Below are 72089 nucleotides of genomic sequence, written 5' to 3' on the forward strand. Positions count from 1 at the left end.
TGAGCTCAAATTAGTTCACAAGCTGATAATAGAAAATTTAAGTTTGACGATCAAAGTAAACTTAGTCACTTCTCAATTATTCCAGTGCCCTTGGGAAGGATTCTCCCTTCCTCTTGTTCTCTCCTTAACCCTGTGGAGTCACCCAATGTGGGAGAAGAATGTTCCTGACATCAAGCAATAGGCATCAGACCAAAGTCATCAGTAGGTGTCACACTGAAGATTAAACAGACAGTAGAATGTAGACACCAACCAGACAGAATGGTCTCTCCTAACGTAACTCATATGCTATACGAATGAGACCTATCCATCAGTTTTTATCCCTGCTGGCTTCCTGTGAACTGTGTTTTATTAACCCTATCACCCTATTACTGTAGCATCCATGGTTAATATGTCTGCCTCCTGATAAAGCTGCCAGTTTCAAACATCATATACATGTTCATACAGATGACTCCAGAAGCTGTGGGGCCATTCAACTTCCAGATATAAGAAAAGAAAATGAGAATACAGTGATTCACATTGTAAGAGTTATGAATGCTATCTGTTTAAAAAAAAAAAGGAAAATTCTAAAGGCCACTCATTCATCTCAAGTTGATGGAAAATCTTTCCTTCTCTGGCATCTCTTGAAGCTGCCGTCCTCGTGAGATAGTGCCTTAGACTTCCTTCTTCTGCCTGCACCTTCCTACTGTTTATTATACTTGGTTGTGGTAGGAACTTGCTGGAATAGAAAGCATACCTTATGAAGATTTGGTGGTCTTATCAAGAAGTACTGTGCATGGCCTTAAATCCATCCTACCCTGTTCTATCATAAAGTTCTCCAGAGTGCCATAGAAGGTAGAGAAAGGATGGAGCTGGGCATCTCAAGCCTCAGTTCCTTTTTCTGGTGCCTGCTACTCAAACTTATCTGCCCTGGACAGGAAAGAACTCCCCAGCCATTTCTTCATACTCTATGTACTGAAAATCACAGACTCTAAAAGCTTTTAGAGCTCCAGATCATAAGAAAGCCTCAGCTTTCAAGAGTATTGTCTCCCTTAGGACTTTAGAAAATAAATTCAGAAAATAGTGTCACCTTTCTCCTGAAACGAATTACACTGAAACAAGTAAGGAAATCTGTTGCACATATTTTGCACAGCATCTGTTGCAAATATTTTGGGAAGAGTTCTTTTCAAAGCCCAAACTAAGATCAGTGTCTGATAAGAAATAATTTATATTGGTAAAAATAGAATTTCAGCTTACACCTGTAATCCTAGCTACTCAGGAGGCTGAGATCTGAGGATCACAATTCAAAGCCAGCTCGGGCAGGAATAATAACAAACAATAAGCAATAAACCACCAGAAAACCAGAAGTGGCACTGTGGCTCAAGTGGTAAAGTGCTCACCTTGAGCTGAAGAGCTGAGGAACAGCGCCCAGGCCCACAGTTCAAGCCCCACGACGGACAAAAAAATAAAAATTAAAAACTAAATAAATCAATAAATAAAAGATTTTTTGGAATTGCTATAATTAAGATGTATATGTCAACAATTAATAAATTAGACATGATTATGATGAAGATAGTTAAAATGTACAATATACATTTAAAAGTTATATTTAATATATTACTTGCTATATGAATTCAACTTAAGAAAAATCTGAAACTACATGAACTAATCCCTACTTTTCTTTTTTTTTTTTTTAAATTTTATTTTATTTTATTTGAGAACATACTGTACAGAGGGGTTATAATTACATGGGCAGGATAATGCATACATTTCTTATCAAGCATTGCAGCCTCCTCCTTTGTTTACCCTTCACCTCCCTTCCCAGCCTCCCCCCACCCCCCCACCCAATCATAACCCCCTTCCCCCCTCCACACACCGACATTGTAAAGCTGGTTTTGACATGACATTTTGTACTTCTCATTGTTGCAACAGGTCCACCTGAATCCTTAAACGACTTGTTTGTCCCCGTCTCCTCCACATGTTATATTGACATCAAATCTAATCCCTACTTTTCATAGAAAATATTTCAAGAGACCACACGTCTCACACATGTGACATCCATTCTAAAGCTTCACCTGTGTAACATGAAGGAGGTGAATTTAAGGACATTTAGGATTTTTCACACTGAATTTTTTTTATTGTGAAAATACTGTACGGAGGGGTTACAATTACATGGGCAAGATAATGAGTGAATTTCTTATCAAGCGTTGTAGCCTCCTCCTTTGTTTCCCCTTCCCATCCCTTCCCAGCCTCCCCCTCCTTCCCCCCCACCCCCACCATAGTTGTAAAGTTCGTTTTTTGACATAACGATTTGTACATCTCATTGTTGCAATGGGTCCACCTGTATCCCTATTTAAACGGTTTTTTAAGGGCTGATGTGTAAGTCAACACCTAAGGACTGAGAACTGAGTATAATAAACTCTACCTTTGATCTCACTCCCCCTTGAAAAAATGCTATGTATTAAGTGAAGTAGATGATATTATCATCCTCCTTCTACAGTTGATAAAAAGTGATGTTGAGAAAGACTATCAGTTGAGAAGTGATGAACTAGGACAAAAATAATTCCCACATTCTTTCCCCCAAAGCACAACGGCTCCTCCAACTAGATGCATATAGATTTTGTACATATGAAAATTCCTTGCTAAAACACTGTCTTACTTGGCAGGAGGGAGGGGGAAGTGTCATTGTTTTGGAGTAAGGTCTTACACTTACATAGAAGAGAAAGGAAAGGAGAGAGGGGAATGAAGAGGGAGGAAAGATTAAGGGAAAGAGAAAGGAAAGAAAACAGGAAGGTCTTTCCTTGCGTCAGGTAAATCACAAGTCAGTATGTCTAAACTTCCTCACTTACAAAGTAAGGATTAAAAATACTGCCACCCTCATAAAGGTGAAGATTATATGATCTAATATACATAATCACTTATAAGGAAGCTTGGAACTCAATAAACTTAGTTATCACAATGAATATTTGATCTTCACTTAATTCCTTGGAGCTGTCATTCAAAGGCATCTAATGAGAGAGGATACTGTTACTGACTGGCACAGAGAGATGGGAGTTGAGTTAGGAGAATAATTACAGGGAAAGGGACCTGAAATGTCTAAAACTCCTGTGTTGTGGGGGAATCAGAAGATCCAGGATTTGGTTCGCACGCAGGAATGAGAGGAAGAGGGCACTCTATGATGTGGCAGGAAGACCCATTTCTAGCCCCAACTGGGTAAACGCAATCAATAACATCCTGTCAGGAACTTTTTGTGGTCTCATGTAAATTTAGGCTACCTGAATAAAAGATAAAAACTGTCATTTCCTCTCTCACCAAGTTGCACGATGATTTATCTATTCCTTTGAATATACCAAACCAAACAATTGCTGAAATCTTCCTGGTTAGATGTGTCCATTCTGAAATATGAGAAGAATGGTGGAAGATGGTAGGGTATTTTTAGGCTCTTTGAAGAGAGGAGCCCTTGAAAAAATGGGGAGTAGTAAACTCTGGCTAATAGGCAAGTCATTAAAATTACTATGAAGACAGTTTATGAGGGAAACAGTGTCATGAGCTGTTTAATCAACCCTAAACTGCGGGGGTGACTAGTTTATGACTTAGGTGTTTTCCAGTGAGCAGAGAAAACAGCAGCAAATGACCAGCTTCATTCTTGACACAATACTCCGAAATACTTACCAAAGAATTAAGGCAGGGTCCTTTGCAAATTCTGCACTTGCTCCACTTGAGAGGTTTGTAGAAAGTTTTACTTCTCAAAATGATTGTTTATTGTTTATTTATCAAACCCATAATCTTCAAAGACATTTGGGCCCACAAAGGCAATGTGAAAGATCAGCGAGGGCTATTTTAACATAGAGGCCAGTCTTTGTGATGAACAAATCCTTTAACATGGTTGAGGTCCAGACTTACGACCTGTATTCTGCACAAAGGACCAATTCACAACTTGCCTCCCAGCATTTTCAATCTGATCTTGTTCTGAAGGGCAGGACATGTGACATTGAACTCTATTCACATTGAAAGCCACATGGGACAGACAGCAGAGAGCTCCATGTTTCAGATGACCCTACAGAGAGATGCAAAACTATTCTGGTCAAACAAACCACGGAAAACAAAAGCTTCCTCACTTCAGCTCAGCCTGAAGCCTTATCTGATCTCAAGGTGAAAACAAAGGTTGATTTTGATGATGGCACAGATCTTCAGAACCTTGGGTCTCAAGAATACATATATATAATCCTACTATGATCAGCTATAAGGAGAGATTCATTTTGTTTCTCCTAAATCTCAGCCTAATTTCTATAATAGCTATATTTTGGGTTATTATTATAATCAATACAAAGGATTAAGTTCATCCTTTTGATTGATTTGGTTCTATTTAGAATAAATTTTCCTAATTTATCATAGGGACCAATAATAAGATTATAGTAAAATCTTATCTATTCAAATTCAATAACTAGTAAGGATGACCCAGAGGAGGGCACTTTGAAGCATAAAATCAGATAAATCTTGAATAAGAACCCAACTTATAATCACTTCTAGTGCTGCACACCTTTTATTCCAGCTACTTGGGAGGCAGAAGTAGGAGGAGCACCATCTGAAGATGGCCTGTGCAAAAATATAAGACCTCATCTGAAATACAAACTAAACCCTAAAAGACTGGGGACATAATTCAAGTGGTAGAGTATTTGCGTAGCAAATACAAGATCCTTAATACTACCAAAAAGAAAAACCCTCCACTTACCAGAAATATGACCAGGAATAAGTTCTTTGATGTTTGCAAGTCTGAGTTTCTTCTATAAAGAAGCTTTGCTTTATGATATAACTGTTAGAAACAATACCAATCACGTGACTGGCATCATGTTGAAGAAATAGTGGGCCCAATAGATACTCTTACTATAGTCAATATGATTTGGTATAAATTTCAAAGCTAGTATTGGTAGATTTAAGCTCCACTCCCAAAGGCCCAAAACTTAGGTGTGTGATTCAGACAAATCAACCAAATTCCATTTCCTACTCCTTAAACTTGTCATTGTAATCTTTGTATATTATATTCTTCCAATTCTGGAAAAAACAAAAATATAAAGTAAATATTTATAAGCTGGGCACCAGTAACTAATGCCTATAATCCTGGTTACTCGAGAGGCTGCAATATGAGAATCATGGTTCAAAGCCAGCCCAGGTAGGAAAATCTATGAGATCTTATCTCCAAGTACCAGTAAAAAGCCAGAAGTAGAGTTGAAGTTCAAATGGTAGAGCACTAACCTGAGCACAAAAAGTTATGGGACAGCATCCAAGTCCTCAGTTCAAGCCCTATTCTGGCAAAAAAAAAAAAGAATAAATAAATATTTATAACTAAAAACACCATACATTAGCTGTCCATCTGACTGAAAATACAACAGTTTTGTTCCAAACTAAGATTTCAGCATTCTAGATAAGACATGGTAGATGCTTTAGAGTAAAAGGTCTGAAGCAATTTCTACTTCTGGAGTTCCCACCTGCTGAGCCAAAGCTGCTCATTGGCATTCCTTCTCTCAGCACCAAGTGGTGTGTGCCCCACAGCTACTAACTCAGTTTACCTGCTCCCTTTACATTGCTCTTTCTGGTCCTTTCTGGATGTACTTTCCCTCCAGAAGTTTTCGGAAGGCCAGAATTTATATTGTTATTCCTCCTCATTATTCATGGAAGATATGTTACAGGATACCAAGCAAATATCTGAAATTACAGATTATATCAATGCTATATGTACTATATGATACACCCCTATTATAAAGTATAATTTGTAAGTTAGGCACAGTTACATATTAAAAATTATAATAAGGCAATTACCACAGTACACCATAGTAAATGTTCTCTCTCTTTTTCTGTCTCAATGTGAGCTGTTGATAGAATGCCCATGTGATAAGATGAAGCGAGGTGAATGCTGGCATGATGATACAGCATTAAGCTACAATGATAGACTTACCTGAACACAAGCAGAACAATACTGTACAATTGTTCTGTTGAACCCTGACATAGCTATTAAGTGTGTAAAGAAAAAGTAGAGTATACAGTTTAGATATGTGGAGAAAAAAATACATAATTCACATCCAGGGCAGGATAGAACAGAATAAAGGAGACTACTACATTTTTATTAACCTTGGATCTTCCATATCACTTATCACCTGCCTAAATTTAGCAAAATTATTATCTAGCAAAATATTGGAGATGCCTGAGCTTCTCCATCTGTTGAATAAGATTACAGCTTCATAATGATGATGATAACAGCAATTATAACATTATTATTATATTATATTATAATTATAATATTATTGTAATATTATAATATCCCAGGCACCATACAAAGTGTTTTCCATATATGAATTTGTTTCATCCTTCTGGCAACCTGATGAAGTACATACCATTGCATCTTATTTATACAGAAGGAAGGCAAAGCACAGAATAAAATAATTTCCCTAAAAATTAATTTGCTCAAATTTGGGTAATAAAGCCTAATCAAAAGCCATTGCACTTCAACTTGCTTTTGGTCCCCTAAACCAAAGTTGAAATTTTTCCTTTGAAATGTCAGAGGCCTTGTATATAAGCCTGTTTGATACATTGATTTGCAGATTCATAAACACCTTTCATTAATTTCTCTCATTATATGAGCGAAATTCATTTGGAATATGTTTTATCATTCAAACTAATGAAACTACCCTCGTTCACTCCCAATTGTGCTGAAGATGTCAGATACTTTCTGTTTTTAAAAAAAAGTTTATCCATTGGGTAACATTGTGGTAGTGCCTATGTGTACCCACAAAAATTCTAGAATACCTATGAAAATGTTTTAAAAAGAAGAAGAAAAGAAGCACAATCTTCAATGCCAACGTGATTGTCTGCATACCAACATAGCCCTAGGATCTAATCACTTGTCTATTTACTTTCATGGAAGGACAAGGGCCCATATTGGCAAAACCACACAGTGTACCAGGAAGTCCTAATGTGCGCCCCCTGTGGTCATGCAGGGCTCAGCAGATCTCTCTGTGTTGCTGATGTGCTTTCTTATCACACCCTCCTTTTCTGCCTCATCTTCTCACTGGTGTGGCCTTAAAATTTCTGGTTAGTAAATAGGGAAGTCTGGCTAGTAAAAGTCACACATGCTTTTATTTCAAAGCATAAATAGCATAGAGTGGGCCCTAGTGTTAATGAGGTGGTTTCCTTCTCCCTTTTAGTGTGATGAAGTCACATGATTCTACTGGTTCATCTGCATCACTTACCAGATGAGGGATTTCTGGCCTCAAGGTATCTAGCCACAAGTAAACAGCCCTCAACAAAAAGGGTATTACAGAGAGGAAAGTTAAAATAGAAGGGGGGGAACAATCCAACTTAGTTGCTTAGGGAAGGATGCTCTTAAATCTGAGATTCTAAGAAATGCACCTGTCATGACCAATTATAATGACAGTTCTAGGTAGCCTGGGGGCCAAGCCAGAAAGAGGAAGGCTGCCCTGGAATTGAACTTGATTTGTGTCAATTCCCTTTCCTCACACCCATAACCCTGAGCTCTTTTTAGCAAGCTCAGATTCCAAATGTCAGCCTAAAATACTAGACAGCTTGAGGGAAGCCCCAGGATAAGATGAGGACTCAGTGAGAGACAGGTGCCATTTGACCCCAGCTGAGCTAGGGCCACACTAAGCCCTGCATGTATGAACTTCTGTTATATTTGAACTGTAATGAACTTTATCGCCAAGTCTAGCCTGTGTGTAATGAACATAAAGTGCTCCTTTCCGTCTCTTGGTTTCATGAAAGAGGAAGGAAACGAATCCATTGTTTTCCTAACCTCACAGTTTCCTAGGGGGAAGATGGGAAATAGAGAGTGGCAAGTGAAAACAAGCAGGCCTCACTATAGAAGGACATCCGGTAAGGCCCAAGCCTGCTCCAGATGGGCATCTGCTCACCACCGGGGTCCTGTGGCCAAGGATCAACATGCTGAAGCGAGGTTCCTGAGCAAGTAGATGTGAATACTCACTCCAGCCAACTCTTTATTCCGAAACCCAGTATACATCTGTCCATCCCTCACCTTAAATCCAGGGACAGGAAAATTCTTCTATTTAATACAAAGTTGGAAAGCACATCAGAGAGAACCCCTTCCTGGCTGCAAAGTCAGTTCATTGTGCCCAGAAGGCTGAAAGGAGCAGCGACAACAAAAGATTTTTTTTTTTCTAAAACTCTTGTTCTGTTCATCCACTAATTTGGTCAAAAAATAGCTTTCAGGTTTGTTCAGCACAATTTGACCTTCATAATTATACAGATGATTATGGGGCCCTATTAGAACTTTCAGAGTACTTTGTACATGAGGGGCCTTTACATATTCTACTGTAATAAAAACAAGCTCATAAAAATCCCACACATTTCACATAGGCCTTTGATAACCCATCACACAATAATAACCTTGAGTAACTAACAACCTGTACTACATTCAAACCTGTAGCTTAGAGGTAAAAGAGGTTTTGAGATTTCTTTAATCTTATTATCTCTGACTAGTCACCCAGGTCCTACAAAGGAAAAGAATTAATTTGATTTTCCTTCAGACAAGCAAAGCTCATGAATCATTAGAAATATCTCATTTTTCTGACCACTTCTTCTTCTAGGCAAGTCTGGCCATTCCTCTTCCAATTAGAAGGTAGGAACAAACAAAGGTGATCTGAACCCACTCCAGTTCTGTACTAGTGTATGTGGAGAATCCTACTTCCCTTCCTCAGACTCTCTTCCTGAAGGCCAAAGGATTGATTTTTTGGCATAGTTTCAGTGGAGTTGGCCTCGAACCAATGCAGGTGCTCTACAGCTTTGGAGGAAGCCAAGCAAGGAGATGCTACCCACCTCATCTCAATCACAAACATCTCTTTTACATTTTACAGGGAAGAGTCTCAATTATCTTTTAACCTGGGGAAAAAATAATTTTGAATCCATCAGATAAGACAATCTCAGGGTGTCTTTAATTTTAGATATACTGGGAATCTGTGAGTGCTACTAGCCAGCCTTGCCTTGTTAAGTTATCCTATAGGTCAGTCACTGGGACTGTAAGAGGCCATTTCTAACCCATTCATATCCATTAATAAAATGAATCAATATTATTTTATCCTCTCTATTAGAAAAGAAAGTCTTGATGCCGTAAATAGATAAGGGACAGGTAAGTCTTGATGTGGAAATAAATGGGAAGTGGGAAGAAATTTGAGGAGATTGAGTGTCCAGTAGATCCTCACTCTAGGATAACAGGCTCAATGTCTCAGTTCAGCCACAATAGGTATCCAACCCCCCCCCCCCCCCCAATCCTGAGAGTATGAGTAACAATCACTGTCCCATGCCCTAACTGGCCATTGACTTTTACATGCGCCATCTTAGCATTTACAAAGGATTTACGAATGCCCCTATTCCTAGCTTCAAGAATTTAAGGCTTTGAGCTGTTAAATGATGTTGCCTTGGATCATCCAGGTAATTCCAGAGTCAGATCTCAGCACAACAAAAGGAGAGAGCTACTAAAAGGGGAAAGGGTCACATTTTCTGGCTCTGCTTCCTTTATGTTCCAGTTAGTTGCTGAGTTTCTCTGTGAAGCAGTTGCCTAACACTGAGCACTTTTCTGAGGCCCTGGAAGAAGAGCAACAAAGAACAAGTTATACTGTTTTTTCCCTTCTAGGAGCTGATGGTTTGTGACACATGTATAGAAAAGTGGTATTAGCATTAGTCACCAAACATTTCCATTCTCCCGGGAAACACACAGTAGAATGTACTCTGCTTCTTTACACTTGGGTGTATCCTTGCTTTGACCAGGACATCTGAGCTGAAATGATGTGACATCTTTCTTTGGAAGTTTTAAGAGCCTGGGCTCCATCTACCATATATCCCTAGGTTGTGATAACTGCTTGTGGAAGCAGCTTCATCAGCCTAGACTCCCAGGGACCATTCGAACTGATAGAGACATGTCACATGAAGAAGAATAAATGTTCTTCCAGTTACAGAGCTGTGGCTTTCTTTGTTATAACAACATTACTCAGCTTATTCTGACTAATGTGTTAACTATCTACCACAGCCAAAGTCTTCAGAGGCAAATGTTTAATTTCAGTCATGATTTCCATTAGTTCACCAGTGACTGCAATTATTGTAAAGAGAGTTAGAAGCTTTTTCTTCATGTTGAAGCCTACCAAAATATATTTCACTTACCTATTATATTATGGCCATCAGGCTTCTATTATTAAATAATATAAACATGAATGCATTCCATTGCTGTAATTTATTGTTAATTAAAATTTCTCCCAAAGTGCCTGTATTATAGGCTTATAAATCTGGATAGAAACTTCTGATAGTGGGAAAGTAGGAGAAAATGAAAACTCATGAAACAAAGGAAAGCTTAGAATCACTTCTATTATTTCTTTTGTAAAGCTATCACCAATGCCTTTGACATTATATGCCCATAAAATATCTTCAACCAATTCTCAATGTCAGCATTTGCCTTTCTCTGGTTATTCATAATATTATTCTATTACAAATTATAATTCTGTTTTCATGTTTGTTCTTTCTATTAAAAATCCTCTATGTCCTAATTCTCCTCTAAATTCATGAAGCTCTGTTTAAAAAAAAATTAGCAGGAAGCTACCATTTGCATCCCATGGACAACACTCTTTGCTCTGTGTGAATTTCCTCTGAGCTTTGCAATAATCCTATGAGGTACATATTCCTGTCATATGAGGAAACTGGGGTTTCATTTAGGGATTAGTAATTACTCCAGCCCCCACATCACATTCAGGAGCTGGTGGTACTCAGCAGTTTGCCTTGTAGCCCACATGTTTCATGCCCTGCTTCCAAAACTATCTCAAAGATAGCTTCCAATGGAGGAATATAACTCTACAAAGCAGCCCACTACGCTTAGGCTTTAAACCCTCCACCCCCCAACCCTCAAACACACACACTAACCCATTCATGCCTCTTATTAAGGACTCTGTGCAGAGAAGGGGTCATATGTACCAGCACTCAGGGACACAGACAGACAGACAGGGCACAGAGGCTACCCAACCCTGAGAACAGACTGTGCAGCTGGAGGCAGCCAGGTAGAGCTCATTGTCCTAGGGCACTGCTCCCAAAAGGTCTTAAAATAGCATTTGATAAGGTGGACACATACAGGTATCTCGCATGAGTGAGCTCCGGAACTCTTCAGCTACCACAAAAATTCACGTTCTGGAAAATGCAGGGCACACAAGAAATCTTATATAGGCCTGGCTCCATCATCAACCAGCTCTGGGGCTTCATCTTTACCTTGTCAGCGAGAATGTTACTGGCAAGGGACTCAGCTTTCTCCGTGTTCATTTACTCTTTCGGAAGACTTCAGGAAGTATGTTCTGCTATTGTCTCATATTCCAGAGAAAATAGGTGACAAGTAAATGACTTCAAAATGCCACAGATAGGAAGCAGAAGAGCCAGGATTTCCTTTTTCTGAACCTCAGTCTATTCCTCTATACAGCAAGAAAGTGGGGTTTCATGAATTGATTTCAGCTCTCCTATCTGTTTGCACTGGTACAAATATCTAGGGATCATGAGCTGTTCCATCTTCACCAGCCTGAATTTTCAGGATTCCCTGCACTAATCTCCCTCTGCCAATCTTTGTTGGAATTGGCCAGAAGGAGACCAGATCCTCTATTTCTATAGTTTCTCTGTATTATTAGAGAATGTCTGGCATATACACCAGGAGATTAATCTCAATGACAAAGGTAATAATGAGAAAAAGACGGATGTTCACATATAGTCCCTTTTCTTGCAATAAAATAAGGAAAGTCTTTCTTTGTGCTAGTGGGTGGGCTTATATATATGTGAAGAATAAATCTAGAATTAGGACCAACTTCATCTCTTCACAGTGTTGGTTAAGATGAACACTGTCCCAAGGTGTGGTACGCTAGTCTGAGTTCTTGATGCATACACAATTTTAAATCAAGAGACTGGTTGGGTACCAGTGGCTCACACCTATAATCCTAGCTATTCAGGAGGCTGAGATCTAAGGATCAAAGTTAGAAGCCAGCCTGGGCAGGAAGGTCTACGAGACTCTTATCTCCAACTAGCCACCAGAAAACCAGAAGTGGAGCTGTGGCTCAAAGTAGTAGTATGCTAGCCTTAAGTGAAAAGGCTCAGGAACAGCACCCAGTCCCTGAGTTTAAGCCCCAAGACTGACAAGAGAGAGAAACAGAGAGAGACAGACAGACAGACAGAGACAGAGAGACTAAAAATTTCCAAATCAATAAACTTTCTCTAGAGATTCAGTAGTTCCTTGGTCCTAACTATCTACTATTAGATATCCTTAAACTTCAGAATGCAGCAAAATTACTTGGAACCTTGACAAAAATAGAGTCCAAGGATCAAAGTACAAGCTTAGAAAATGCCCCTTCCTCTAAGCTAGTCTTATACCTATAGTTCACAGAACATACTTTTAAGAAATATAGCCTGGTCTTTATATTAAATTCACGTACTCTCATTTTCTTCAAGAAAGATATGATTGTCCTTGCCATTTGGGCCAGACATGAATCGAATAGGTTGATCAAGATCACCTAATTTGTCTTATTTGTTGGGGAAGTTACTGTTTTTATAAATTCCAATCAATGATTGCCACCCAATACATACATATTAAACAAAATCTGTTTGATTTTTTGTTACTGTACGGTGAATGGACAAGTTTTGTTGGATTAAGAAATGTCACTACTTGTTTTGGGTCATTAGTCACTGCCTTTAGGACATTTCACACAGTCGCTCGATTACATTTCTCTCCATTGCCTTCAAAAAGTTCAGTTTTAGAAGTACTATCCTAGGGTGACTAGGTAACTTATCATCCAAAACGGACCACATATGAAATTATAAGGAGATACTATTTTAAGGCGATCCTATCTCACTGGGACATCAGGTATAAACCAATATGCCAAGACTATAAGAGCCGGAACATAAGGCCTCTTTTTTCATTTCCCTGCTAGTTCCTGGTCTAGCTACCTACAAGAAAACTGGGCTTGTTGTTAGAATTGACTCTTCACAATACTTCAGGCACTCACTCTCAGTTTAGATTGCCCCACATGGTAGGGAAAAAATCCTTTACACTGTGGAAGCACTGGAAAATCTGGGTTCATTTTCTAATTGTCTGGCCCTCAGGGGAAAAAAAATCACATTACCTCTCCAAACCTGAGTTTTCTGTACAACAGAGTTTATGACATTTTTCTCACACTGTTGTTAGGGAAATTCAGGATGAGATAATGTAGGTAAGTCACGCAACATTGTCTTCTGAACAATTCATAGTTCCCTCCCTCCCTCCTCCCTCCCGTACTGGTCCTGCTAAACAGTCATGGCTCTTTCTTGCTATAGTTACTAGTGACATACACACAAGCAGCCATTTGATTATGCTTACTGATTGAGGATACCAAGACACTAAAAAAGACACAATGGGGATGACTTGCTATTCACTGTGCCATTTGGGCCTTTAGTAAGAAGGACCTGAAGGCTGGGAATGATTCAGCCTCTGGGGCCAGGAATCATCTGGAATATTTTCACTCACAATTCTTGTCTAGAATACCTGGCATTTATCACAGCATGGCGTCCTCCAACTTTCCACAGAGGAAGGAATGGCTCCAGGGTGAATGTCCCAAGAGAACCAGGAAGGTTCATGGCCTTTCATGACCTAGACTTCAAGTCACTTCTACCATCTGCATAAGCCAGCCTAAGGAAGAAAAGCATAGATCCCACTACTTGATAGGAAAAGTGTCTAGCCGGGCGCCAGTGGCTCATACCTGTAATCCTAGCTACTCAGGAGGCTGACATCTGAGGATCGCTGTTCAAACCCAGCCAAGGCAGGAAAGTCCATGAGACTCTTATCTCCAATTAATCACCAGAAAACCAGAAATGGCACTGTAGCTTAAGCGGTACAGCACTAGCCTTGAGCTGAAGAGCTGAGGGACAGAGTTCGGGCCCCACGACCAACAAAAAAAAGGAAGAAAGGAAAAGAAAAGAAAAGAAAAGTGTCTGAGTCACAGTATAAGCAGAATGTTGTGATGGGAGATCTCTATTGGGTCATTTACGGAAAGTATAATCAGCATCATTTACTCTGTAAGTAATCAGAACACCTCAAAAATCTAAAGTTGTGTGTGATTCCTCCAGCCTTCAATGAGTCTTAGGTCTGGTGAAACTAGCTTTGACCTTGACTTAAGACAGAACAAAGGTTTAGTAATGGGGTATGACCGTGTCCTACTTTTATAAAATTTGTATTGGTGAAAACTTAGATTTTAGTCAAAATTATAGGTGACATATATTTGATGAGTTGTGTAAGGCTCTTACAAGTACACCAAGTAAAACCCTATCATATCATTCAGATTCTACCCACCCTGTCCATTTTATTTCCAGCTATATTGATAGCTCTACTTGTCAGGCCAAGAATGGCCTTGTGTTTTGTACTATGACTCCATAGAATGTTCTTCCAACCCTATTTAATCATCCTGTCAGACCCAGTGGTGATCAGACTTTCCTGATCACCCTACAGATAATTTATCTCTCAGAACTCCTAGAGACTTTATTGATACCCTCTACCTCTCATAAATGTCATCAATTCTCAAGACTCATATCATTCCTCCATCACAATCTTTCTCCCTACTCTCAAATATCATAAAGAAGAAAGTAAGATCAAAGTGTTCCATCCAATTTGGAAGTAACTGGGTTCTCACCTGGGCAAACACATTGGCATCAAGAGGTAGCAAGGAGTCAAAGAGGTAATGGGAAATGGAAATGAGTCAGATCTGATTGCCAGTACCAAAAGGACTCCCACACCTGTCTTTCATGTTCTTTTTTCTCACTACTTTTTATGATACCACTACACACACACATACACATATACACACACACACACACACACACACACACACACACACACACACACACAACTCGGTCATTTAAAAGCATTATGAGGGGCTGGGAAGGTAGCTCAGCAGTAGAGTGCATGCCTTGCAAGCATGAGGCCCTGGGTTCGATTCCTCAGCACCTCATAAACAGAAAAAGCCGAAGTGGCGCTGTGGCTCCAGTGGTAGAGCGCTAGCCTTGAGCTGAAGAGCTGAGGGACAGCGCCCAGACCCAGAGTTCAGGCCCCATGACCGGCAAAATAAATAAATAAATAGATAGATAGATAGATAGCACTATGAGACTCTATTTTCAGTCACTTCAGATTTGTAGATGTCCATTTTCATGAGGAAATTTTTGTGCTTACTGTTTCTATCCTAGTTGACAAGAATCTTTTCAATGTCTGATTCCTTCCCCCTGATCACACTCATAGCACACTACCATGGACCCTCCAATACATTTTGAATTATTTTCACTTCTTTCTTTAAAATTGTATCACATTTATTTCTACAGGACAAAAAAGTAAATTTGAACAATAAGCCTCATGTTAACTATAGCCATCAAATCAAAGGAAACTTCCACCAACCCTACAATAAGTTCTTCATAATTTTTAACTGAGCCTGAGGTATCCGTTCAAGTCCAAAAGCACTCAGGTCATTTTTGGTCTGACCTTCAAGACAGAATCAGGACTGTCTTTCGTACTCATTTCTCGTTTCCTCTAAGCTTCAGAGCACTGATGACTGTGTAAATTTCACATCTGAAGTTTCCAGATGGTTGTTCACATGAGCTTCTCCGATGGTTTAATTAAATGCCTGTAAATGTTCATGATTGAGGTTCCCTATGCATCAGCACTCCACTGAAGTGATGTGAGGAAAGAATGGAGAGTCCTTGGCTGTCCCTATTCAGTGCTTTAGGAACTGGCTTCTTCCATTATCTGTATTCTCCTTCAAAACTCCAGCCACTCACTAGTAGCTCACATGACTTATTTTATTAACCCCACCATTGTTTTAATATACTAACATGTCATCAAATAAAGTGCTACCACTGAAGTAGAGACAGGTTCCTATGTAATTAGCAGGTGTTAGTCAAGAATAGCCCAATCTACTAATGAACCACGATCTATGGACCTCAATCTGTCTTCAGACTATTTTTTCAAGAGAAATCAAAGTGAGGGCACCAAGTAGTGACCATTTCAACTCTAAGTTTTCTAGGCCAAAATTCAATAAATACTTCTCAAGTGTCTCTCTTTTAAACTAAGGACAAAAAAATTTAATCGTTCCTACCATTTAGACTTAACGCATCAGTAAAATTTCAAAAAGGAAAACCCCAATATTTGATATATTAACAAATGCTATCAACTTTTAATTTCACTGATGAATGCCAAAGCCTTGAACCATGCGTCCCCCAAGCAGAACTACACCTAAGGGTAAGGTCAAGTAAGCATACAAATATGAAAGAGAAGAAAATTACAAAAGTAAAGATTATTTTCTATTTGCAAAGTTAAATATGTTAAGCATATGTGAAAATGGCAACTAGAGCACTGTGGTAAAAAGTAACCAGAGCACTGATGAATAGAGGACCGTAGCTATAATGATGGAAAGGCTCTTTCCACAGCTTCCTCCTTCCTCCCCCATTCCAGGATATGGGTCCTCATTGCCTATCTGAGGTCTGGACCCCTGCCAGGATCTGTGTAGTTACCTCATAGGCTGAGGAAATCTCACGGAGTCATCCTGAGCCTATCCAACTCAACTCTGACCTTGGCTTTGGTTACTGGACTTCCACTGTGACTCAGTCTCCACCTTCTAGCCTGCTTTTAAGTATTGCCTTCCTCTATGAAGCTTTTTCTTGGCCTCTTTACCAGTAGCCCAAGAGCTCTAGAATGAGAAACTTATCCCTAAGTTTTAGTCCTAGACCTAGGCTCTGACACCTATAACTAGACATTTCCAGAACCAGCTCCCACATAAATGGTATTGATCTATTGCTTACTCTCCTTCCTACTGCTGGGAAAATCCTGCTGGGCTTCCTTTCACTGAACCACCATCAGTCAGTCTCCTGCCTGGACCTGCAGATATTTCCTGTCTCCCTACTGTGCTGCTACTATTCCATCCATAAAAAAATTGGTTATAAGGGAGCCAGTAACCCAAGAAATTCTGTGTATGTATTTGACTATGTTGTATATCTTCTAGAAAGAGAGAGCTTAGTATTTTTCCACTTCTAAAATTACCATGATTCTGAAAAGGCAAACACAAAAACAAAGGCCACTTCTCTAGGGCCATTTTCTGTCAGAGAAATCTGACTGGAATATTCTAAAGCTGGCATATATTAATATTTGATGATAAAGCCAGGCTTTGATGAAGAGAGAACATTTGCCCAGGATCCTTAGTGTCCGGAGAAATGCAGTTATGTCTAGTTCCCTATGTCTTTTCTGGCCTGTGTACCATCTTCTGTCAAATGGCTTTACATTTCCCTCTGATCGCCCTACTCATTTATTTTTTCTTACAGGCTCACTATATAGCCTTGGCTGGAATTAATTTTTTATCCTTCTTCCTCAGCCTCCAGTGTTGAGATTATAGGCATGTGCCACACCTTTGTATCCCATCCCTAGGCTCTGGCTTTTCTTTCCTCCAGCCCACCTCCTTCTCTAGCGTACACACACACACACACACACACACACACACACTTTCCATCAAAGTTATTCTAAAGCCATAGAACAGTAAGAAATACTCATCTCTTTTTTTAAAAAAGTTTATATATATATATATATATATATATATATATACATATATATATATATATATATATTTTTTTTTTTTTTTGGTTGTGAGGCTTGAACTCTGGGCCTGGGCGCTGTCCCTCAGCTCTTCAGCTCAAGGCTAGCGCTCTACTACTTGAGCCACAGCACCACTTCTAGCTTTTTCTGTTTATGTGGTACTGAGAAATCAAACCCAGGGCCTCATGCATGCTAGGGAAGCACTCTACCACTGAGCCACCTTCCCAGCCCTCATCTCTTTTAAAAAAGAATTTCCAATGGAAACAAGTGGTTGGTTTTTGTTGTTTTTGTTTCCTTTTGCTTTTGTCTTCTTATTTTATCTGTCTTTGGGAAGGTAAGGGAGAGCACAGAAATGGAGGGACAAGGGATGAATAATTTCAGCAGTGGTACTCACTAAATGAAAATGAACTATCCAACTTGTGGGTGGGGATGAGAGAGAAAGACAGGGAGAGAGCGAGGAAGGGGTGACATTGTCAAAGAAAGAAATATACTCTTTACCTGACTTATATAATTGTAACTCCTCTGTGCATCACCTTTATGATGACATTTAAAGTATTTTAAAAAAATAAAATAAACTTTCATGCATGAATATATTTTAATCAGATTAACTTATTTTTTATTTTCCCCTTCTTTCATCCTCATTTTTATCAGTTTTAGTGGGTTTCCTTACAACATCTTCATACATAAACATAAAGTATGGGTAATTTTTATATTATTCCCCCCATTACTCTCTTTCCCTCTCCCTCCTTCTACTTATTCCCTCAAACACATTTACAGTATAAACATATATGTTTATATATATATATACTATTTATATATATTATATATATTTATTTGTATATATATATAGATTCTGCATATGAGACAAAATATGAAATAGTTTTTCTAAACATGATTTAACATGATCTCCAGTTCCATCCATTTCATTCTTATTTTAGGTTGGATAATACATACATATATGTATATTGTGTGATATACATATATAGTATATATGCATAGTGTAGTGTATATATACTATAGACATATATACATATACACATATGCATGTATATATACACATATATAACTTTATATGTATATATAGATGCATATATATTTATTCTTCTCTTGAAGAGCATTTAGGCTATTTCCATAGCTTGGTTACTGCAAATAGTAGTACTTGAACTTAGGTATACAAGTATCTCCATTATATACTGACATATTCTTTCAGATATGCTCAAGAGTGGTATTGCCTGATCATATGGTAATTTTACTTTTAAGTTTTTGAGGAACATTTGTGCTGATTTCCAGAGTAGCTGAATTAAACCAATGGTATGTAAAATTGTTCCTTCTTTTTCTTTCCATATTTGTTGTTTCCTTCCTTCCTTCCTTCTCTCTTTCCTTCCTTCCCTTCTTTTCTTTCCTGTTTGGTGCTACTCAGGGTGTCTCTGAGACACACCTCAGCCCTTTTTGTTCTGGTTGAGATAGCCATTCTGACTGGGGTAAAATGAAATTTTAATGTCATTTTGATTTGCACTTGCCTTTTAGTTTGACATCCTTTTCTAAACCAGATAATAAATATAGTGCTTGACCCATTATAAGCACTCAACAAACAGCATTTTTTTATATTATTTGTCAGTCAAGTGAGACCCCTTAGCTTAGAAAAGTAAAAGCTCATCTTTTCCTGGATTTTCTCCTTAGAAAACAGTATCAATTTAATTCCTAACCCACTTTTCCCAAGGAAGGGCAGACTCCTCTGAGTGTGCTGACTTCTACAGCCTCCCAGAGGTGTAAGGCTGTAGAGAAAATGTTCATAGCTCTATAACTGTGAGCAAGTGGTATGGGGCCCATTGAGAAAGGCAGTATGAGGCATTTTGTAAAGTTTGTGGGGATACACTTACTCCATTTGCATTTTCTTCATCCTTTAGTATTTTGTCCCTTTGTCCTTGTTATCTTGACTAATCACCAGAGCATTGGTTAGTAAAGGAGACACTGAGGAAGATATGGCGTGAGATTTAGGACTTTCAAAAGGACCTCAAGTGTGTAGGGTGGTTCTTCTAGTCATCAAGCTGAGCTCCATCACGTCCATGGCCACTGAAGAAGCTGCTCTTGGCCAGTCTCCAGGAAGCCAGATATCTAAGCTGGGAATTTGTTCCCTGGGGCAGTTCAACCCCTCTTCTGGAAGCCAATGCCACAGGGTGGATTTTCCTTATCTTCTTGCCTTCCTTTGAATAAGAATTGGCCAAGAACTTCAGAAAGACCTAGAACCCTAGGTCTTAATCCTACTGCAAAGACTTTTGACCCAGGAACACCATAGATGTATATGTCTTGATTATGAAACTCAGTTGTTTCCCTCTTTTTTTAAGTTTTTTTTCCCTTTACTTATTCTCCTCTATGCTAACCATCGCATGTTTACCTTAAATTAAATCTGTCCATATATTTCTCAAATACATGGATAGTCAAATTGACAAGATATGGGTGTGTTAGTTCTTTTCAGGTAAAAACAAAATCCTCAATCTCAAAATCAAAAATGAAACAGTAAAAGCAACTTACTTTCATAAGAATTCTCATCATGAAGTGATTTCTACTAGTTTTTAGAAACTGGTAACTCATTGGTGCAACAACACATCTAACAATTTTTTTTGTACTTGATAACAACAGTGGCTTTAATCTTTAACATCATTCAAAATGCAAACTTTCTTTATTTCAGTGCAATCAAATACATCTAATTTAAATAGTAAGGCCTTTTGAAAAAGAGATTCACCTCTCAATGCAAAGAACAAATATTTGCATTACCTATTTATATTAAAATATGCAGATATTTCCCAAGTATTCAGCCAACTTATAAATTTTTATAACTTCTTTGAATTGTTAACATTTTTTAACACACTACATTATTTCAGCTTTGTGAAGGGCTCAATAACAATCTTTCTGGTCAGGAAAAAGAAAAGAACATTAGAATAAAGAATGCAGAATAAATAAAAACAAAACAGTACAGCCCGTACATCACTCATACAAAGACAACTTTCATGCTGAGCTATAAGCAATTATAATAACACAATGTCCTTCATGTTGATTTCAGCAGTGAAAAGAATTTCTGTAGTTATTGAAGACTTTCCTGGCTAAGATTCAGAAAAAAAAATCTAATTCTATCCCAATCTGACTTCTGTGCAATGCGAGTCATGCACATTTTAAACGCTGATATATAATGCTGCCATTCTTCTACGAACTGTTAACAGCTGTAGAAACTATTATAGCCAGCTTCAAAACATGTCTGTAGTCAGTGCTCTCCAGACACTTAGCAATCCCAAAGCTATTCCTGGATTCACTCAGATTGCAGTGTGAACACAAAGTTTTGATTTATGTTAGTAATGAAACAACAAACTTCTGATCTTTCCTCTAAATGGCCATTCAGATTACATGAACAGCATGTGCCTTGGGGGAAAGTAGAGGGCAGAATTTACAGAAACAAAAAGGAAGCAAGAAAATAAATGAAGGGGCCACCCACAGTTACCTTAAGGAAAACCCACAGTTGCTGGTACAAAGCGCTGTTTTGGAATTACATCTTGGGGCCACAAAAGGCATTTGTGCTCAGAAAGGAAGAAATAGCAGCCCAGGCAGTAGATGGAGGGATGATTTAGTGCCTACAGCAGAGAATGGGCAAAGCCAGTGGTGGACAAAGCATTATGCCACTCTATGAGTGAAGATAATAAAAGCCAGATGCCAGTAGCTCACACTTGTAATCCTAGGTACTTAGGAGGCTGAGATCTGAGGATAGCAATTTGAAGCCAGTGCAGGCAAGAAAATTCTTTAAGACTTTTATTTCTAATTATCCTCCAAAAAAAAAAAAATCCAGAAGTAGAGCTGTGGCTCAAGTAGCAAAAATGCTCGTGGATAGAGCCCAGGCCCTGAGTTCAAGCCCCAGGACAGACACAAAAATAAAAGCAGGTCTGGAAATGTAGTCAGTGGCAGAGCACTTGCCTAGGATGTGAATGGCCTGGGATTCCATCCTTAGCACTGAAAAAAGAAAAAGTGTGAGATTCTCAGTTCAACTGAAAGTTACACTTCATTGAATAATGACAAAATCCCCTAAAACTGACAAGGAAGCGTTTTACTTGTATTATTCTAACTGATCTCCAAATTAAATGTCTACAGATAACCCTAAGCTACAAAGATCCCTGATCTCACAATTGCCAGCTAGAACTTAAATTCAAAGAAGCGTTTCTCTATACCCTTTGTTTCAAGCCAACCACTAAAGTCTTTCTCCCATCCCTGCATAAAAGCTGTTTGTAAACAATGGAAATGTTGCCCCGTAACCAAGATTCAAACGATGCCCAATCATGATAGTGACATAACATGAAGTTATCTCTGTAGGGTATTACATGGTTTCTCTTTCCCAACTTAAACGCAAAGAAGGTGTTAAATGGGTGCTTTCTTAAGATAAGGCATATGCTTTCCTCTCTCCCTGATAGGAGTGGGGAGGATAAAGAGAAGATGTCAGAGTAATCATTCCTTCTGGCCATTGAAAACCATCTCTATGTGCAGACACCCAAACAGTAAAACTCAGACTCTGTCCTGAAGGAGTTTCAAGGCAAGTTAGGAAATGAAGTATGACCACACACACAGAAAAGCAGAAACTCAAGCAGTCCAATAGCGTTGAGAATATATAAGTAATTTAAATGAGATGGAGCTAAAGGACTGGGTAGCTGTGGTCAAATTTTTCAGTATTTATGACTAGAGTTCAAGTATAACTGAAGTATGGGGGGGGGGCAGCTAAGTAGTAGTACCTACACCTACATGAAATGCTGCTCATTGCTGTTGTGTCATCAGCATGCATTAAGTTGCGAGTGATGAGATGCCCAGTTGTTTAAACAAAGAGGTAACTGATTCTAAGGGAATAATACCAGTCCTATTTTCAAATATTGATATTTTTGTTCTTAAGTTCAGTCTTACACCCTACTAAGATGAAGAGTGTGATAAGAGGTAAAGTGCCAGAAGCTTCAGGACTCAGGGAAGAAAATGGGAAGTCATGATGGTGTCCCATGGCCTTGGTGTACCATTGCTATTATTCGTAATAAGTCACTATCTTTGTGTTAAATATTATAGGAAAATGAGCTTAAAAGAAGAAAGGTAAAAACATAATGTTAGCGTGGGAAAGTTAGGCCAAAAAGGACAAATGTGAAATTTTGTTGATTCATTATAATAATATGACAAATTCATAGGTAATAGTACAAGACAAATAATTATGCATTTAATTCAGTTTAAAGTTAGGAACCTAAAAAAATGTGAGGAAAACATTGGGAATGCTACATAACAACAGTATAATAAGGAAGAATATTTTACTTTGATGCTCAGCTGGACTTTTGAAAATAGGTTAGATTAACAACTAGAAAGTACAAAGTCAGTAACCAGTCCAGGAGTATGTAACTTAATATACTATGTAGTAGGATGTTTGAAGGGTTCTTTGAAGGAAATTGCAAAAGAGATGCCTGCTGCCAAAACTTACTGGTATGTGTGGTATATTTAGACTCCTTCAGTTTAGAAAGAAACCAAGAATTAAAGTGACACTGGATGGGAAAAGCAAAAATAAACAAAGCCTATACTCAAAGTTTAGTCATGGCCTAAGCAAAATGACATAATTCCCCAAGATAAGGCAAACAAACAAAACCCCAGCATGGATAACTGAAATTCTGTAGCCCAGATTCAAGTAGAGTGAAGAGCTACTGAAAAATTTATAAAAATACTCTAGAACCAGCTTTAGCATGCTAATCATCAAACCTCGTGTCTCTCCTAGATTCTCTGTGTGTTTTATTTTCAGTCAAACTTTCTTTTTTGTTGTGCAGTGACTCTTTGAAAATATTCTTTTTGGGGTTAGGGGAAGTCCTGGAGCTTGAATTACGCACTGTCTCCAAGCTTTTGTGCTCAAGGCTCATGCTCTAGCACTTGACCCACAGCTCTACTTCTAGCCTTTTGGTGGTTAATTGGAGATAAGAATCTCATAGACTTTCTTTCCCAGGGCTAGCTTTGAACCATGATCATCAGGTCTCAGCCTTCTAAGTGACTAGGATTATAGGCCTAACCCACTGGCACCCAGCTGGAAAGTTCATTTTAATTGAACACTATTTTGGTTATTAGAAAAGTGTTTTTATATTATTATTGAATACCATCTGGAACATCTATTTATAAGAAGTTGTGGATTATAGTCTGGTAAATATTGCGCAGAGCTGAAAAGGCCTAGTGGACATTTTATAGGCTAAAACTATCCGTTATTAAATGTTACACATCAATAAAGGAAACACAGGATCCACGCCTCTCTTAGTTCCTCTATTAGAATGGATAGAAAGTTTAGATAGTAGGTGATGTATTCAATCTCTACCCAATGAATACTCCTCAAGGCATTAGATTTCATTTACAGTAACTTTTCAAACTTAAACTAGGATACTCAACATAGAGAAGAAAATATATTAAAAAGTAACTACCATTCCTCTACATGGTATTCATTCTTTTTCTGAAAAGAGACTTTATTCTTAGAATTGTTTCATAGCAAACTAAATGGCAGGTACAGAGACTTCCTATCTATCTCCCATCTCCATACTGCAGTTTCCCCCTCATCATTATCATCTCGTGTCCATAGTTTACATTAGAGTTCACTTCACTCTTCATACATTCTATGGACTTGGTTGAATTTATATGACATGTACTCATCATAAGTCTAGGGGCTGATCTTGGTTGTTGACTGGATTGAGAGATGTGGGGAAATGGGGCGGGGGGGGGGGGGGAGATTAGTAAAGCACAACTCTGAATGTGTTTGCAAGGAAATTTTCAGAGACATTGAAATTGTGAGGTCTTCAACCTAAGCAGTGATTTTATCCACTGGTGCTTATGAAATGCAAATAAACTATTGGAAGGTGGTAGAACTGCGAAAGGTGGGCCTAACTGGAAAGAAGTCACTAAAGATGTATCTTGACTTGTCATTTATTATCTCTGCTTTCTGGCTGCCATCAGATGAGAAGCTCTGCTCTGTCATACCCTTTATGTCAATCTGTTCTGCCACACCTCAGGCTCAAAATATGGTATCTCAGGCCCAAAAAATGAAGCCAATTCCTAGAACTGCGAGTCAAAACAAATCCTCCCTCCCCCCATAAACTATTTGTCTCAGGTATTTGTCACAACAATGAAAAGTCCAACACAGGTACCACATAGAGACAGTCCACTGCCCTAAGAATCCTATTGTCAGCCTGATGATGGTGGCTCATGCATGTAATCCTAGTTACTCAGGACGCTAAACTCTGAGGATCATGGTTTGAAGCTAGCCTGGGTAGGAAAGTCTGTGAGACACTTACCTCCAATTAACCACTAGAAAATGGGAAGTGAAGCTGTGGCTCAAAGTGGTAGAGCACTAGCCTTGAGCTAAAAACCTCAGGGACAGTGCTCAGATCCTGAGTTCAGGTCCCCAGAGCAAAAAAAAACCTGTTGTCTAACTATTCGTTTGTCTGTCTGTCTGTCTGTCTGTCTCTCTCTCTCTCTCTCTCTCTCTCTCTCATAACAAATAGCAATCACTGTAACCCCTCTGTACAGTACTTTCACAATAAAAAATAAAAAAAAATAGCAATCACTGGTCTTTTTACATTTCTGTAGTTTTATTTTTGTCAGAATATCACATACCTTGAATCCATATGTGTTTTTTGTCTTTTTTTTTTTTTGTCAGTCATGGGGCTTGAACTCTGGGCCTGGGCGCTGTCCTTCAGCTCTTCAGCTCAAGGCTAGCGCACTACCACTTGAGCTACAGCACCACTTCCAGTTTTCTGCTGGTTAATTGGAGATAAGAGTCTCACGGACTTTCCTTGCCCATACTGGCTTTGAACCATGATCCTCAGATCTCAGCCTCCTGAGCAGCTAGGATTACAGACATGAGCCACTGGCACCCTGCCAGTATGTATTTTCAAATGAAAAGTTGTGTCCAAATGCTTTTGTGTCTGATAAGTCATCTTCATTACTGAAAAATATTCCATTGTCTGAATAGTTATAGTGTGTTTATTCATTCATCTATGAAAGAACATCTTGGATCCTTCTTCATTACTTTTTTAAAACAAGAATAGGATGTAAAGATACATGTAGGCATAGAATAAACCCACAAACATGTGCTTCATTTCTCTCATCATTTTTTTTCTTACACAAAGCCCTTCTCATTCACCAAACAGCTCTTATTCCCCTGGAATGTTTCTTCTGAGTCTTCTTCCTAAAAGATGGTATTGTAATTAGAAACGTAGATATGAATTAATAACGTTGGTGTTTTGAGCTCAAAACTGAAGGTTCCATTTTAATGTAAAAAGATGGTTCTCTTAGAAACATCTGCATTTTAACATAAGAAATTAATTTCTACAAGGGGGATCCATCCACACTGTAGTAGGCCATGTGGGAAAGTCCATTAGAATTTGGGAGCAGGAATAATTTTTTCCCCAATTCCCCCATGTTACTCCAAACTGGTTCTGATTGTTTAATGTATAATTAAAATGTATTAAAAACTACTATACATCCAAATTCAACACATTTTTTTTTGTCAGTCCTGGGGCTTGAACTCAGGATCTGGGTACTGTCCCTGAGCTTCTTTTGCTCAAGGCTAGCACTCTACCACTGCCACTTCTTTTCTGTTTATGTGATACTGAGGAATCGAACCCAGGGCTTCATGCAGGCTGAGTAAGCATTCTACCACTAAATCACATTCCCAGCCCACATTTGATTTTTTTATATTGAAATTTGCATGGGTTCTGGTATTGGGGCTTATACTCAGGACCTTATACTCACTTGGCTCTTGTGCTCATGGCTGGCACTTAAGCATGCCTGAAGTCCAGAACGTTTTTAGTTAATTGGAGGGGGAGTCTCAGACTTTTCTGCCTGGGTTGGCTTTTAAGACCCTCCAGGTCTTAACCTCTTGAGTAGCTAGGATTAGAAGCATGAGCTACTGGTACCTGGCTCTATATTGAAATGCTTTTACAGAAAAAACATTGCTAATATCTTATCCTGTATTATTGGTTCTCAAATAGAGAAGCCATTTCTCCCCAGCCTAGACACATCTGGGAACAGTTGGATATTTGTGATGACAATAATCGGGGCGGGGGGGGGGGGGGGGGGGGGGGGCTGGGAAGTTGGCTCAGTGGTAAAGCGCTTGCCTTGCATGCTTGAGGCCCTGGGTTCAATTCCTCAGCACCACATAAGCAAAAAGAAAAAAGCCGGAAGTGGCGCTGTGGCTCAAGTGGTAGAGAGCTAGCCTTGAGCTGAAGAGCTGAGGGACAGCACCCAGGCCCAGAGTTCAGGCCCCGTGACCGGACCCCCCAAAAAAATAATAATAATAATCGTGGGGGGGGAGGAGGGTGATTCTACTGTCACCTAGTGGGCAGAGGTCAAGGGTGTTGCTAAATGCCTATGACAGCTCCCTCATCACACACAGCAAGAATTATCTGACCAAATGTCAAATTGCTACAGGTAAGAACCCCTTGTCTATGTAAGTTAATCCTGTTCCATGTAAGCTATAAAGTTCATATCTGAATAATATAAATATCAATATCATTGAAATCATTGATTTCTAGAATAGAAATGACCATAATTTAGAAGGATCTGAATTTTTTTCTTAACATTTCAGGGATATCTTAACCCTGATTCTGAATTAAATTGCTTTTCAAAACAGTCAATTGAATAAAATGAAGATGCCTTATATAGTTCGTTCAAGTTTTTCTATTTTGGAAATGGAAGTTATGATTAAAATTGGCACTTCTGAAACTCTAATTGCTATTTCATTGCTTAGTAGAAAAAAAAATATTTCCAAGACCTGCCAGATGGGAAGTCTCAAGATAAGAAATGATAAGGCAATGTTCACATTCCAATCAGAAGAAAAAATGTTTACACATTTTAAATTCTGCTTCAATAATAAGCAATACATCTAATTAACTAATAAACTAATATTTACAATTGGATTTAATCTTCCAAATCCTATTAGATTACTAGTAATTAGAACAGAGTTGATATAAGAACACTATGTAGTGTTTGGAGGCATGGCTCAAGTGGTAGAATGCCAGCCAGTGAGTAAATGTGTCATTTACTGAGTTCAAATCTTAATCTTGGATCAAAAACAAACAAAAAAAGAGCACCCTGTATATTAAGGGCTTTAGATACTGCAAAAGCTCTCTCTTTGTAGGTATATAAACTCCCTGAACAACTGAAAATGTCCATTTTTCAAGATCCAGACCTAGAGCAACCTAGTGTATTCATAATATCCACACTCAGCTTTAGAAACACAATCGACACTTCTTTGGTAACTCCTTTTGCATTTCCGCTTCTGAAAGCTCTATCTTTATCATGACCACTTTTCTCTTTTCTCTTCTGTCACTCCTCTAAGAAACATTATGAGAAAGACTGGCAATGAAAAGATGTGAGGAAAAGCCATAATGGTTTCTTCTGTCAACCAGGAGACTGAAATGTCCCCACAGAGAAGATAGCCAACCTAGAGTAGTTATTTCACTTACTAAAACTTACCTCAAGCTTTCCAAATGTAAGGATCAATAGGCCATGAAGGAAGGCTTTTTTTTAAGGTCTTACTTTTGGAACTGTTTTATTTTTTTCAGGTCTGATGAAAGCCACTAAGAAAGAACTACAAATTGAGGTACATCTTTTGCTAGTTGCTTGGGTTTGACAAATAAAGCAATCATCAAAATCATGGAGTGTGCATTGCTTTTAAAAGCCCAATTTGTTTGATATAATACAGCAGCAGGACAACTAGGCAAATAAATGGCATTACTTAACATAATCACTTAATGTTGTACAACCAACATCAGCTCTTATTGCTTTATCGCTTGCAAAGAGTTTGCTGATAATGAAGTTGATTGTTAGTGTGAAGATATAAATTGTTCAGTGGTTCTAGTTGTTAATGACAGCAAAGGAACACAAAAGAGGAAAAATAGGCTCTAGCAGCCCAAATTCATTGCTAATTGCCTGGGCATTCATTATAGGCTGACCAGGGATAATTATCTAATTAAACTAAAGCTCTGCTGCCTTAGAGGAATTTCTAGGCACTGTGATGTTGCTTGTCAATTACCTCAGCAGGTCCTGTTGAAATATGTAGTTAACTCAAGGCATGTTTTGCTTTTCCCAATAGCAATACATGGCACTCTGATTGCATGTAATTTGTACTTAGAAGGGAAAAAAAGTTTTTCTTTGAAAAAAATACACTATGAAAACTAAGAATAAGGGAAAACATTTTAAACAAAAACTCTTGCTCATTTTACTCAATAATCTATATTCAGGAAAAGTCAATAAAATCTACTTTAAACTATAAAGTACAAGACACAAAAGAGCAATCAAATATCTGTATGCATGATATTGGGTGTTCTTGTTACTTATTTTTGTTTTGTTTTTTTTTTGTCAGCCATGGGGCTTGAACTCTGGGCCTGGGAGCTATCCCTCAGCTCTCCAGCTCAAGGCTAGTGCTCTACTGCTTGAGCCACAGCACCACTTCTGGATTTTTCTAATTATGTGGTGCTGAGGAATCAAACCCAGGGCCTCATGTATGCAAGGCAAGCACTCTACTGCTGAGCCACCTTCCCAGCCCCCTGTGTTATCTTTTGCAAGGTCCTGCAGTGGTTCAATGTGAAATTCTATTATTTTTGTGTAATTGTATTTTTTTAATTCATATTTATTTATTTACTTGATCGGTTGTGGGGCTTGAACTCTGGGCCTGGGCGCTGTCCTTCAGCTCTTCAGCTAAAGGCTAGCTCTCTACCACTTGAATCACAGTGCCACATCTGGTTTTTAGTGGTTTATTGGACATACGAGTCTCCAATAAAATAAGTGTCTCCAGACTTTCCTGCCCTGGCTGGCTTTAAACCATGATCCTCAGATCTCAGCCTCCTGAATAGCTAGGATTACAGGCATGCACCACCAGGGCCTGGCTAATATTTTTAAGGTTAGAAGGAACGTGGTACACTATCCAGATTAGATACTATATAAACAAGGAAACTGCCTCGGTTCCAAGAAAGGAAATGACATGTTCCAGTCCACATAGCTGGTTGTGGTTGCTAAGAGTAGCACCACACCCTCCATTACCCTTCCATGCTTGTTGCTGTATTTTCAAATTATACTTTTTTTTCTTTTGGTTGGTCAAGGGGCTTGAATTCACAGCCTGGGTGCTGTCCTTGAGCTCTTTTCCTCCGGGCTAGTGCTCCACCACTATGAGCCACAGGGCCACTTCCTGTTTTCTGGTGACTAATTGCAGATAAAAGTCTCTAAAGTGCGTTTTACTAATTAGTGTTCAAAGAATCCATTTACATCCTATCTGTAGTCTATCACCATAAAACTGTTATTTACTAAGAATCCTTCAGGAAGGGCACCTTCCAGGAGAATCTAATTTCATTCCAAAGGGTTTTTTCCCCACCTTAATTTCCTTTGATTCTGGAACATGTTCTCTGTTCCCCTGCAAGAATGTGGAGGTCTAGAAGCCCAACTTCCCAGATATTTTTCAGGCAGCACCAGCAATGAACATACAGTTTCCTGGCAAGTAAAGGAAGATGATTTTCCCTTTCACTGCCTCTTCAAGTTGAACATCAACTGTTTTACCACTTCTGTTTAAAATTCATTAATTAAGATAAATATAAAGGTGTTTTTTTTTTTAATCTCTCAGCCAGGAGGAAAAGAACAGATGGGAAAGCGGGGGAGGTGGAGATAGAAAATGTCTTCTTAGAAGAAAAATGTCTAAAAGGAAAAGAAAAACAAGAAGCATGAAAAGAGGAGAGGGTAATTATGAGAACTAAAGCGTTTGAATTCAATTTATAGTTCACAACTATTTTGGGTCTCATAATAATTACATCGCGGGCTAGAATATGGCTTAGTGGTAGAGTGCTTGCCTAGCATGCATGAAGTCTTGGGTTCAATTCTTCAGTACCATATAAACAGAAAAAGCCCGAAGCGGTGCTGTTGCTCAAGTGGTAGAGTGCTAGCTTTGAGCCAAAGCAGCTCAGGGGCAGTGCCCAGGCCCTGAGTCCAAACCCCAGGACTGGCAAAAAAAAAAAAAAAAAAAATGCTTAAAGGCTAAGAGGATGAGCTCTCTGATATCAAATTGGTGGAGGGGCAGCTAAAATTTCAAATCAACCACCAAAATAGTAATACCTAGCTTTCAGTAGTATGTCAGGTTGAATATAACAAAAAGCATAACATATAAATAAATGAATCCATGGGAATCTTTCTCTATCCTAATGTGTAATTATTGTGTTGTATGCTATACAACACAAACCTCTGAACTATATTAAGGCAATAAAGCCTGATTTACCTCTTAACAATTCCTGAGATTAGCAAATTAAACAGCCTATACAGTAATTGATAGGATTTTGGATAAGTACACAAGGCTCAACTAGAGTAGGGCACAGTTACTTTGCAAGATCTTAGTGAAGGCTGACTGAGCTAAGAAAGATGTTAAGTAACATGAGATAAATACAATGAAAGAAAATATGTACAGTTGGCTTTGTTTGGATAATTTTTCTAGTTCTCTCCATCCTCCATGATGGCAAAGGAAATGCAGGAAATTAACTTACAAATCATCTCTCACAAACATGAGTACGCTGGAATCGGAATCCAGTGAAGCTAGTCCTCAATGGTGCCTAGCTTATGGCAGAGCCATGCCATTCATTCTTCTGGCTTTTACAACTTGACATTCACTCATGATATAGTATGAGAAACTGACACCAAGATTTTTTGTCATCTGGAAAGCCACAATATGAGTTCAAAACGTCACACAGCCTAAGTATGTTTCTAAAAACAAGAAAATCATTATCAAATCCAGGCACCAGTGGCTCATGCCTATAATCCTAGCTACTCAGGAGGCTGAGATCTGTGGATCTCAGTCCAAAGCAAGCCCAGGAAGGAAAGTCTGCGACACTCTTATTTCAATTAATCATCAGAAAACTGGAAGTGGCTCAAAGTGGTACGGTACTAACCTTGAGCAAAAAAGCTCAGGGACAGTGCCAAGGCCCTGAGTTGAAGCTCCATGACTAACAAAAAAAAATAATAATCATTATATTTACCATGTTCTATCCTAATATAAAAGGTAAATATAGAAGTAAGGGGGCAGTGACTACTGGACATGGGACAGAGAACTTTCCAGCTTACACTATAGGCAAGAATAAGGCAAAAGTGAGGCTAGGGATTCTGAGAATATCAGGATTTTTGTGTTCTTTCACACTGAGTCCCAGTGTGAAGAAAAGATAAACAAAATGAAATATAAAAGATCTATGTAAAAGTCAGTAAAGTGAAAGAATAAGGATGAAAGAAAAAATAACAGCAGAGTTCCCAAAGAATGATAACATTCTATAAACGAGCAGGCAAGTTAAACAGATGTAGGCTGGAGGCTCTTCCAGTTATTTCTTGACTAATTAAGCAACTGCAAAGAAGAAGAAAATAGTCTCAGCTTTATTCATACCTCTGTGTGCTTTCCCCATTCCTAAATATAATAGATGTGGGCAGAAGGTGGGATTTAAGCTTTATCAGTCTTACCTATCACCACAGAGCTGTCAACTTGTGAAGGAGAAAATGTGGAGAATATATTTTAAAATAAATTGCCAAAGCAATGGCTCATCAGAAAGCCCTGTCACCCGTACCTATAAAATAGATTACCAGTTTTTACACTACTTTTCTTATCTTTCCTCTAGATTGCTGGTTTGAATCTGCATCCTCTTCTTTTATACTCGTCCCACCACCAACCTCTTTAAAAACATAAAACAGATCAAGTCATCCTCACATCCAAAGCTCCCCAAGGCTTCCCACTTCACTTATAATAAAATCCAGTGCCCTACCACAGCTTATACATCCCTAGGCCCCCTCCCAGAGCCCATAACTCACACGTAACCAGGCTCTTGCTTACCTTTCCCATTACGTCTCCCTCCAGGAACTCTGAAGCTGACTATGCAATGACCCACCCTGCAGGCCTTTATCTTTTTCCTTCCTACGTGGTAGGAATCACGTTCTTCCCTACCTGGTCAATGCTGTGGTATATAAAATACCCTGCTCAACAGTCTCAGGGCTGTTTCCTCATCCTAGAATACACTGACCCCAGATTTTCATTAGTTTAACTCAGTGATTTCAAGCACCACTCAAATCTTATCCTCCAATAATTCTTAACAATCCAATTTAAAACAACAGTGTATTCAATGAATGTTAGGTTCATTGAAAAAGTTGAACTACAAAACTTGTGGGTATGGATAGGACAGGGAAAGATGGGAGAGAACAATGGAAGAGGGATGAGATAGAGCAAGATACACTGTACTCATAATGTGATTTATGGGATTCAAACCTCTTTCTACATCTACTTAAAACTACATAATAGATAAATATCACACACAAATATATCATCTTACCAAGCTAACTGTCTGTAGAAGTTAGTTCTGCCTAAAAATATATTGCCAACTACACATACCCTGTCTCAGTCCATTTTCTCCTGCTAGGGCACAATACTCAAAACTGACTGATTTCTAGAGGACAGGGATTTGTGTTTTAGCTCTGGAGGCTGGGTAGTTCAGGGTGTCACATATATCAAGGATGTTCTTATATAACAGAAAAATAGCACATAAACAACCTCGGATCCTCTTTTTCTTATAATGCTCTTAAAGTCATCAGAGCTACTCTAATCCTAACTAAAGATGCTACCTGTAAATATCAACATATGTAAACTGCTTCCACACACAAACCTTTGGAAGACACATTTGAACCATAGCACATTTTACTACTCCCTAAATATGGACACACAGTTGTATGCATATTCTAGGGAAATCAAACCTTGTCTACTCTGTTCCTTACTGAATCCTCCAAACCTACAGCAATGCCTGGTACCTACTGGCTATCACTTTTTTTTTCTTTTTTGTCAGTTGTGGGGCTTGAACTCAGGGCCTGGGCACTGTCCCTGAGTCTCTCTGTGCTCATGGCTAGCACTCTACCACTTGAGCCACAGTTCCACTTCCACTTTTTGAGTGGTTAATTGGAGATAACTGTCTCACAGGGACTTTTCTGTCCAGGCTGGCTATGCGCCATGATCCTCAGATCTCAGCCTCCTGAGTAGTTAGGATTACAGGCATGAGCCACCAGTGCCTGGCTTTGACTATCACTTTTTAATGGGTAACACAGTCCATTTATTCTAAACTTCTCCCAAATCGTGTTCTGCCATGTATTTTCTAGCATCTGCTTACTATCAATGTTCTTTTCTTGTCTGTTCTCTTTTCTAGATTTCTCTTGATCTTCATTCTTATACCAACACTGAGGAAAACAAAATAAAGAGCATAAAATAGGACATTAATGATAATTTTTTAAAAAAATTTAAAACCCACTCAGCCTATGATAGCTACTCCTTGGGACAGAAAGCCAAGCAATGTGCTAAGGGCCAAAGACCTTAGGGTCAGTATTGTTCATTAGTGAAGCTCAGAAGGGCAGTATCAAAATGAAATATGAAGGTAATCTGTGGCCCAAAAATTACTATATGACTGCACTTGATTCATTGTTAAAAAAAAAAAAAATCTGTGCAAAAAAGCTGATTCAGAAAGTTTCAACACAATTTGGGACTCTAGACATACAGCCCCAGGTATTTCTTACTTAGGTAAACTAAAGAACCTGGGGAGTGGTATTACCAGGAAGATGGTTTTACCAATAATAATCTTTTAAATCTCTACCCTGAAGCTGATTTTCAACACAAGTCAAGGCCCATTTCAGTATTTGCTAAATATTTATCCATCCACTGGATTTTTAAAGTACAACTTTTAGTCATTTAAAAACTTTAATAACAGCTACTATATAACATGGCAACTATTATGGTTTTAGGTGGTGTGTCATCAGTGATTTACACAGGTATCTTATTATACCAATCTGTAGATGAAAATAATGAACTTCATTTAAGGCCGTGTGTAGACAAGTAATAAAAAGTAACAGATTTGGAAATCCAGCATGGTTACAGGCTAACTAGTATTTGTTGTTACTTATATGATCCTGATGAGTTACAACCCAATAGCCTTGTGTAACTTATTTCCTCATCTGCAAGCTATCCTAGATCATATTAGTGCCTACCTCTGAAGAGTATCTGAGGATTAAACTTTATAACGTTCATTACATAATGCACTTCACACAAGTGTCTGTGGCACTGAGTCCTCATTAGCGAGATTATATAACCCACTAAAAACGGATGCCTATTTTAACAAGAAGGGATTTCAGTAAATTACTGGTTACAAAATGTACACAAAGCTCATGTTTAGCTCTGGAAATCCAAGGGGGGGATTAAGTCTGAAGTCATGATATCTAGTGTCTTGCTTTTCAAGCCTTCTTCTTCTTCTTCGGTCAAAAGTAGGCACTTCCCGAAGTAAAATGCCCCTGCGGAAAGTACTCCATGCAGCTTCTGCAGGAAGGGATCCGCGTCACCGAATGCATCCATCTCTCCACGGCTGTACGGAATCTATTATTTATAAGAGCTTCTGACACAGGCTTCGCTTCAAGGGCCACCCAGGGCTCAGGAACCCTTATTCTAAGAGAGCCTGGGGCTCCTCGAACACTCCCGGGAAGGAACTGCTCCCCTGCAGAACCAGAGCAGCGTCCTGGCCCAGACGCCAACCCCAGCCTGCGCCGGCGGTGCTGGACCCCCCTGCACCCCCCCTCCACCTCCGGAGATGCTCGGGTGACGAAAGCGCTTTCTGAAATCCCAGCGGCTGACCCAGTGCTAGCCGGGCGGCTACGTGCAACTTCAGGTGGAATCCACAGCCTCCCGTCTTCCCCGGAGCAAGGGCAAAGAAGGCGACCCAGCTCCGACCTCTAGCCAGCGGCGCCGGAAGGCCAACGACCCCTCGGCCCAGCGCCTGCCCGCAGCTGAAGGCTCTATCCACGCCACCGGCCAGCTGCCGGAAGTGCGCAACCTAAGACACGGGGGTCGCCGGGAGTTGTAGTTAAGCGGCTAAATCTCATGTACTTCCCAAACCCCATTTGTCAAACCAAAAAAAATTACTTTGGTATCTTAGGGGGAGAGCCGGCGGGTAAGGTCGCTTTAGCTCAACGGGTGACATGTCATGTCTCTTCTCCAGTCAGCCACGACAGCGCGGGCCAGCGCTCGGTCGGAACGGTGGACTACAAGTCCCAGCATGCTCCACGCGGCTTCCGGAACGCCCTGCGGCCGTAGTAGGTGCGGGCCGCATGAATGGAGCGCCGGGTTTAAAGCCAAGTTTGGCACCGTCCGCACCACCGGTACCTGCTTCTCGGAGCGTGAGTGCGGGCCGTGAGCCGTGCGCCTGCGCGCTCGCGGGGAGGACGCCAGCTCGGCGCGTCGGCCTGCGACGGACTCGTGGCTGCTGAAGTTGGCGGCGGCGCCGCGCGCCGGACGGGCCGGTAGTTACTGGGCCTCCCGCCTAACGTCCCAGGGGCTGCGGGCAGCCGTGGCGGCCGCCGGGGACCGCAAGGGGCGGAGGAAAGGAGGGGGCCGGCCCCGGCTCGCGGACGATCCACCGAGCATGCCCCGAGACAACATGGCTTCCTTAATCCAACGGATAGCCCGCCAGGCTTGCCTCACCTTCCGGGGCAGCGGGGGCGGCCGCGGCTCTTCCGACCGCGGCGCGGCCTCGGGTGCCGAGGTGCCGATGCCTCCCGGTTTCCCGGAGAACCTGAGCAAGCTGAAGAACCTGCTGACCCAGGTCCGCGCCGAAGACCTCAACATTGCCCCGCGCAAGGCCACGCTGCAGCCCCTGCCGCCCAGCCACCCGCCGGTCACCTACATGCACATCTACGAGACGGACGGCTTCAGCCTCGGCGTGTTCCTGCTCAAGAGCGGCACCTCCATCCCGCTGCACGACCACCCGGGCATGCACGGCATGCTCAAGGTGCTGTACGGCACCGTGCGCATCAGCTGCATGGACAAGCTGGAGGCGGGCGGCGGGCAGCGGCCGCGGGCTCCGCCGCCCGAGCAGCAGTTCGAGCCGCCGCTGCAAGCCAAAGAGCGGGAGGCCGTGCGGCCGGGAGTCCTGCGCTCCCAGGGCGAGTACACCGAGGCCAGCGGCCCCTGCGTCCTCACGCCGTACCGGGACAACCTACACCAGATCGACGCGGTGGACGGGCCCGCCGCCTTCCTGGACATCCTGGCTCCGCCCTACGACCCAGATGACGGCCGAGACTGCCACTATTACCGGGTGCTGGAGCCCATCAGGCCCAGAGGGGCCTCCGGCTCGACCAGTGACCTGCCTCGAGAAGTGTGGCTCCTCGAGACCCCGCAGGCCGATGACTTCTGGTGCGAGGGAGAGCCCTATCCAGGTCCCAAGGTCCTGCCCTGAAGCCACCGGCCCCTGGGCGCGGTGGGCTGAAGATGTCCCCCTGCCCCGGATGAGGGCCTGGCTGCCCACCACCCCGCCACAAGGGCTCTCCCCCTTCTCCCGATCTCGTGCGCGCTCTCTGTGTCTCTCTATCCCTCCCTACTCCTACCTTCCCCCCCCCCCCCCCACACACTCCCTTACTTCCTTCTGCTCCCTCTGCCCTCTAGCCTGGGTGTTGGATCCTCCTGGAGGGACAGGGATAGCCCAGCTTCCTCAGCAGCCTCTGGAAGCTAGAGTGACCGGACTGGTTATGGGGTCAGGGTGGGCAGGAGGAGGCAGGGTTGTTTTGGGTACTGTCAGCTGCCGTCAAAGCTTTGATTGGGGGAAGTTGGGCAAGGAACTCTCCGAAGCGCTTCCATCTCAAGCCATAATGAAAATATTCTTCCCCTGTTTTCCATACTGTACCAATACATTAAGTGGTGCCCTCCCCCCCCCCACACCTTTCACTAAATAGGGATTGCTTTCTTCTCCCTGCCCCTTCGACCTTTTCGCCCTTACAGTTTTAACTTATTACTGTGCATGACCCAGTAGTTTGGATTGTTTTAGTTTTCAGTTCATTGGTAAAAACTGGGTTGCCATGTGAGCTACTTTTTAAAAAGTGAGATACCCTCACTATCCTAATTCCCTATGAAAATTAAGTCATCTTTTCCAGTTTGGGGCTCACCCCCAAGACTTAACTATGCATGTCGAGGATAAAATTTGTAATTTTTCCTCCTTTGATCCTATAACATCTGGTTATTCAGGTGGTGTCTACTAAGAAACCAACACCTTCCTATTTCAGTGGGAGCTGATTCCTTACAGCTTATCTTCCCCCGGAGTCTGTAGTCCAAATTTGCCAGTTGAGATATTTTTTTTTTCCCTTTGGTTGTAGATTCACCTTTAATGCAAAAACTATTATCCTCAAGTCTTGTTTCCTTTGTCTTAATATACTTTAAGAGGTGTTAGGGCCATTCTAACCAGAAGATTCAGAGGAGCTGAATCTGCTATGCTTCCAAATAATTGAATGTAAGACTCTTAGCCAAGCTGTTGAATTCTACACCTGCTACTTCCAGTATCTTCCTGTAAAAAGGTAGAAAAATTATGTTGATGGCTGTTTCATGTTTTTTCAAGAACTCTAGCATTCAGAGGGGCTGTGTTTCCAGCTGAATTGCTAGTGATGTTATCTCAGCTTCTCTCCCAGAGAACCAATGCTGGCTCCAATGACAAGTTTTCAATAGATACAGGTAATCTAGGCCAGAAAACTTGAGCATTAACTATTAGCTATTTTAGAGATCCAAAATTTGGGATTAAACACTTCCCACTTTGAACTCTTGGAATGAACAGTTGTGCTATCTATACTTTTGTTTTATTTCTGTCCTTTCCCTAGGCTGAGCAACTTTACCTTGTTTACAAGTGTATTGACACCATTTGCTTCAGGCTATGGAGCACTGTTTCCCCTTTTTACTATTTATAGGATTTCTTTTTTTCACAAAACTTTTCATGAGAACAAACTGTAGAAATAAACACACTAAAATTTGGCCAGCTGTCGTCTAAGCCCTCTTGATTGACTTGCCCCAGTGGCAGTAGTTCTAATATTTGTAAAAGGGAGATTTACTATTACTGGTGGAAAGTGTTGACTCTGGGAAACCAATATGTGCTTTGCCGCTGCGTTATGGAGGGCAGGGTTTAGGAGTATTTATTCCATTTTTAATAGTATGAAGGAGCAAACCCATGGAGAATGATCTTTAAAAAAAAAAAAAACTAACTTACTCCACATAACATGCTACTAAACCCTGTTGTAACACATAACACAGGCATGATTCATTAATTTTGTTCAGGGTTGCTAAAATAGTAGTTTCACATTGTGTGGTTTAAAATTCCTTGGAGACAGTGTGAAGCAGCTCAGCCTGCCACTCACTTTGAAAACCAGTGGTGATAGACAAATGATTTTCTTAGCCTCACAAGTTTTTTTTTCACAGCACAGCAATGATTGTGTGTGTTTTTGAATTACATTGTTGATGTGCAAAAATTATTTAATGTAAATGTGGTATAATATAAAGTATGCTAAACTACTTTATAGAAACATCCTGAAAACAGGTTAGTAATAAAAGAATTATTAAGGACTTTATTACCAAAAAACCAAAAAGTATAAAGTTTTCAATTATAAGCAATTCTGAAGAAAACTAGGTGCTTTTCAAAAGATTGACTGAGAAAACAATGTGATATCTTTTGGATCTAGATCAGTAAGAATAGTGAAATTTTTGATTCATTGAGTAAATGTTGTAAACAAAATAACTTGTTTTAATGAACACATGCTGAGAGAATATGCTCATAACAAAGACAAAATGCAGAAGAAAAAAAAACCTCACCTCTATGCATAAACTATTAGTCATAACTGACTTGATGTTGCTGCTATTGTGTTTTCATGTAGTCCTGAAAGGCAGATTGTTTTAGTAACGGCTATAGGATAGAAGTTACCTTCCCATAGGAAAGACTAATGAGCACAATGGTATTACTTTTCTGTTGAATAATAAATGCAATAATTGCCTCTCATGGATGAGAAATTGTCTAAATACTTCTGAAGCTTTTAAGTTTTCTAATGTATCAGTGACCAGTTATATCAATATGAAATTTTGTGTACCTACATATATACTACTTTCAGAAATGATTATTATTAAGCTTGATTTGATGGTTTGACTATAACAAATGGTGTTTATTAAAGAAAATGATAGTCTGCTTTTTAAGCAATGTGGTTTATTAATAAGAGTAAGTTTCCTGAGCTTTCAGCATGAATAGCCCTTCTCCCAAAATGTGTACGTTTTATTTTCCCACCTTCTATTGTCACCTTATAGGTGCCTTAGTCTTGGCTTATCAGGAGGACTCTGATGGCTCCTCTGTTGCAAATGATTTCTGGATCTTGTGTGTTTTAATACTGTGGCCCAGCGAAGAAGCAATGTATCTTTAATTCAGACCTTTTCCCATTGCTATTCAATTCTGTCCTGAGAGCAGTTACTCCTGCAACTGCCGATCTGAATTCAGAACTCGGGATCCTGGGAGGCTGCTCAGTTCCATTTTACTGAGGCTCCCACCAGCATAGATGAAACTTCTAATGATACTGAATCTTTGAATCCAGGTTTACATTTCCCATTAAAATCAGTGTGTTTATGGAAAATAAAGATGTGTTTAAAATTACTTAAGAGAAATCTTGTTATTGAAGAATGTAGAAGGCATTATCTTTTTACAATGTTTTGATCACTATTAAAACTTCAGTTTAAACTATAGGATTATATTGTAATAAAAGTGGTTTGTAGATTTCTAAAGTCCAAGAAATAGTACAAACTTACGACTGGTGCTTTGAAACAGGATGACTAAAAATACCAGAAACTAATGTATAAATACATTATTTTGCTGTAACAAAACTCAGGTTTAACCAAAAGAAAATTACAAGAAAACAAAATAATTTTTGTCTTTTAAAAAAGGAAGTGCCTTAAAGACTTGAATATTTCGTTCTGCTCTTGATTTTCTTTTTACAGAATTTATGTATTTGTTGTTTGGCATATAAGTATCTGTAGATGCTGACCATCCTTCCTCCACACACATATATACACACAAAACATATTGAAAAGTTAGATATTAACAGCAGCAATTTTTAATATATGAAAAAATTGCCTTAATCTCAGCAGTAAAGATACTGAAATTAAATAGTATAGTTGATGAACAGTTAAGTTTAACTTTAATTAACTTGTTTATAATTATGAATAGAGCCATCTCAAAAGTATTATGCATTTTTAAGGAGTTATTCTCCAGCAGTTACTTTTTAATACAAATCAACAGTAATGGAGGTATCTATAATACCCTATAAAGCACAGGTAAGGTTCGAAGAACAACAAACTTGATGCCCATTTATTTCTTGAGCAAAGTAAAAACAAATGCCTTTGAAGTGGCTGAATATTTTAAGCAGAGAACTGTTTAAAGGTACTGTCCTCGCATGTTGAAATCCAGGAGTAAAAGCCAAGGTTGGCCCTGAAGAAACACTAAAAGTTTGGTCTTCCTTGCAGTAGACGTGACTGCTACTTCAGCAAGCCAACGTCAAAGTGATGGTGCAACCAGATTCCATTAAAATGTTTTCAAACTTACTTTTAAGGCTGCCTAGTTTACTGCTTTGTAAACAATGGTTTATATAATCTTGATTTTCAAAACAGCCTGAAATCATGCTTTGAGAAGAGGGTTACATATTGTTCAAAACTAGAGCATACCATATTTTAATACAAAATCTTGGAAAGGAGTATTTGTTAGAAACAATTACCAAACTAATATTTTTATACTTACCAAAACTGGTTAAGCAGGGTAATATGTAGCGGAAAAAAATCTTGGCACTCAAGTTCTGAAATACTGTAGTTTTAAGGAAGTGCTTCATTAACTCCATAAATTCTCAAATTCCAGTGGCTGAGGGCAACAGGTGAGTAACTGTCACTGTCCATGCTACTGAAATACAGACTATCAAAATTATCTGCCACATCCAGGCAATGCCAGCACTGAAAAAACTACAAGCAGATGAAGAGATTTTCTCAGATGTTGTGGAACAGTGGTTCAACATAGGAATCTGTTTAAGAAGCATGGAATATTAAGATACTTAGATCCAGATTTTGGAGTAAAGATGATAATGTCACAGGCATATGATCTATTTGTTCCCTATAGGATAAAAAAAAATGGGTAGATTAGTAATTTGGGAAGATGGTGAGTTTATTTTAAAATTGCAAAAGGCTTCCAGTAAAATTAACCCTCAGAGTGTTTTTTGTTTGCAAACCATTATCCACTGTCAAGGGAGGATTTTATTTATACATTTGCCTCTTAAGATTTTTTTCAAGGCTGGAGAGCACCTGTCTTAATAACAAGCTAGCTATTTTTATAGTCACTTCTAGATCCACCAAATCACTGATGAATGAATCTTCTAAATAAATGTGAAGTGAGGACCAGAGAGAGATGAGTCCTGAGGTACTTACTATGGCAACCCATGAGTGCTGCCATCAGCAATGTTGGAGAGCATTTTTTCATATGAAGTGGTGATAGTGCTTTCAAAAAGTTTTTTTGTAGTCATGAGATTGATACTGGAGCCTGACACAAATTCCCAGCTCAACCAGGCCACCACATATTCCACAAAGCCACATCCTTGAGTCCCAGACACTGGTCAGAGTTCTGAATGCAGTTGCAAATATGTAGTCTCCGAGTGGGCACTTGTTTGTAAGTATTTATTCTCCAAAGCCCACTCAGGAACAGACAGAAACTATATAGGCTGTTAAAGAGGACGGAACAATGAGTCAAAACAACGCCTCCCTACTTTTACACTAATGCATGGGGGGAAATCCCCAAAACACTAACTAGTGTTTGATCATGAATGGAGATTACTGTGGAGAATAGCAAAGAAAACTTGGTGGTCTTATCTTAGTCCAAAGCTCTAGCCCATTGATATTTAGTGCTGTTTTGTTTTCAATAATTCCACAAGTGCTGAATGACTTAATTCCCACCTAGTAAACATTTCATAAATGATTTCTGAAACAAAAATATTGTTGAAAAGTATTTATTTACACTATAGTCATAAACCATTATCTGAACTCTAGTTAGTGGTTTAGCATTAGAATAGATCACTTGTTTTTCCACAACTATTGAGCTAATAGCCAAACAAATCAGCTCCAGTAACATGTACATTTTCTTATCTGAAATTTGACTACAAAGGTAACACATTTAAGTCACAAAACAGCGCATACAAAAATATACTTTCTAAAAAAATTCCAAATATTAATAGGCAGAAATATACAGCCATACTTAACCCAAGGAGTGATTATTTTTCCATAGTAAGGCAACCCATTTACATGCAGACCCTGTAACATTGTCTACATCACACAAGGCACCAAGGACACTTCCAACACATTTGCATGCATCCTAGTTTCAGAGAACATATATATGTACATCCCCCTTTAAATAAGTTAACCTCTGACTCACTTCAAGAGATCATAAATGCTTTACATTTTTTTCCCAAATATTCAGAACTTGGAGAACAGTGCACATCAAAAAATACACAAAATCTGAGTGGATATACACTGAAAAAAAATAGTCTATACAAAACTCAACAAAAGGAGCAAATATTGCTATGTCCCCTCCATCACATTGCACTTCTGTTCTCTGGGTTTATAATACATATTGCTTTAAGGGTTGAGACGACTAGATAAGCTGGTTCTGGGGCCACAGAATGCGGCGTAGTAAAGGCCATTTGCTCACTGTTCGCTGTACACCGTCCCCCGAATCAGTCCCAAGCCATAAAGTGCACAATAGTTTTCCTTATCTTTTTGCTGTCCCCATTTTAAAGGATCAGCCTCTCCCAACTTATTGTAGAAAATGTCTCCAGTCAACAAAAGAGGATGGTGCAGTAAAACCTAGTCAAACAACCCTTGAAAGCAGGGGCCAGGCCTCAGCCCTGTAGGCCAAGGGCTCTCACTCAACCTCCTTCTGGGACTCCTCCCTATTGCCTTGGGGTGACAGTCAACTCACCAAAATGTGCTAAATTTTAGGAAAGACCTGTTTCTAAAGGAAAGAAGGGCAGGACTGACTGGGTTCTACCAAGGCCCTTTGCCCACCAAATGGAAGGGGAGCAGGGAAGGGTGGTAGTGTTTGTCATGCAGCTGGAGTAGACGAAATGCCTTTGGGGGCCTTGAGGAACTGGTGTGTCAACTTGATTCTCCTCTCAAGGTGTTCGGGTCCGAGAGGAGCATGGGGCGAGCGGCCCTCCACCGATAGTGCTGTTGTTGCTGCTGCATAGGCTGCCACCAGCCTGTGAGACGCCCGTGCAAGAGGCTGAAGAGGGGGCTGGCACCGATGAGGAAGGGGCACTGCCTTTCCTCTCCTTCTGTCTCAGGTGGATCTTGGTGTGACGCTTCCTTTCGTCACTCCGGGCAAACTTGCGGCCACAGTAGTCACAGGCAAAGGGCTTCTCACCCGTGTGTGTACGGATGTGTGTAGTGAGGTGGTCACTACGGCTGAAGTTGCGCATGCAGATCCGACACTGGAAGGGCTTATGTCCTGTGTGGATTCGGATGTGCCTTGTCAGCTCATCTGAGCGGGAGAAACGCCGGTCACAGCCTTCTGCTGGGCACGGGTAGGGCCTCTCATGCACTGGTGTCTTGCTGGGTCTGTTGGGGTATTTTCGAGGCCTCAGGATGGGCCGCAGAGGCAGGTGGTGTGGGTTATAGGCCGCTGCAGCAGCTACTGCAGAGCTGCTACTAGGCAGCCGAGGTCCCTCATTGCCTCCACTGGCTCCTGATCCAGTGACCCCAGCACTGGGCCCCCCCAGGGTAAAGTTGCGGATGGTAGAGAGTGGAGTAAGTGGAGGGGGGACCCGCAGGGAGTCCAGGGGGCAAGGAAAGGGCTTTCGATCTGGGCCAGCTGCACTGTGTAGATCTCTCTGGCACTGAGATGGAAAAAATCCAGGATAGTCTGGGATCATGGGGAAGAGACCTGGGTCCGTGGCTGGCTTGGGGGACGGATAGGAAGGAGGTGGTGGGTAAGCCAGAGAAGAAGAGTTGGAGGTGTTGGCTGCTGACAGGAACGCAGAGGGGTCCTGGTAGAGGTCTCCAGTACAGCCCGAATAAGGAGGAGGAGGTGGTGGTGGAGAGTAGAGATGGTCCAGGTCAGGCTGTGTCTGGGACATGGTGCACACACCCAGAGGTCCTGTGGCCAGTGGGTTGGGGGAGGCAGAGGTGACGCTGGATGAGGCTGTGGTTGAAGCCGGGGAGGTGACCCCTTGCAGGATGCCTGCACTCACGATATTGATGATGCCTTCCGGGTAACAGCTGGCACCAGGGTACTGGGGGTCAATGGAGAACTTGCCCATGTAAGTGAAGGTCTGGTTTCTGGGTGCCGAGACAGGAGCAAAGCTGCTAGGATATGGGAGATCCAAGGACCTCTTCTCTCCTGTCATGTCAATGTTGATCATGCCATCTAGGGAAGGAAAGGCAGAATGGAGGCGGGACTGTGAGAATAGAGCCAAGAATCTTGTCTCGCCCCCTCTCCCATGGGTCCATTCTCAAGTTCCAGCACCAAAGAGCTGGGACAAAAGTCCAACGGGTGGGGAAACTGAGGGCTAGAGACAGCAGCACGAGACTAACCCCAGTGTGGGCCTCAAGAACTACCTCCAAGAAGGCATCCCAAGTTCCTACCGACCTCCTGCCTCCACAGCCACCCGTGGCTCTGGTCCCCAATAACAACAGCCACGAATCGCAAAAAAAAAAACAGTATTTTAAAATGTCCCATCTGCCTGAAACTTCTCTCCCACTCCTCGGTCTGATGGTCCCACGACCAATCCCAAACAGTATGGCGAAGGTTTCAGCCCCGGGAATAGGGCAATCCGAGAAAGGAGATGTGTGGTTTCCCTACAGCTCAAATTTCCTTGCCTTCTCCCCATCGCTGAGGCTTTTACTCCCGCCGAGGGCTGACAGAGGGAATGGGGTCTGCGGAGGCAGGAATCTCTGGGTTTCCTTTCCTTTCTCCTATCCTCAGCCTTGCCCGCGCGTTTCCACCCCAGCCCGAGTACGGTGACTGGGCTCCAGCAAGACGCGGGGGCTGCGGGAGACTACTTTCTACAGCATCGCCAAGGAAACCCGCGCCTCCGGGGCAGCCGCGGGCCTCCCTCGGCAATCCGGGGGCTGCTTGCCGCTGTGGTTCGGCCCCCTCTACCACCTCCCTGCCTCTGCCCGCCCGCCCAAGCCGGTGTCCTCCTCAACTAAATCCCTCCACTTCGCGGGCGAAGCGCAGGTGGAGGCGCGTCTCCTCGCGCAGCGCGCGCTCCGAGACCTGCCCCGGGAGGCTCTGCCCCGAGCGAGCGGCTGGTCGCTTCTCGGCCGCTCTGCTCTTCCGACACAACTCTCTCACTGGGAACCTCGAACTTTACCAAAGCTTTGCCTCCGTCCCAGGGCGGGGAGAGGTCGCACTGAGACCGGCCGAAGGGCCGGAGCCTGCCCCGAAGCCGAAAGGCGCCCGTTCCACCCGTATTTCTGCGCGCCAGAGCGCACGCACACCAGTTCATTTGGTGATTTGGTGCACCCGCCAGAGCGCCCACCCTTAGCACTCTGGTCTCCGTTGTCTTGGGCAGCACCCCCCAGTCCTGACTTACAGGTCAGTCAACCAGTCCACCCGGATCCCCAATCCTGATCGCCGAGTCCCGCACAACCACTGCTCCCCTACCCACGACCTCCAAGTCCTGCGATTCCCAGCCGGTGAGGAGGACGCGGGGCTTACCTCCAGCCACTCCGTTCATCTGGTCAAAAGGGCCTCCCAGTTCGGCATTGGGGAAGATGGTCACCGACGTGGCGGCAAGGTCCTCCACCGGGTAGATGTCAGGCAGCTGGTGCACAAAACCACTGAGAGTTACTGGGATTTTGTCTACGGCCTTGGCGGTCATCATTTGCTCCTCGCACAACTTGGAGTCCCAACTCCCTTGCTACCTGGAGTGCCAGAGAAGCCGTTTTGGAGAGGGATTGGACTGAGTCTGGTATCTCCTTTTACCCTCCACACTTAGAAATAACCACCACACACCAAAAAGAAAAAAAGAAAGAAAAGGAAAAAAATCCAACAAATAAAACTAGCAAACAAGTTGCTGGTTTTATGATTTTTTTAAAGAAAAAAAAATGAGCTATTTGTCACTGACTCTCTCTGCTGTGGAAGCCTGGAGTTGCCGGTGTAGTGTTATTATAACAGTCAGTGTGTCCCTTCGCCGAGCTATTAATCAATTGCTGCTCTCTCAGTCGGAAAGTGTTGCTCTAAGTATTTATGGGCAGGTCTTCAATGCCCGTGACGTCGCTGCCCATATATGGACTGAGGAACAGGGCTGGGCCAGGAGGCTCTTGCCGTCACATGGCCTATTTGCATACGGGCACGGCCGCGCGGGCTCCGCCGGGCACGCCAACTACCGGTTCGCTGCCGCTGGAAACCCACGAGGGTCCGGGGCGCACGAGCTGAGCCGCGCCCGGGGCGCGGGGGTGGAGGTCCCAGCGCGCAGCAGGGAGGGGGGCGCGCCACCGACCCCGCTTTGGCTACGGCTGAAGAGGGAGCGGAGTCGAGATCGCGGCTCGGCCTCCCCGGGGCGGGGAGGAATTCCGGTTCTCTGGGACTTTCCAAAAAAGGCGAAGATCCGGTGCCGGCGGCTCCGCCTCCCCAGCCCTTGTTTGGGAGCCATTCCGGAAAATTAAACTTCGGAAAGAAACCGAGCGGAGCCGAGACACTACACTCAAACCCCGACTCACTTTCTTGGCAGCTCAAAACCACAAGCAAAAGAAGGCAGTGAAAAAAAAAAAAAAAAAAAAGAAGAAGAAAAGCGACACGCGTTCGCGGAAGCGGACTGCTTTTTTTCTGAATTACTTGGTGGAAAGAAGGGGCTGGTGATCAGAGTGAATGCGGTATTGCTTTTTTGGAAAGTCTGTTCTATTTATACAGGAGCGAAAACGGAACTGGATGGAGTTATTTGTTTAAGTATTTTGGGCACTTGAGGGGAGGGGGTTGGGAAATCCTTGTGGTGGGGGAGGGGGGAGTAAGGGACAGACTCCCCCCCCCCCCCAGGAAGAGCAGAATAACTGCAGGAACTTCGAGAGGAATCCTCAGCCCGAAAACACCCTCTTCCACTGCCCGCGCGCTCCCCGCCCCCCTTCAGCTGCTGCGCGAAGCGGGCGCCCTTCCCAGCGTGTTGGGGCGGACGGCTGCGTGGGGGCGTCCAGATGGAGGCTTGGACACTCACCCTGGGCCCGCCACACACACACACACACACACACACACACACACGCTCCACTTCCGCTATGCACACTCCCTCCTCCGCTACCCTCTTCACACACCCACTCACACCTTACGCTACACACACACACACACACACACACACACACCTCCCGGTTGACAGCGCGCCTGTGTGCCCGCCTCGCCGACAGAAGCCGCGGGTGGCAGAGCGCTCGCCAGACAGGACGCTTTGTGGAGACTCCACGGTCTTCACCGGCAGTACCTCTCGCCGCCTCCGTCCAGCCCCTTGATCCCCGCGATCGCACGTACTAGGGGTACACCCTACCCGTCCTCAAGCCCGACTGTAGAACACACACACTCGAAAGAAGGTTCTACCACTCCCTTGCCAAAAACCCGGGAGCCTCGGGGAGCCCTCCTAAGTGACAGCCCAAAGAGATCCCCAGCACGTTCTGACCCGCCTTCGCTCCCCAGGCATTGCCCTCCGCGAGCTAATTTAAAAGGAAAAAAAAAAAAAAAAACCCAGCACACTAAAACTGACCCCTGTAGAAAGCGTGCTACTTATTCTCAAAGCGATTTTATACAACTTTTTAGAAACGGAGGCGAGTTCTGGCTCGCTGGACGCACCGCTCCTACCTCCCAGCCCCCCCCCCCCCAAACCGCACCCAAATCGCTCCGGGCCCGGTCCAGGCCCTCTGGGGAGATGGGTCCTGGGCCACCCAGCGGGGCTCGTCGGAGCCACCTTGGCCCCAGGATGCTAGGGGGGAGGTTGTGAACTATCCCCCTGCCACTGCCCACACGGAACTCTTGGAAACCGGGGACAGAGCGCTGGGATAACTCGGTCGGCCCGGCTAGTCGCTTTCCCGCTTCCTACCCCGGAGCGGACCCGGCCTGCAGTAGACCCAGGCGGGCGGGCAGGAGCCATGGCGCCACGCCGTGGAGGGAGCGCGGCGCTGCAGACGCTCTCCCGCCGCTCACCTGCGGTGGCGGGCGCCGCGGGAGCGCTCGGGCTCGGGCCGGGCCCCACGCGCCGCGGAGGTCAGCGGCCGCAGGCAGCCTTGCACCACGTCTAACCCCCCCATGCCTGGGGCAAAAGTTAAGTTTCTCGGGGACCTGACACCTCCCTGACTTCAAGCGCCCAGAGCAAATTTGGGGAAAGTTTCCTGTGGCGCGCGCTCCTCACCAAATGGGGGTGGAGGGGGTGTTTATTAAAAGGGAAAAGCGAAGAAATCGCGAAGGGAGCGCCGTGCGCAGTATCCATCCGCTACAAACGCGTCTAAGCTTAGCCGGGCGTCTCAAAGAGGGCAGAGGGGAGAAAAGCCGGGTTCTTACCACGTGCGCCAGCCCGCTCCGCCTGCGCTCCGGCGGCTCCCGCGGTCCTCGCGCTGACCACGGGCAAGACGACGCCTCGGAGGGGAGCCCGACTCTCATCTCCAGCCTGAGTCCGAAAGACAGTGTTGGGGGGGGGAAGAGAGGAGGAGAACAAATTATGCAAATATAGTTAGGTCCAGGCGGTGGGGGCTCGGGTTACGACCCCCCCACACGCACACGCACCAGCCTCCGAGGAGAGGCACCCACCGGCGGCGGGCCCGGGCCGGGCAACTACTCTGGGCTTCGCTCCTCTCGGTGCACGTGGGCGGGCGGGCGGGCGAAGTGTCAGAGCCACCCCTCGCCCGCCCGGGCGCTGCCGCCAACCCGGCCGGCTGCCGCTGCGCGCCGCCCCGAGGGGGAGCTCCCGGACGCCCGAGCGCCCGGCCCGCAGGGCGCCGAGGCCGAGACACTCGGGCAGGGGATCGCAACAAGGGGTCACCGCGACGCCCGTCGCTACCACCTTTCGCTCCGAAGGCTGATAGGTGAGAGGAAGATGCTCTGGAATTGCAGGCTTTCCAAGGACTTCCTCCGTCCCGTCCCGAAGAGCCTCGTGGAGTCCCGCCGGTGGGGAGTCTGGGATGGGTGTGGACAGGAGCTGCGCGTCGCCGCTGGGAGGATGTCTGCGGCCAGTCCTAGGAGGTCATAGGAGATCTTTCCGGAACCTCGACTGGAAAAGGGTCAGTAGATACTTCCTGTCACTTTTCTTCTTCTTCTTCTTCTTGTGTCTTTGAATTCAAACCCTTACCTCCAGGTAAGGTAGAACAAAATCAAGGAGCCCACATTTCAAGCCAGCCACCCTTGTGGATAGGTAAATTCAGAAAGCTAAAAGGTGACTTGCCTAAAGCCACGCAGCTGGGAACTGGTCGAGTTCAAACTTGCCACCAGGTCTTCTGATTCCAAGTAACGTGCATGGGGTCTCTACGTCTGGCACTCAGGAAAACCTCGTGCAGCCAGTGAACATTTCTTTGAAGACTGGAAGCCTGGATCCGCCTACTGGAAAAAGAAACTCATCACCTTGGTCAATTTAATTTCCTTTCTTCTGACTTCTGCGGTGTGGGAAGCTGGGGTCAGGGCTTTCTAAAGAGTTGGGAGAAGGATCTATGGTGGATCTGACCCTTCTGGGTAAAGGAGAATTGGAGTTTGGGGATTCCAGACCTGTGTTCTGGGTGGAATAACCAAGTTGGCATAGAACTAGCCGATTAATGGCACTGCCCTAAGAAAAGCTATCTCCACAGTCTCTTTCCTGGAGGCAAAAATTGGTGAGAGAACAAGGTAGGGACATAAAACTCCCAAGGTGATTACCGAGGAAGATACTGTTCTGGACAGGGAGCAAGAAGGGGGAAGGGGAATGTGGGAATGTAATGCAAAGATGAGCCATGGTGTGTACTTTTAAGCATTTGAACTTTTATGTTTTGATAAACACAACAAATAAATGGGCTTAAAAATAGTATTGTTAGAATACTCAAATTTCTCTTAAGAATGCATCAGGGTTATTAACAGTAGTAAATTGCATCACAGATTATAAAATAAGACGAAGGCAGAGAAGCCCTTTTTAGCAAGCTTGTTTCTGGGAGTGGGATGGAAGATGGGGAACAAGCTTGGGAGAGGTTCATGGGAGTACTGTTCAGCTTCCCCCCCTTCCACCACCACCCCCCCCCCCCCCCCCCCCCCCGTGGAGGGGTCCTTTTCTTACAGTTCTCACTCACAGTGAGATGATTGCAACCAGTCAGAAACAATTCAACATTTGCATTTAGACTTACAAAGAAAGATGCTTGAATAACAGGCTCTACTCACCTATTATAATGTCATTTGCATTTACTCCCATTCCACTACTACTGGAGTGAAAAGGAATGCCAGTATGTCCCTTACCTCAGGACAGGCACAGAGTATAGATTCCTAACTCAAATGACATTTTTAGTGGAAATCAGGCCAATAGCTGACTTTGCCTTGCAGCTTAACTATCTTAAGGATCCCCCTATATGCTGAGAAAACTGGTATAGGTCATTGGTAAATGTGTTATGGTGTAATAATCTGACGGAATGAGATAAGATTTTTATCTTACTAATCTTATTTTGTAGGAGCAGCAGTGCTGGTCCAAGCAGCAGGTGGTCAAGAATTTCTTTATTGCCTGAACATCTACCATGTATTCAGTACTACACCAAACTCTGGGAATGTACTGGTACCCTGAACCAGGTCTGGTTCCCATCCATCTGGAGCTTGTATCACACAATGATAGAGTACATCACACAATTATACCATTACAGTGATGTTTGGCATCAGTGAAAGAAAAGAACAAAGAATCTTATAGAGTGGAGGAAGTTGAGGAACTGAGGATCTCTCTGAGCAGAGATCTAAATGATGTTCAGGGATTAGGGGCAGATCCATGCAACAAGCATTCCAGGGAGAAAGCACATGTGGAAGACCTCAAGATGGGAGAAAGCAAAGTCAGTGTGGGAGGAAAGCTTCGGGTCATCTTCCATGCCTGGTGCATCAGGGCAGAGGGTAGTCAATATAGTCAGCCTCCTTGGAAGTCACTCTAGAGAGATTTTCATCTTTAAGGCTTTCCCCTTTCTTTCTCTGCTATTTTTATTTTTCTGGCTAATGACAGTGGCATTCTAATTTTTACATTTGAGGGTATTTTTTTCCTTACCACTCAGCTTCTGCAGATGAGTAAGAACTTGCCAACAAGGTTTCATCAAGGAGAACATACATATGCTTGCTGCTATCAGTATTGTGTTTCTGTGACAGTCTTAATAAAATAAATGACTTGGTTGACTGCTGCTTCTCAAAGGAAATGACATAAAATGTGAATTTTGTCCTATTTAAAATGAATATAGAGTGTGTGTTAGCACAGCCTTCCGATTTCTATTGCTGAAGAAATAAAAATATCAAAGATAGTGCATCAGGAGCTGGGAAGGTGGCTCAGTGGTAGAGCGCTTGCCTCGCATGCCTGAGGCCCTGGGTTCGATTCGTCAGCACCACATAAGCAAAAAGCAAAAAAAAAAGCCGGAAGTGGCTCTGTGGCTCAAGTGGTAGAGCGCTCTCGCCTTGAGCTGAAGAGCTGAGGGACAGCGCCCAGGCCCAGAGTTCAGGCCCCACAACTGGACCAAAAAAAAACATAGTGCATCATTTATCACAGTTATTTCAGACAAGTTACACATCAACCTGGAGTCCAGGTTAATAAGTAAGTGATAGTTTGTTAATTTGGTCATAAAAGCTCAAAGTAAAAAAACTCCATCCCAAACCATATCGGTTAACGTCTCTCTATTTTCAATCGGTCAGCTCATACATTTAATTTATCACGAATAATTATATAAAAATGATGTGTACTATAACTAGATAACGCACTGATTATTTGTTGTACATATTGTTAGCCTGCTTCTAGTGCCAGGTATGGGAAGCAAGTTTCCCTCTTCCAAATAATGTCAGACTTAGACAAGTTTTGTTTCTAGGGCTAGAGATATGCCTCAAGCAAGCAGGAGGCTTTGAGTTTAAACTTCGGTGCTGCCAAAAAAATAAATAAATAAAACAAAACAACCTTTGTTTTTATACTGACAAAAGATCCAGGCAAGTCAGTGCACCCAGTTGTCAGAGCAATTGTCTCACAGCATTTAAACACAAACAAACATTTTTATACGTTGACAGAATAATCCCTGTAAGAATGGCCCCTGGTTCTTCTTCATTTTTTAAATTCAGGGTCTAAGTGATATCCCAGAGCATTTTGTTCTGTAGGCTAGCACTCTACAACTTAAGCCACAGCTCTACTTCCAGCTCTTTGGTGGTTTATTGGAGGTAAGAATCAAGGACTTTCCTGCCTGCCCTCTCAGTCCTCACATCTCAGCTTCCTGAGTAGGAAGGATTATAAGTATGAGCCATGCACACGTGCACCTGGCTAGTCTGCATTTCTTATGCTAAGATGAACTTAAGAGGTTCAAACTCCACTCCGTAGCTGTGTATTCTTCACCAAATTTCACTAACTTTCCTGTGGCTCAGTTTTCTCATCTGTAAAGTGACTATAGGGTTGATTAGAGAATTAAATCCAGTAAATCTGAAAGCCTACATAGAACACTCTGTTGGTACATAGTGAGTGAAAATTATTTGCTACTATTTATTACCATTATTGAATGCTAGTTACTTTCTAGACTCACAATCACCATGAAAAACAGCTGTTTATCCCAGTTTTATAGATGAAGGAACTATGGCTCAGAGAGAATGCACAGCTTACCCAGGTTCATAGCTCAATTTGCAAAACTACAACACAGACTCTGCTCCCTCAGTCCCTAATGCCCTTGTTTCAATTACATCATGTGATGCAGAGCAACCCGGAGCAGACAAAAGCAGAAGAGTAGCTGTTCTTCAAAGATTGATATATGAAGTATTAATGGTATGTTTCCTCATACTCTGAGTTCCAGCTTCTAAGAATAACATTTCAGAGGTGCTTCATGTTTGGGTTGTGAGGAGAAAAGAGAATCTGGAAGGCATAGCTGACAGATATGTAATTTAAAACTATACTTTTGTGGAAAATGCCATCTAAACTTGGGAAGCTCAAGTTCTACATTAAACGTAATATAATTAATGTAACATCTTTTTCCAGAAAGATGAAAAGTCTTAACAATAGTGTAGTTCTTTCCGGGAAGTTTGGGGATATGGAACAATAATAGAATCTGATCCAGACATGGTAGTACATGCCTATAATCCTAGCCCTCAGGTGGCTGAGGTGGGAAGATTCCAAGTTCCAAACCAGCCTGGCTACATCATGAGACAGTGCTCTATAAAGGGCATCCCTAGCCTCAGTATGGCCCATGGGAAAGACTGACCATGTGTGATCTTCTCACCTGTTTTCTATGCCATCATATTTTACATTCTGTAAGTCCTTTGACCTCAGAAGTATGCGTGATGTTCATCGTCCATTCTGGATGGCGTTCTGGATAAAGATAGTACATATACTTTCTCAATATTGAGAAGCTTGGGCCATCCAAGGATTTTACACTACCTCATCTATACTCTCAACTAACTCTACCCTTTCCACGGCTGCTATGTGACTCTCTGGGAGAGATTGCATTTTGGAACAAGGATGAGGACCCCAGAAAGCATCCTCTGAAGGAGATTCTTAGATGTCCCCTTTCTTAGTAGCTTAAGTCATGGTCTGTCACTTTCTACAGTCAGCATAGCAAATGATGCTGAGATGGTGGCTGGCCAGCCAGCAGAGAGGATCAGAAAAGACAGGAATCCCTTCCTGACTCATTCCCTCTACCTACTTTGGATCATGGTTGTAGGATAATACAGAAAGGATAAAGGGCAAGGAGTCCTGAGACTCCTTTCTAGTTCTTCCTCTGCTATGGGCATTATCTGGGGGTGGTAGTTGATGTCAGGAGAAACCACCTATGGCTAATAACTTGGAGACATGGGATTTTTTTCCACCCCATAGCTGATGATGTTTCTTAACACTATGCCATCCCCTTTCACCTACCAAAATACCAAATAGCAGCTTCCAAAGCCACAATGTTTAGAAGAGAGTTTGTGTCTTCACTATTTTGGGTGAGAAAGGTGGAGGTGGAGGGTGGGGAAGAAGGTGACGTGAAGGGAGGATACAAGAATCTGGCACCAGATGCAAAACTGGATAGTGGGAGGGGGCAGGGGGGAAGCACTGGATTAGGAATTGGGGTCAGCACTTGCCTCTCCAAAGTAGTGATGATCTCAACAGCAGCAACAATAATAATTGATTGGGCACTGAGAATACTGAGCCATCTGCTCATGATGATGTCTTATTTCTGTTAACCTACCAACCATCCCATGAAGCAGGTATTATTGTTCTTTGAACTTTAAGGATGAGGAAACTGAGTTATGAAAGACCAGGTCACTAAACTAAATAAGTGGAAGTGCCAAGACGTGACCTCCAAGCAGTCTGACTCTGTTCAATTGTGCTCTTGGTATCTACATACCCAGCCTGTGAAACTAGACTAGCCACTTGCCTTCTCTCAGCCTCTGTTCCCTCATCTGTAAGATGGGGCTGAGCAATGCTTGTGTCAACGCTTCATTGTCAGGCCGTGGAGGAAGAATCAAGGGAAAGGGATTAAGAACACATTCCAAAAAAGCAGGACAGACACTGTACACTGAAATGTTGTCTCCTAGGGCAATAGCTGGATTGCAGGGGTGAAAATAGATTGGGGTAGGGAAAGAGGCCAGGTTTATGAGTTAAGGACAAGAACAAGGCATCAATAATTGAAATGAACCTGTTTGCTTGCTGACATATCCCCAAACCCTTTCCAAATATTCTCTTTACCCTCCTCATATTGGTGGGTGATCCAGATCTGAAGACTCCTTTTCATCTGGACTTGGGATAGGCCTGTTGCCAGAGACACAAGGCATTTGGAACTAGTCCCTGGCAGGCCCTGTTTCTCCTAATGCTAATAACAGGCTAGGCACATGGTCATGCTCCTTCTTGAATCCTAACAATTAGCTAGAAAGTGTGTTTCTTTTCCAGGGCTGTTGTTCCTGCGAGACTGTTGTGGTTCCAATACACTCACCACTGATTCACAGAACAGTTTCAATCAATGGCCTTGTATGTACACAATCAGTGCCTCCCCAGAGACCTGGCAAGTTTTAGCCTTCTTGAATTAAAGAGTTTGCTTTTTAAAAATATAATCATTTAGGCAACAGCTCATGGAAATTTCAAAAAGGAGAGAGAGAGTAACTAGAGCAATTTAGATCCTTTCTCACTGTTGAGTTACATGAAAAAATACCAAAGACATGCTCCAAATAACTGTTTTAGTCCCCTTAACTGATACTCAAAAATCCTATGGATACATCCTACCCGGACCCAGACTTCCCCTGCATTTCAGGCTTCACATCCCAAAGTATTCCCCAATAATGACAACTCGAGTGGACTGTTACCTAATGGAAAATGATACCAGGAAGGCCAATACGTATACATATTTAAAAAGAAGGTGCCTGGCTTTAGCTGAACCTGAGTATTTTTGACTCCCTCTTACCCAAGCATATTCCTGATGTGGAGACTTTGTCAGAGCCTCTTGAGGTCTGGAAGCCACTGCTGTAATATAGGCTCAGCCCACGAGGTGCTGGGACTATGGATAAGTAGCCAGATGAAACAAGGAGGGAGGGAGTACAGAGAATTGGGCCTATCCCACTCCTAACCATCCCTACAAGTTGACAATAGGCCTTAATCTAGTCAGTGACCATGTGTTAAATACCTTTGGAATGCAGGTAACATGCGGGGTGCTTAGAAAGCACCAGTGGACACAACTCTGTCATCACAAACCTCACATCCTGGAAATTCGTGTGAATTCGTTCTATGAACCAAAAAAGGGAACACTAGGTTTGTAGATCTTCCTCTGTCTTCAAGCCACCCACACTCAGGTACGAATCTTTCCTAAGGCCATAGAGAAAGAATACCAGACTAGCTTTGGTAACTCATTCTGAAGTATAATACTCTCACAAGACATTCTTCAGAGATAGAATCCACCCCCTCTTCATTATGCATTTTATTTTGTTTTCTCCTCAGGAATTCTGAAAGAAGTTAGTCACAATGTTGTAAGAGCCAGTCACAGGCTGGAATATAGCCCTCGGCCTTTTCAGCATGGACAAAAAAAAAAAAATCTCAGCTCCTATAGCCTGTCCCCAGCATTTTTGCCTTTTGGCCCATATGCTATCTGAATCAATTCTCTAATGGATCTTCTAACTCCTCATGTTTCCCAGAGGTTGGTTACAAGGTCAAATAAGACATTCAGGGTGCCACTCTATCCTTCCAAGTCTTTTTCTCTCATATTACTTCACATTATTACCTTGTAATGTTGGTAAGGCCATATGCACCTTTTTTTAGAAAATCCAAGTGAGTCCCAGAGAGGACAGGTGACTTACCTAAGATCAGATAGCCAAAGAAGAGGCAGAGGTGGCATACTCAGCCAGGTCTCTAGTACTAAACGAGTAAGCCATATCCATCTAATGGAAGCTTCCACTGCTGGTTGGGAAGCCCCAGGCATGTGAAGGCTTGTGCAATGCCTGAAGACACTTGGATGGCTGATGGCCAGTTATCATTTAGGTCATGTGTTTTCTCCCCCAGGTGTGTGCTGACCCTGTTCTGTCCCCCTGTGTCATATAACTCCCTGTGGTAAGAACTGCTAACATGAAGTAAAGCAATAGCCTTCAACCAGCCAAATCCTGGCCTTTGGGTCACTAAAAGCAATTGGGGTCCCACTTTCCCCAACTCTATCACCTCCACTCCTCATTTGTCCCAATTCTGGGAGGCTGGCACCAGACTTACTGATTGCCACCCTCTGAGTTATCAGCGTGTGGTGCAATCAGCAGAGATTCTCATCTGTGTGGGGTGGCTTAAATGTGGTTGGGTCTCAACTGGGGTGACCAGCCTGACTAGGGGAGGAGACAAATCCATCAGCTTAGCAACAGATGACCTTCTTGGTTTTGTTTATTCCACACTTAACCTATGCCACAGTGTGTTTAGAGACGATCGCAAAATTATTATTTGGCCCCGCTGCAATTTGTTTTTTTCCAACAGGTAACTCACTACCTTTTTCATTCTTTTCCAGAAGTCATTTTAAGACAATTATTGATAAATTATTGATTATTGGCAAGAAGGAGCAAAATTCTCAGGTACTTGAGCTGGGCCATTTCTGACATGTCTCTGTCAGAAGCCTAGTCCCTATAATCTCAAGAAGAAGAAGAAGAATAAAGAAAATGAAGCTAATTTTGATGATGAACTGATTTCTCATCCCAGTAATTAAGAAGAATTCACAGATCTTACCATGACTTATAAATCTTTCCATGAATAGGTTTTGCCTTATCCCTCCAATCACATCTCCCAACTCTTCCTACTTCTCACCATGCTCAGCCATCCCTTATACATTCCAGACACTTTCCCAGCTCAGAACACTCAGAACCCTCGCTCTTCCCTTTGTCTAGAATGGTCCCTACCACATGGTCATCCTGTGTCCAGTCCTTATTCACATCACAAGCCTTTCCTTCCCAGTCATCACCACTTGTCCCAATTACAAATCCACTGTATGCTTCATGTTCTTTTACATGTGTAGTTAACATAAATACTATGGGTCAAAGACTATGCCATCACTATAGATCTTGGACCCCAGATAGCACTTATATAGAGGAAAGATCAGACATCATTTGGTGAATAAACAAGCCTGGTGAGGGATCCACTGCCTTTGGCAAACTGAGGCCTACCTTCCTCATCTGTAAAGTAGTGGCATTAGTCTACATGGTATGTAAGGTCCCATATGAGTCAATTATCTCAGTTTGGGGACTCATGGAGAGCCCAAGGAGTATAACATTCTATGTAAGGTGGCATTGCCAGTCATGATATAGGCAGATACATTAAGATATATATTAATATATACTATTATATATTATATAAAAGATATCTATCTCTTTCTGCAAAGAAGTCAAGCCCTGCTTTTTCCCAGGAAGAAGTTGGATGATCCTGATAGGAATTACTTTCCAAGAAGTCTTTTTGATTGAATGTTGTTTGCTATTTTACTCCTGCCCAGGCATTTGCAAACGGATGGAGCAAGTCAATTCTCAGATATATGTGTGAGTTATGCTTTGAAGGAAGACTTAACTGAGCCTGCAACCACTGGGACTTCTTTTATAAATAAGGTGGTTTATCCTTTTTCAATCTCAGGTAAGTCTCCAGGATTCTATTAATTCTTCCAGATGAACACTCTGCTCTCAGTGATATAATGGAAAGGAGATAGTTAATAAGAGGCAAAGAAATTATGCTTTTCTACCTAATTAGATAGAAAATTGTGCTTTTTTATCTAATTAAAGTTACTTGTATTATTTCATCAAAGGCAGTTAGGGCTGCATGTTGTTTTTGAATGAATACTGCTAAATTTCAGTAAGTAAATACCATTATTATCAACATTTGGTTTTGAATATGCTAATGGGACTCCTGTAGATTTACTTTAATTTCAAGTAAGTATTTTAATATGAGCTATAGAAAAGACATTACAATTTATATAATTTTTAGAAAATCAAGAATAAGTCAATCAAGAAAAGGTTGACTTAATTACTATTAAGCCTGGTTATTTAAAATACATACACAAATGCAAATCAATAAATGATGTGAAGAAAAAAGAGGCTTGCAAAGAAAGAAGTTAGTTCTTTATAGACATGGTTAAAACACATCCAAACTGTCAGATATAAAGTGCTATGTACAGTGGTTTATGGCCTGTAATCCTAACTTCTCAGAAGGTTGAGTTCTAAGGATTACAACTCAAAGCCATCCTGGGCAGGAAAATCCATGAGACTATTATCGCTAATTAATGACCAAACGGCTAGAAGCTGAGATGTGACTCAAGTGGTAGAGAACCCACCTTGAGAGAAAAAGTTAAGGAATAGCTCCCAGGCCTTGAGTTCAAGCCCTAGTACCAGTACACACACACGCACACACACACATACACACACACATACACACACACACACACACACAAAATTGTCACTGACAGTTATAAAAACACCATCTGTTAGAATTGTGGGCCAATATGAGCAAAAATTGTCCAGTCAGTATTTTTGAGGTCGATCAGGTACTAGGGCCTAAGCCAGAGGCTATAGGGAATAAAAAAATGAATTACAGTCTCCTGTCTCTTAGAGTTGATACTAGGAAAGAGTTGAGACAAATGCACCACTAAGTTGGATGGCATGGAAAGCATGGTAGATATAATCAAACATGTACAAAAAGTTGTTAAAGACCTGTGGGGAGTCAGTCACAGTTGGGATCATGGAAATGTAGCAAGGAAAAGACAGGAAGGGCATTCTTTATGCCATCCATCTACAGCTAGCATACCTCCCTATGCTATACCTTTTGATACAGTGGGATGACTGCAGAAGATGACCAATAAACATTGTTCAGTCCATCAGTGGATGGACTGATGTCTAACCATAATCATAGGGACTATATTCCAAACACACACAATCATAGCCACTTGGTAGAATTACGAGATCCTGAGGATTTACTTGAAGACTGACAAAGAGTTCAGCTACTGTAGTTGAAGACCATAAAAATACGTTCTTAGTGATCTTTATTGTTCTGGGCAAAGACAAGTCAATCCAACCTGTGGAGGAGAGAACATACATTTGTACAGAGTACTCAAAAATTAGAGAGCTTGCATTTAGCAACCGCTGAACTTTTCTTCCTAGTATATTGCTCTGAGATTCACCTCACAGATACCTCACAAACATGGTTATATGGCTGTGTGAGGGGAAGAAGTAGGCCATGAATCATGCTGGCTTGGTTTTACCTAATAGATGGATAGAAAATAAAAGTTCAGGATGGCACTAGAAAGGGACATTCCGCTGGGTGCTGATGGCTCAGGCCTGTAATCCTAGCTACTCATGAGGCTGAGAACTAAGGATCATGGTTCAAAGCCAGCCCGGGTGGGAAAGTCCATAAGACTCTTATCTCCAATAAGCCACTCAGAAAACCAGAAGTGGCACTGTGGCTCAAGAGGTAGAGTGCTTGCCTTGAGCTGAAGAGCTCAGGGACAGCGCCCAGGCCCAGAATTCAAGCCCCACCACCGACAAAAAAGAAAAAAGAAAGGGACATCCCATGATGCACCCAGCCCCTGAAGACAATTTCCTCAGCGACCTGGAACTGTGGCTACAGTTGCCCCATGGACACAGTAACTTCCATCTGCACAGGCTGTGCAGCAACCCTGCCTCCACTCATTGAGTCGAGGAAGAGCAAGCACCCTGCTCACTTCAACTTGCATCGCAGCTTAGAGTTCCCAGGACTCCAAAATAGAACAGAATCAGGGGAATAGAATAGAATCAAGGGAAAGCCTAGCAGGGCAGCCCTGTAGGTTGAGGGACCTGAGAAATCAGAACTTGGAAGACAGAGGATATATCAAGCCTCCTATACTGCCCTGTTTGGGGGCAGATTTTGACACAGAAGTGCAAGAGAAGTGTAACAATGAAAACATGACAAGAAGTTGTGAGAGAGAGAGCGGTGGAGGGAGAGACAGAGAGATAGACAGAGACAAAGAAAACTTTCTCTGCCCCTGGCTCTCAATTTCTCCAATTGGAATAAATTTTGAGAATGAAAAATTGATTAAACTTCAGGGAAATAAAAAAGAAAAAGAATGGACTTTTGTTGGTTCTGTCTCAATGATTTTAATTAACCTGCAGAAGTCTACAGCAGTAACTGTACCTATGATGCCATTAGAGATAAAATGTGATGGGCCCAAATACAATGAAATGTTAATAAATGTTAATTACCTAGTTAATATTTTAAGAGTTCTTACCTGCTTCCCCCCGTCCTTATAGTACTTTGCAGCTCAATATAAGGGTTTTTTTTCCTTCCTTTTTTTCAAAGAACTTTCTCTTCATCTCCCACAGAGCTATTTTTCACTTTGGGTTTGCTAGTTATTAGTCAGAGATGATAATAATAATTTTTCTTACAGTGCAGACTGCAGCTGAGAATTTCCAAACTACAGTGAGTCACCTCTGGAGTAGACATGTATCCCCAGACTTCAGTCAGACATTATGCCAGGAAGGGGTTGAGGAGTCCCCACCCATGATAAGAAGCTTCAGTGTCATGACCCCTCACCTTATGGGATGGCTGGCCTTGGCCAATGAGGGAGAGCTGCTGTGGTTCCCTCAGAGCAAGTCTCTGCTTGTGAAGTCCCTCAAACCAGTGTCTCCCGCGTCCACCCTGCCTCAGCACCATTGGGCATATGAAGTCCCTTTGTCAAACTGTGACAGATAGGCATCAGTTGCAGAGGACAATCTGTGTGGGTTACTCTGTAGGAAGGTATCCATGGAAGGTCCTAGACTATGTCAAGACCCAGCTGCTAGTCCTGCCAATATTCTACTAATAATATCTGAATCATGGAGTCCCAGTGCATCCTCAATCTAGGTCTCTTAAACTTCAATCCTTTGTGTAAATTTTGCATTGCTATTTACTTTGTATTTTTAAATTTATTTTAATGAAGGTATATATGTATGTATGTATGTATGTTTGTATTCGTGCAGTATGTATGTATGTATGTATGTATGTATTCGTGCAGGTCCTGGGGCTTGAAATCAGGGCTTGAATACTGTCTCTGAGTGAGCTTTTATGCCCAATAATGCTCCACCACTTGAGCCACAGTTCCACTTCTAGCTTTTTGGTGGTTAACTGGAGACAAGGGTCTCCAATTAAGAGACATTCCTGCACTGGTTTTGAACTATAATCCTCAGATCTCAGCCTCCTAAGTAGCTAGAATTATAGGCATTCTTACCCAACTTTATAAAGAAAATATTTTTTAAAGAAAACTTTAAATTGCTACTGTAAAATGTAAAAAAAAAAAAAACAAAAACCTCCACCATGTGCTATTTGGTGTAACTGAAAAGAAACTATAAGAATATGTTCAAGTTTTTAGCCAATACTGTGAAGAGTCTTCTGGAGCTCAGTTCCTGGAAGTAAACAGGAGGAATGTACAAAAACAAACTCAGCCTCAGAATTAGGACCATAACAAAGCCAGGAGCTCACGGGGGAGAGGGGGAACTGCTTATAAACATCAAAATGAAAAATACACCAATTAAATTAATACTAGCCAGGCACTACTCAGGAGCTACTCAGGTGGTTGAGATCTAAGGATACTGGTTCAAAGCCAACCCAGGCAGAAAATTCTGTATGGCTCTTATTTTCAAATAACTACCAAAAAGCTCGAAGTTGGGCTTTGCCCAAATGTAGACTACTAGCCTTGAGAGAAAAAACTAATGAGGAGGGCAAGGCCCTAAGACAAAATGTAATGAGGAATTCACCAGAAGACAGTGAAGATCAAAAAATAAAGAATCAGGTACAAAATAAGAAGCAAACAAAAAACAAGCAAAGAGGAAATTACTTAAGAGACAGTTTGGCTTTTATGCTTTCCCAGGAGAAAAAATCAAGAATGTAACAGACAAGTGCTACATATAGAGATAATTCTTCAGTTTTTAGAAAGATGACCTGACACCAAAAAATGCATCTCAGAGAGCACATCCAACACCTCAGTCTTAGTTCCTAATACCATTCTCCAAATGGCTGAAAATATACAAGATAATCGTGCAAGATGATCTGGTAGTACAATCTTATAATACCAAAAAGTAAGAAAACAATTCTTAAAAATACAGTGATGGAGGTCTGTCAGAAAGATACAGAAGCCACCTGAAAGGTGTTCCAAGGACAAAATGGAACATTTGAAGAAGAAAATAAAAGATTGCATCATAAGCTAAAGCATAAAAATAACTATGAGTTCATTGATATAAATCATTGACTAAATGAACAAATAAGGGAAAATAGACAAATCCCCTATGCTAAAGACTTCCAGACAATTTATGCAGATCTGGTATCGTGCTAGCAGAAGTAGAACACTACTACTCCTCATGACCAAGTGTGAGCTGCACATACTTCCTTCCAAAGAGTCCATGGTGAAGGGGAGGGGGAATCTAAGAGTAATTTTATATGAAAGAGTATCTTTCAGATTCTACCATAAGTCTGGTGACCATGATTATTTTCAACAATGATGTAATATTGATAGTATATGGCGTGATCTTCCTCCAAAAAGAACATTATCTTGATCTAATTTTGAAAAAAAAAACAACCAGATAAATCCCTACTCAGGCCCATTCTATGAAACACCTGATCTGTAGTCTCTATAACTGTCGAGTCCATCAGAAATGAGAAAGCTTGAGAAACTGACCACCAAGAAGAACGAGGAGACACACTAAGTATGATATGTTCTGTCTGATGAAAACCTAGAGAAGGGAAATGGACAGGAGGAGAAAATGAAGTATGGACTTAACATGTCAACATATTATCTCATACTGGATCATTGGATCAGCTTATCATATCAGATTATTTTTTGAGACACGTGTACCATACTGACATAAGATATTAATTATAGAGAAATCTGGATGTTGGGTATACAGAATTCTCTCTGTATTATACTCCCAAAGACAACACCACCTATCTACAAAACCCTATGCCGTTCATTTATCCCTTGTCAAATCTCTACCACATTGGGCTCTACCTGTTCATCCCTCTTCTGTCCATGTAGAGATGACCTCTGCTTCATCCAGACTCCCCAAAACCTTGCATTGGGTCACACCATTCTTATGTATGTGTTGCTCATCCCTTATAGTTATTTTATCAGTTGTGGGGCTTAAACTCAGGGCCTGGACACTCTCCCTGAGCTCTTTTGCTCAAGGCTAGCACTGTATCACTTTGAGACACAGCTCCACTTCCAGTTTTCGAATGGTTACTTGGAGACAGGAATCTCACAGGGACTTTTCTGCATGGACTGGCTTCAAACTGTTATCCTCAGAGCTCAAGCCTCTTAAATAGCAAGGATTAAAGGCATGAGCCAATAGTGCCCTACCCTTTATAGTGATTTTTTTTTTAAAGAAAGGAGGCTGCACCTTTGCCATCTTTGAATAATTTTTCTAGCACTTGCTCAAGATGTATTTACTCTGCCTTCTATAAAACATTTAAAAAACATATTTAAAATTATTTTAATCATGATTTTTGATGTTTGTAAAATCCAAATAATATAAAAATATTTAGGAGGAAAAATTCTTATTCTCTTGTAGCTCTTAGAATAGAAAATGTCTTTATCACCTGTGTTTCTTTTAAACCCTTGTTTACATCTATATGTATACATATACATATATCTATCCATGTATATATATATATATATGTATATGTATATGCATACATATACATATATACATGGATAGATATATGTATAAAAACATAAGTACCATAAGTACTGTTTGAGTTTGAGTTTGTTAGAACACAAATGAGATTCTAATACCTCTAATTTGCTTGTTCTTAAAATATTTTCCTCTTTTCAATATATCCTGAAAGTCATTCTGTATTTTCACTTAAGGATTGAACTCAATACTAATGGTAGCATGACACTCTATTTATGAGGGATTGTACTATATTTAGCCATTCTTTTTGGAAATTTAGATTGCTTCTGATTTAAAAAGAAATAAAAATAATAATGCAATTAATATTTCTATACATATATCATTATATTCATCAAATGGGTGGTCTAATGACTTGATCTGTAAAATAAGGGTAAATGCTAGACAAATACTAAGGATAAGTAAATTTTTGATGCTAACAAATTGTCTACTAAAAAGCCAGTCCTAACAATAAGTATATATTGAATGAATAATTTTCAAATTATAATTATCTCAAGGACATATCTCTCTGGTCCAGTACCCAGCAAAGAACTACACACAAATAAGCAGCTAATATGTATTCCTGTTTAGCAACAGTAATAGCTAGTTGTTTAAACTCCCGTCTATTGATACAGAATGGGCAGTAGTTCCTGGGAAAATAATTGGAGGGTCTTAGCTGACCAGAATCTTAACATAGTAAAATAGAATTTTAAAAACAAACTCAGGTCTTCACATAAATAGAAGGATAATTTCCAGATCACAAAATCAAATAATGCCGTTCAAATAGGTATCTCATACATGGAAATTTTTTTCAACTGAGGACACAAATCAGTTAGAAATCACTAACAACATGGTAGTTACTCAGGGTGATAGTGACTCTAATTTACCACCTGTGACAAAGGAGAAAAAAAAATGGGCTATTTCACCTAGACAAGAGAAAACTTATGGAGCACACGCGACAGCCATCTTTAAACAACTTGAAAGGCTAATGTGGGGGAGGAGGAAGCAGACATGTTCTTTGAACCAGCACTAATGGGTGGACTTGTCAAGCCAAGAGATTTCCACCCAAGATGAGCTGATTATTTTCTAAGCAGTTAGGTCATTCAACAGTGACATGAGGTAAAGAAGCTCCCATTCCTAAGGAGGTTGCAGACTTTTAAGGATCTCACAAAGGCCATGAAGAAGAAGAAGGCTTCTTAAGGCATCTTCTAAACATACATAGAAACCAGTTTCCTAAGGGCAAAGGAATGCCATCAATGTGAGCAATTATTCTTGCATCTCCATCTGTAAGCAATGTTCTGCTCCTAACAACATCCTGATTCCTGGGGTGGGGCAGGGGAGAGACAAAATCACAGAACCAAAAAATGAAGAAGGTTCTCAGAAATCAATGGGAAAGTTTAAAAAAAGAAAGAAAGAAAGCTGGGCACCTGTGGCTCACTCCTGTAATCCTAGCTACTCAAGAGGCTGAGATCTAAGGATCATGGTTCAAAGCCAGCCTGGGCAGGAAAGTCAGTGAGACTCTTATCTCCAATAAACCACCAGAAAACCAGAAGTGGCACTGTGGCTCAAGTGGTAGAATGCTAGCCTTGAGCTGAAGGACTGAGAGACAGCACCCAGGCCCAGAGTTCAAGCCCCACAACCAACAGAAGAGGAGGAGGAGGAGGTGGAGGAGGAAGAGGAGGAGGAGGAGGAGGAGGAGGAGGGAGGAGGAGGGAAGGAAGGAAAGAAGAAAGAAGAAGAAGACGAGGAGGAGGAGGAAGAAGAAGAAATTAACTAGCCAGGCACAGTGGCTAAAGCATACAATCCCATCTATTTGGGAAATAGAGATTGGGGGGCGGGGGGAGTTACAGTTCAAGGGCAGCCTGGATAAAAAGAAGTTCCCAAGATTCCACCTTAACCAATAGCTGGGCTTTGTAGCCCATACCTGTCATCCCCAATAATTTGGGGAAGTACAGCTGGGAAGATTACAGCCCAGGCCAACTCAGGTATACTGCGAAACCTTACCTTGAAAATAGCAAACGACAAAAAGGGGCATGGAGGCATAGCTCAAGTAGTAGAGCACTCAGTACTGGTTCTATCATGGATCTTTTATCTGCCTCTTCTTTAACTTCACAGCTGCCCACAAAACTCCTTCTCACTCTTCCCTAGGACGTTTTTTTTTGTCCAAAAGTAACATACCCGATAACTTACACTAAGCTGTGGTGACAAGTAGCTCAATCTCAAGAACTAACTCCAATCACAGTGCCTGCTCAGGACTCTAAATGGAGAAGGAATTTTGATGATGTAGCTGGACTCAACAGAAAAGAGTAGGAATTAATTATGGCATTGTCTGCACGATGAGAAAAAATTATATATATATATATATATATATATATATATATATATATATATATATATTTCTGACAATCTATGAGAAGAAGGAAATGCTTAGCCCCCAAAAAAGAGGCTTAAGCATAGTAGAAATTTAAAGCACTGTGGTATGTTAGTAGAGGCTGCACTTGAAGCAAAGAAATACCTCCTGATACTTCTGTAACCTTATCACAGAGGCTGCCTTTTTTTTTTCTTTTCCCTGTCAAGCAGGCTCTGGGAGCAGTAGGAAGAAGGCAGATGTCAACATTTGCTGTATTGACTATTTCTGAATTCAGGTCCAGATAAGAACAAATGGAGTTTACCTAGAGATGACTGTGCTTATTTGAGAACAAGACTGGGAGTGTCCATCTTCCAGCCCAAGACCTGAACCCAGGAACTTCATGGAGATAGGACTTGCCAAACCCTACACAATGACCTCTAGTCTTTGAATCTGTGACTGCTTGTGCTTTGCCCCTGCAAAGGCCCATGGGCTGCTCACAAGTGTTCCCGTCCCTCCCAGGCCAGTTGCAGGCCCTCCATCCCTCACCAGGTAACTCTGCCCACTCCCTGAGGCTCCCACCCACCTCACTGAGGCCTGTTCCAAGTATTACGGTGATGTCAGTGGCTTCTGGCAAACTACCTACGCCCCACGCTTTCCTTTACAACAAAAATGCTTCAATTCTGCCTCATCACTTTCAAGTCCTTGGTCCCCAACCTGCCACAAAGGCCTCTGTTCTCCCATTGGTGTCTCCTCAGCACAGACTCAAGTCTGCCCCAGGGAAGGACTGGAGTTGAGGGGCACAGGTGGGTGGGGAGACGCCCTCCAGGCCTCTCACATATCCTTTGCATTGTCTGTTGAGGAAACTGAGGCCCACAGAGGAGCAGGTACATACTCAAATCAAAGAGACACAGAGTTGTGATGGTGATGAGACTTGGGCTTCTCCACATGGCGTCCAGTCTCTCCACCGTGAGCTTCCAAATGGCTGTTCAGGCTAGGACTGCTTCACTTAGTTATTCCTTTATACCTTTTAAAAAGTGAAGATCCTTCTCCTTTCCCCACCTCCTTCCGTCCATTCCTGTTGTCCTTTCCTTCCCCTTCTCCTTCTTGTTCTGTTTGTCTCTAGCTCCATCTTTTCTGTCTCTAATCTCTCTCTGTTTCTCCCCATCCACCTTTCCTTTCCTTTCCTCTCCTCTGCTCTCCTCTCCTCTCCTCTCCTTTCCTCTCCTATCCTTTCCTCTGCTCTCCTCTCCTCTCCTCTCCTTTCCTCTCCTATCCTTTCCTCTGCTCCCCTCTCCTCTCCTTTCATTTCCTTTGCTTTGTTTTCCTTTGCTTTGCTTTGCCTTGCTTTGTTTTCCCTTTCCTTCCTTGCCTTTCCTTGCCTTTCCCTACCTTTCCTTCCCCTTCCCTCTGTCTGACAAAACATTGAAGGAGTGCTTTTTCTCAGACAAACTGGCCTCCATCTCTAACCACACAACCTTAGAAGTCTACTTAACTCTTTTTTTAAAGGGGTACAGTTTTAGTCTCCTTGCTTTTTTCCCCTGATTGGATATAGAAGCTAAAGTTTTATGTAAAAGCAAGGTGTTCTTCTCCTAATTAAAGTGTTCCCTTCTTGCTCTTTTCTGGGGAGTACAGGGACGGGTTGGAGAGGAAAGGCAGAAGTCACCTGGAAAGGAAGCCCTCACTGAATGCCGATGTTATCTGATGAAGCAGGTCAGTGTGTTCTGCTCCAAACACTGCTGACAATGAGAGAGGAGTAGGAGTGCGGGTTTTGCAACCAGATACCTGTATAATGTGTAATAAATAAGGAACACAGGTGAGATGGCCTTTTATTATTTTTCTAATCTATGCTGTCAGGTTTCACTTAAGACATGGAAGAAGACAAGAGAGCCATGCTTCTCTGCAGGGCCTTTTAGTATGACACCACTGGTGGGCTCACAATTTTGATTTGGCTAGGCAATTGAGTACTGATGGATTATCTTCCCCAATCCTGTTGATCTCACAGAAAGAATGCCCGTATGAGGAGTAAAGAGATAGAGAGTCCTCCTCCTGGTTTATCCTCATATCTTCTGTGTGATCCAGAGAAAGCCATGTATTCTCTACTGCCCAGATTTTTCTCACATCTGGGATGAAGGAATTGGACTAGATGAGTGGCTTTTGAATAATATCCCATCTATTCCCAGTATATCTTCAAACAGAAAAATAGGAAAAATCTATGAAACCATGGAAGGTGGAGACTTCCAGAGAAATCTGTTCATAGTTTTTTTTTTTTTTTTTTTTTTTTTTTTGCCAGTCGTGATGCCTGAACTCTGGGCCTGAGCACTGTCCCTCAGCTCTTCAGCTCAAGGCTAGTGCTCTACCACTTGAGCCACAGCACCACTTCCAGCTTTTTCTGCTTATGTGGTGCTGAGGAATCGAACCCAGGGCCTCATGCATGCAAGGCAAGCGCTCTACCACTGAGCCACCTTCCCAGCCCCTGTTCATAGTTTTTATTTAACCTATTGAAGTTCTCCTAAAGGATGAAAACCCACTAACACAGGTGGTTCTTTTCCTTTTAATATGGCTATAAAGAGATGTCATCCATATGCTAAATAAGTTTGTCCTCTAGGAGTAAAGAGTAACCAAAAATAGCTTTTGCAGGCATATCTAGAGCTCTTACTCTGACCTGATTGAACATATCCACTAGAGAGAGGGGTTGGTCAAATGAACAATCCATCTCATATGGAAATATTCAAAAAGGATGCTGATGGTTGTGAACCATACATTGCTCATAACGCCTGAGCCTCAGTCTGAATGAAATATAGGAACTGGGTCTAAGAAATGTTATCTTGACCTCACTGACATCCTGGCATCTTAATAGATGATGGGGATTTTTCACCCAGTTCCAAAAACTCTAGAGGTGAAATAGGTCATTCTTTGAATTGCAGATATGCCATGTTGTTTAGCTCCAGGAAAGTTTTGCCCCAAAGAATACTTTTCCTTGTTTGTTTCCCCTCAGATTACAGGCCTTTGATTTCCCCTATTGTTCCCCTAGATAGTTTGCTTTGCTTGTATATAACACTTTTATTAGGTTTACTTCCCCACCTGAATCATGTGGGTTTTGCCTTTATAAAGGCAACATGCAGCTACATGCAGGGCTGCAGATTCTTTGGGATGTCAGTCCTCTTGCAGTCACCGGCTTCCTAATAGAGTCTCAATTTTACCTCTTAAAGTATGGCTCCTGAGTATCTCACTGATTGAATTCCCAGATGACATTTGAAGGCCCCAGAGAGATCTAGTGTCAAGGGCACAATTGTGGATTCCTTGAAGCCACTGGTAGACAGCCAGTGATTAGGCTGCCAAAGGAAGGGAACTCCATAGGAGAGGCACTCCTGAGACATCGCAGGTAAGTAACATTCTGGTTTCGGAAGATCGATCTATCTGTGCTATTGTGGAAGGAGATCAGACACAATCAAGACCCCTCCTCTCCCCACAACAGGCCCTCTAGGGCTGAGACATCAGCAGAAGTTTTTGTTTTGTTCAGTATTGTTTTGGTCTTGTCTCCTTTTTGTTTTCTTAAAAATTGATACCATTATAATATGGATCCTAGTTTTTTGTGTCATTGTTCTTTATTCTTCAGACATCTGTTACAGATTATTACTTGGTATTGCATGGCCTCAAGAACACCCAAGGCCATCCTATCCTGGGTTGTATTCCTACCTCTCAGTTTTGGCTGTTGTTGTTCTCAGTTTCACTATGGGGTGGGCAGTCAAAGTTCTACTCAGAACCCCTCCAGTGGATAGTGGATAATTTTATATTGGGATTTTCAGATGATTATGGAGTCAACGTTTCTAAATCTATAAAAGGTTTTGTACAGTAGATTGGCCCATCTTTGGGGCTGGCTGTCCAAGGCTTCTTTGACCTCAAGCTAACCTTGGCAGTTTGTAATGTGGTAACCCAGAAGCCTGGGCATCTGGACCAATCTTCATACATAGACCAATGGAGAGCCTTGGTAGAGAACCCACCAGTAGGGAAGGCCTCACTGGACACTTCACCAGATCTTGCTATCAGGCATGACGGGAGCCACAAGAAATTTATCTAAAACCACAGAAGTAAAACAGGGGGCACTGGAATCCCCCAGGGCCTTCCTGGAATGCCTCCAGGAGACTTTTAGAACATATACCCCTATAGACCCTGCAGACCCCGTAAAGTCTAGAGCTATCAGTTTGGCTTTTGTGACTTGGTCCACTCCAGATATTAGAAAGAAACTGCAAAAGTTAGAAGGGTTCCCTGTATGAAGTTGTCTCAGCTATTAGAAATTGCCCAAAAAGCCAGGTGCCAGTGGCTCATTTCTGTAATCCTAGCTACTCAGGAGGCTGAGATCTGAGGATCACAGTTCAAAGCCAGTCGGGGCAGAAAAGTCCATGAGACTCTTATCTCCAATAAATCACTCAGAAAACTGGAAGTGGTGCTGTGGCTCAATTGTAGAGTGCTTGCCTTTAGCTCAGAGCTGAGGGACAGCACCCAGGCCCAGAGTTCAAGTCCTACAACCAACCAAAAAAAGAAAAGAAATTGCCCCAAAAGTGTTTGATAACAGGAACATACCCCACTGAAAGTCAGAAAAAGTGAATAGCTTGAGCTCAGCAATAGTAATAAAGGAAACGGAAGGAAAATAAACCCAACCCCAGAGTCTCAAAGCGGAAGAAACTAAATAAAAATTAGTGTGTTCACTGTAAGGAGGAAGGGCACTGGAAAAATGAATGCCCCTCAAAAAGAGGCTCAGGAATGGAGGGAAAAAGTCCTTAATGAGCAGGAAGATTGACAGGACCGGGATACCATTCATATGAGCCCTCAGGAGCCCAGGGTAACTCTTAAAATTGGAGGCCACTCAGTGGACTTCCTGGTAGACTTCCTGGAACTGCTCATTCATTTCTAACCTCCTGTATGCGACCCACAACTTCCAAAAAACTTCCATTTATCCAAGGGG

General features: G+C 42.0%; 2 protein-coding genes across 3 annotated transcripts; one reads left to right on the forward strand and one right to left on the reverse strand.

Annotated features, from left to right (window-relative positions):
• The first annotated feature begins 35735 nt into the window (after positions 1 to 35735).
• On the forward strand, positions 35736 to 40128 carry Ado (2-aminoethanethiol dioxygenase). The gene has a single exon (XM_042696452.1). It carries the CDS (start codon positions 36106 to 36108, stop codon positions 36916 to 36918), a length of 813 nt encoding a protein of 270 aa, XP_042552386.1. The 5' UTR covers positions 35736 to 36105; the 3' UTR covers positions 36919 to 40128.
• A 2394-nt stretch (positions 40129 to 42522) lies between these two features.
• Egr2 (early growth response 2) lies at positions 42523 to 49137 on the reverse strand. Of its 2 annotated transcripts, XM_042696394.1 has the most exons (3): positions 49039 to 49137; positions 46225 to 46330; positions 42523 to 44928 (listed from the first exon to the last, which is right to left on the reverse strand). In XM_042696394.1, exons 1-3 carry the CDS (start codon positions 49135 to 49137, stop codon positions 43676 to 43678), a joined length of 1458 nt encoding a protein of 485 aa, XP_042552328.1. In that variant the 3' UTR covers positions 42523 to 43675. The 2 variants fall into 2 exon arrangements, with proteins under 2 accessions (XP_042552328.1, XP_042552327.1); XM_042696393.1 differs by lacking the exon at positions 49039 to 49137 and having other exon boundaries at positions 46225 to 46698.
• Between the last annotated feature and the right edge of the window lie 22952 nt (positions 49138 to 72089).

The sequence above is a fragment of the Dipodomys spectabilis genome, unplaced genomic scaffold (assembly GCF_019054845.1).
Source record: "Dipodomys spectabilis isolate Male_0828 unplaced genomic scaffold, ASM1905484v1 ptg000207l, whole genome shotgun sequence".
NCBI lineage: Eukaryota > Metazoa > Chordata > Mammalia > Rodentia > Heteromyidae > Dipodomys > Dipodomys spectabilis.

Excerpts from the sequence above, each read along its gene's own strand:
- Ado (XM_042696452.1), top strand. The coding sequence starts at position 36,106 with ATGCCCCGAGACAACATGGCTTCCTTAATCCAACGGATAGCCCGCCAG.
- Egr2 (XM_042696394.1), bottom strand. The coding sequence starts at position 49,137 with ATGAGAGTCGGGCTCCCCTCCGAGGCGTCGTCTTGCCCGTGGTCAGCG. Across the intron at positions 46,331-49,038 it reads GGAGCGGGCTGGCGCACGTG|CTGCCTGACATCTACCCGGT; the intron begins GTAAGAACCCGG and ends TTTGTGCACCAG. Across the intron at positions 44,929-46,224 it reads GATGAACGGAGTGGCTGGAG|ATGGCATGATCAACATTGAC; the intron begins GTAAGCCCCGCG and ends TTCCTTCCCTAG.